Here is a 72089-nt window from a genome sequence, read left to right as displayed (position 1 = left end):
AGGAAATGGCATGACAATGTAGTAGCAGACACTTTATCACACCAATTTGAGGATGGAAGCACCATGCTATAAATCTCTCTTCCCATACTAGATTGGATTGAAGAATCCCACAAGGAATGATTTTTACACCCCTCTCTCTCCCAACTCATTAATAACTTGAGAGAAGATCCTAATTCCTCAATTGGCTACTCTTGGAAGGATAAGATCCTTTGCTACAAGGATCGAGTAGTGATATCACCAACATCCACCCTCAAAACTCGCATTTTGCTAGAGTTTTACTCATCTCCCACTGTCGGGCATGCAAGCTTTCATAATACTTATGCTTTCACTCATTGTTCTTTCTTTTGGATGGGCATGAAGAATGAAATTCTTACCTTTGTAGCTAAATGTGATGTGTGTCAATGCCACAAAGGAGAAACAATCAAGCCACTAGGAACCTTGCAACCATTGCCAATCCCTGCCTCCATATGGATAGATGTTTCTATTGATTTCATTACTAGTCTACCAAAGATGGGAAACAAATCAGTCATCATGGTGGTTGTGGATATGCTCATTTTTGCACTCTAGCCACCCATTTACCCCCACTTTGGTGCCTCAAGATTTCATGGAACAGATCTTCAAACTACATGGCATGCCAACTTCCATTGTGTCTGATCCTAACCCGACTTTCATTAGCAAATTTTGGCAACAAGTTTTCAAGTTAAAAGGCATCAAACTCCAACTAAGTACTTCCTATCATCCCCAAACTGATGGTCAAACTAAAGCAGTCAACAAATGTTTGGAGACATACGTAAGGTGCTTCACTTCTGAAAAACAACATCAATGGGTACAACGGCTACCTTTTGCTGAATAGTGTTATAATACTAACTATCATGAAGCCACCAAGATGACTCCATATGAAGCAGTGTATGGCCAACTCCCACCTTCACCTATTTCTTATATCCATGGATTCTCTAGGGTGCAAGAACTTGATCAACTCCTACAGAAACATGCCTCCATGATATCTTGTGTAAAAGATAATCTCCATCATGCTTAGAATCGAATGAAGCAATATACAAACCGGAATTGTTTAGAGCACACATTTCGAGGAGGGGATTAGGTATTCCTATGACTACAACCATATAAGAAAAGATCGCTGAAAGGAAAGGGCTGTTAGAAATTAGCTCCCAAATTATACGGACCTTATCAAATATTCAAGGCATTGGAGTAGTAGCCTACAAGTTGGCCTTGCCACCAACTTCAAAAATCCGTCCAGTCTTCCATGTATCATGCCTCAAGAAAGTGGTGGGGAACAATTGCATAATTTAAAACAGCCTAACCGAATTGGATGAGGAAGGTTGACTCTCACTCCAACCTGAGTAGGTTGTCAATACTCGTGAAATACATATGCGTAGCAGTGCGATCAATGAAGTCCTCATCAAGTGGAAAGGCACCTCTCCAGAAGATGCAACCTAGAAACCTGCCACTATCCTTCAGTAGTTTCTACAGCTCCAACCTTGAGGACAAGGCTACGTTTGATGGGGGACGGCACGTTAGGGTCCAACCGTAACCCCTTTATTTATGTAATAAACCCAATAGGGTCAACTCATAGTCATAGTTAGTTAAATATTCAATAAATCTCGTATTAATAATTGTAAGTGGTTGACCCGCATTTAAGAAAGGGACCACATTTAATTGCAAACTGGTTGTGGTATTTGTTATCAGGAAAACTAGTGTCGATTCAGAGCTGTTTGTCCCACTAAGATGGGTAGCTATCTTAGAAAAAAATGAACTAAAGTTACTTGTGTTTTCCTTTAGGAGAGATAGATGAGAGAGAAGCAAAGAGTACCAACCTCAGTCTTTCGCTTGGCTCCTTGCCTGTTTCCTCTCTCCTTTTATAGAGCTTTGCCACTCCTTATTTACTTGTCCCGCTTCAAAGAACACCTGTAGAGTCAAAGTAGAATAATGCCATCAAAGCATAGAGATCTATAACCATAAAAAATATAGGATCAGATGTATATTAACCATACAAATGCATATACCGGTAGAAGATTCAGAGATATACAAGAATATGGAGGAAACCTCAAATAGCTTTATTGATAGAAGTAGTAGAAAATAGGATTACAACCCATTGGTCTGACCCAGCGCCATCCTCCCAGCAAGAGAGCCCTCTTCACCTCATGAAAAGCTAGATCACCCAACACTATGATGTTTCATAGAGAAACCAACAACACTTCCTTACAAAATACAAAATTCCAGCCTCTGGATCTCTAGGATGAGGGATCCATATATAGATATTTGCAGGTGGGTGAGTGAGTTTCTGGGATTTTGATTAGTGTCATCTCTCTAATAGTTCTTGTTTCCACTTGGAGATTTCATGATATCTCACTCATCCTTGGGCGAATTCAGAGAGGCAAGTGTCAAATGGGCAGTTTCTAGAAGATTCTCTTGGTTTTCACCTAGCCAACTGCCTATACCATTTGTCTACTCTCACTCATCACACCCTACAGAAGGGATTTTCAGTATGAATCACACTTTTTGCATGTGGCAGGTGAGATGCATTGCACCCTTAGCACTGAGCAGTCTATATGGTCCAGTTTTGACTAGTTCTGAGTAGTTTTTCATGCATAACTTCTGGGAGATTATGTAATTAGCGGACCTTGTTCCTTTAGGGTATGAAATAACACTTTTAGGGGCTTAGAAGCGCTTGGTTTATGGAGATATGAGATTGGGGTTGTAGTGCCCAAATATGTCTATAAAAATTACCCCGTAAAGCATGAGGTCGTAAATCTTCTGATGTCGGGTGAAATGCTTTATCATGAGGATCTGAGGTTTTTCGAACTGGAAGGCGACCTATAATAAGATACAATACAATACATTATCTTCATAACATTTTCATGATTTAGCTGAGGTGGGCATTCCCATGCTCCACTTTATAAATTCATTTTCATGTACATAGGATAGATAATTGTCTGTATGGCAGACTGATGATTCTGGTAGAGCCATCATCCTTTAGCTTGGATTATTATCTGTGTAGCTATGATGTACATTTGATGTCTTTATTTTCCCAAATATATCACAGCTCGGATGGATGAAACTAGATTCAGGGTCTTCAAACTCATTCAATCTCTGCTTGAAGTACAAGTTGATCCATGTGAAAAGATGTTTTGGTGTCGAACATGGAAAGACATCCCCTGATTACCAGCCAATGATGTAAGTTGTTAATAGGTGCGAGAGGAATCACTGATAATGATAATGAACCTCAAGGTACTACAGTACAATTCACATGGTGTGAATACATGATTCAATGTCGAACACCACAAAAAATATTTCGGTCGAAGGCCATTCATGTAAACCTATCGCCAGAAGTGAGAAATTTTCCATTGAGGCATGCAATCTTCAAAGTACTGAAAGGGTTTTTCCTAAGTCGACTTCTTGGATAATGAGCTGATGTCGAAAAGAAGTGACCCATCGTAGGAGGGCCTTCATGAATCCCACATCTACAACACAGAATGGAGCAAATGCTTTTGTGGACGTGAAAATGATCTGATGATACAAGGTTCAGGGTGGTGGTCATGAAAGAATGAAGCGTGAAAGTATTGCAGTGGATGAGACATAAGCTGGGTTGGTGAATTCTCTGAGCGACTTCTCTTGAACATATCGGTGACACTGAAATGTATTAGTAGCGTTAGCCCCAAAAATGGATGGTACGAAGGACCAATGGTGATATGACCAATGAATGGAGTAACCCAACCCAACTTAGTCATGGTGATGGAGTGAAAGTGTCATGTTCAAGAGCGACTTGCTACCAATAAAGTTTCTTCAAGTTTTCTTCACAATTTTTCCCCAGTCATTGCTGACCAATACCTATTTATTTTTGTCAATATTAAGGAGGATAACATATGCTTTTTCTGTAATTTTCCCTTCAGTCAAATCCATCGCTATGTTTTAACAAGCCTACCGATAGTGAAACTCTCTCTTGTCTGCATGGACAAGTTTGTCGCTATTGTTTTAACGAGTTTAATGATAAAGATAACTCAGTCCTTTTCAATTTTAGAGAGTTTGAAAAGAGACGAAAAGTAAAATCCACTAATCCTTTTTCGTAATATAATCCCTTAAGTCCGAAAAAGTATAAAATAATTCGAAAGGGATACTTTTCGATAATTTTAACCAGCGGAATAAGACAAGTGCTCGATAGTTTTGTCTAATGATCCCTCAGGTCCAAAAATATTAAAATCTAGAGGATGGATGGAACTTCCAATCACTTTAACGAGCTAGAGAGGCCAATTGCTCAGAAATCTTTTCATATTTTACGAGTCACATGAAAAGAGCTTAAAGTAGACTCGTTTTCTGAGGAACGAGTGATTTTTTCGGATAGTAGCTAGTTCCAAGTAAGGTTTGAAACTTTTCAATCACAACAGTGTAAAGAAGGTGGCTGATAGGAACACTCGTTGTAGCGGTTCCTCAAAAGGGGTAAACAATCAAATGGAGGCGTATGACTGGCTAAAAAAGAGTGGAGGTGATGGTAAGAACATGACCAAGGTTCAAAAGCTGATAATTATGCGATCGCAATGGTTATTTAGCAAAGGTGGGTTTATTTTTTAATGAGCTTAAACTCTGGTGGAACATATGCTGACTGCTAGGTTTATTTTTTAACGAGCTTGAAATTCGCGTAAAACTGCTTGTGATAATGGTCAGAGATGTTCAATTCACCATTAACACTATGTTCTCTTGACGATCATACTACCTATTCAATTGCTCCATCAAACTGATTAGAAATGAGAATACATGCTTGAAAAATGAGTTACAAAACTAATACCTTACTTGAATTATGTGAAAAGTAACTTAAAAGTAGGTTTTACCCCTCATTTTACCATTTCATTCGAATTTGGGATTGTTGGAGCTCTGGAGGTGTTTTCCCCCTAGATTTTCATCAGTTGATTCTGGGAGATTCTATGGACAATTTTCAGCGCCGTCTAGACTAGGTAGGAGCTAACCCTGAGCTCTTCAATTTCATTCTTTCCTTTTTTGATTCTGCACATGATTTCCTGTTTTTCTGAGCCTCTAGGGTTTGAACATTTCGTTCTCTCCCCGTCACACCTAGTACACATCAAAATGTGTGATGCATACTAGGCTAGCCATTGGCTAGTCAGTATGCATCCCACCCAGTACACAACTAGGGTCCGAAGGGCGCAAGGAGGAAAGTTTGTGCACTGATTTTCATGGAAATTTTGCCTGTTTTTTGCCAAATCATGATACTAATTCTTCTTTTGTTTGTTTTTCAGAGATTCATCGAAGAAAGATGGTCATTACATGGTGTGAATGCAAGCATGAAGAAGATGATATGATTGCCTTACATGATCCGAGTACGGTAACTACATTGCGGAACTGTGGCTTGCTCAAGTCCTTCCGCATATCTAGCATGAGGCAACAAATCAACTTGTTGCAATATTTCCTCGATGCATGGGATCCTACCAACCAAGTGTTATAGATTAGAGGTAAATCCATCCCTTTGACTATTGAGGATGTCTACATTTTGACCGATTTGTCGAGGCATGGTGCCCCTCTCTCACTATCAGGTTCCGCTCGTGGGGGCGAATCCGTGAGGGATTACATTCGCCGATATTGTAGAGATGGATATCAACCGAGCAGGGATGGCAAGATCAGTATTAGTGATGTGACTGACCAGTCCTTGAGGACTATCTTATTTACCTTTGCTAGATTGGCTAGCAGCATGGCCCTTCACTTGGCCAACAGGTCCTATATGAAGTATGCCTTGGAATGCCTTGAACCAAAGGTATTCAACTGGTGTGATGTAGTACTTCTGGTGATAAAAGAACAACTTACCAAGGTGAAGAACGGAAGATCCAAGAACTTTGATTATAGTTCTATTCTGACTGCTTTCACCTTGGAGAAGATCCCACTGATGCAGCCACAGTACATTTCACTCGGAGTGCCAGCGCCGACAGAACCACAGATGCTGAGATAGGTCGATCTCATGGCCAGACATGCTAGTCAGTTGCAAATTTCATTCTCTGATGCCTTGTTTGAGTGGTTCAACCATCAGCAGATGGTTTATTCCGAGTATCCATATGCCGGGATGGATTTCTGGGGTGACCCAGATTTGGTGCTACCGACCGGCGAGCAGTGGGGTGTTATAGGTAAAAATTTCTGACCATGTCTCTGTTCATTGCTTTTATAATGTTCTTTTGCTCTTTTAAATGTTATCAAGACTAATCAAAACTCATGTGTTCATGCAGATATTGGACCAGTGCGACCACCAATGCGCCCGAGAGTAGCAATTGCGGTTCCAGCAGGAGAGACTGTAGGGAGGGCTATCCTTCAAGATCTGGATGTAGTTGAGACCCTTGCAGTATTGCAGGATCAGATCGAGGGTCTCACCCTTGGCATTCAGGATGTGAGGACCGACGAGCTACCTCTAAGATTACAGCGCCATACCACTAGCGTGCTGAGCCGATGGACTAGGCTCTTACGTATGATCGCACAAGCGGTGACTTGTTATCACCAGCACCATTAGTCTAGGGTGATTCCTTGCATTTTTGAGTTTTTGGGTCGTATGATTGACTTTATCCTGGACACAGAGCATTATGTAAAAAACTATAAATAGTTATATATAGTTTTGATTTTTGGAGCTTTATTTTGGTTGGGTTACATGATCTGGATGCAAATGTTGATGAAATGATTTTCTTTTATAAATGTTGCAAATGTCTATCTAACACATAATTTGCTAATGAATCAGTTAATGTGTTTAATCTTTTGGAAATGTCTTGATATTGAATAGAATCAAACTGTCTTTCCAAAATCCTGACCCTTAGGAACATACGATAGATAGCTACATTCTGAATGGAATAGATGCTAGTAAGCTATAGAATGATGAGTTGTGAGTCTAGCCTGATGACAAGTCAGCGTATGCCATGCGTGATGGCATTAGAGAGGAGCTCGATCAACACACTATATTCAACGATGTTTTTCATTGACCGACCAATACATACTCCTCTGAAACTCACTAACTCGCCGCTTGGATCAAAGATGGCCCAGGTTGCAGAAGATAGGTTCTGCGTACTACGACTAGCTCCATCTCGTATCCAACAAATGATTCCAATAGGTTCGACATTTGCAAAAAATGCAAAAGTGGATTACCTAACCAAAACGATCACTCTTGACGAAAACAAAAAATGTAACAAAATCATATGAAGAGATTACTACGCTTAGTCAAGCATAGTAATGCTTAAGGTACAACCCGTTTCGGGGTTGCGATAGTGGAATCCCATTGTTATCTACTAGCTTCTAGGCTCCTTTTGCTAATACATGCTTAACAATATAAGAACGCATCCACAAAGATTGGAACTTACTTGCTCCCAATTTATCAGATTCCTGATCGTAAAGTAAGACCAGGTCACCTTCTGAGAAGACACGGGGTTTGACATTCTTGTCAAACTGCGCCTTGACCTGTTTCTTATGCGCCTCGTTAGCCAAGGCGGAATCATGATGGGGTTCATCCAGTTGGATTAATTCCAACAAACGAGCCTCTTCCTCTGAAGTTCCGGGGAGAAGGTTGACTGCGAGCTTAAGAGAAAAAATTTCGCACTGAATTGGTAAGACTGCTTCCATGCCATACACCAGTTGAAAGGGTGTAAATCTGGTCGCATTTCTCACCAATGTCTGGTATGCCCACAAGACCAAGTACAGGATTAGGTGCCAACTCCGTTTATGGACTCCAATCATCCTTTGCAGCATGCGCTTCAGGACTTTGTTAATTGCCTCAACTTGCCCGTTAGCTTGCAGATAGTATAGAGTAGAGCTATTGTGGGACAGTCCTAATTTGGCAACCAATTCAACCATCATGTGATTGTGGAAATGCGGTCCATGATCTATGACTATAGCTTTTGGAACACCGAATCTGGAGACTACATGATTGAAAAAGAAAAGAGCACTCGTTTCGCCGTTGTTGTCTAATGTAGGCATCGCCTCAGCCCATTTCGTAAAATAGTCAACTACGACTATGATATACCCATGCCCCCCAGCCGAGGTGGGGTTAAATATCATGAAATCTATGCCCCATTTGGCCAATGGCCCAACAACAACTATTGGATACAGAGGTGTAGGTGGTATTCTAGTTTTGCGGTCGAAGATTTGACAAGCATGGCAACTTCTGACTGCGGTTATGCAATCTTTGAACATTGTTGGCCAGAAGTAACCTGCTCGTAAAATATTTTGTGCCGTAGAATAACCAAATTGATGCCCCCCACACACACCTGAATGAAAATCATTCAGGACTTTTTCGGCCTCCTCATGGGTGAGGCACCTTCGCAGAACTATATCGATACCAAGATGGTAAAGTGTATCATCAACGATCATGTAGTATTTTGCATGGTATCGAGTACATCGTTGTTCTGAGCGAGAGGTATTAGGCCTATATGTTTGGGTTTGGAGATAGATGATTAGATCTCCATACCATGGATCGCTCAATGATATCAGAAACAAAGATTCATCCATGATTGATGCTCTGGATGTTGAATTGTTGGACGGCGATGGGAAGTCACATAGTAACTCAGAAAAAACTAGATATTCTTTGATTTGTATTTTACGAATTCCAGATCAAACTCTTGCAAAATAGCTATCCATTTCAAATATTTTCCCCCAAGCAACTATCGTGACAAGATGTAAGTCATGGGGTTGCAATCTGACAAAATGGTAGTTTTGCGAAAGAGGATATAGTGTCAAAATCTCTCTACTGCTTGAACAGCTGTGAGAGCCAACTTTTCAACATAGGAGTACTTTCTTTCTGTATCATTTAAGTTTCGACTTAAATAATAGATAGGATGTTCGATTCAATCGTCTTCTTGAGCTAAAACCATTGCGATGGACGTATCTACCGCAACTAGATACATTAAAGTCTTTTTGATAGTTAGGAGTGTACATTAATTATGCTTTTATTAGGGATTCCTTTAGAGAATCGAAGAAAGCTTGCGCAACCTGATCCCAGTTGAAGGGCACTTCTGTTTTCAAAAGGCACGTATAACCTTTACCAAGTCTAGTGTAATTTGTGATGAACCTCCTCAGAAAGTTTGCTTTCTCTTGGAGTTTCTAAATCTGAAAAAAATTTGAAGGTGGAGGCATATCGATGATTGCCTGAACCTTACATGGGTCGAGATGAATCTCATCCTTTGAAACCACAAAGCCAGGTAAACGAACAGAATCGACACAAAACACACATTTGTGTGGATTGAGTCATATCTTGTAGTGTTAGCAATGTAGAAATATAGCTCTCAAATGCTGCGGATGATCAATCTTCTTTCGCGAATGAACCAGAAGATCTCAAGATATGTTTGAATGATGTTCTTGATGTCATGGAAGTCATAATTCATAGCCCTTTGAAAATTTTCCCTCGCATTCTTTAAACTGAAAGGTAACTTGTGGTACGCGAATGTGACCCATGGACAGATAAATGCAATCCTTGACTGGTCCTGTGGGCAGATATTTATTTGATTATACCTGGAAAATCCATCCATGAATGAAAAGATTTCACGTCTGGCACATTCATCAATTATTTGGTTGATAAAGGGTGTAGGGTAGTTGTCCTTGGGAAAAGCTTGGTTTACATCCCTATAATCGACGCACACTCTAATCGTTCCCTACTTTTTCATCACAGGAACAATGTTCGATACCCAATCAGTTAGAGGAACCGGGTAAATGAAACCAGCATGTAGAAGTTTTTCAGATTCCACCTTGATGGCAGCGGCTTTCTTCGGGTGCACCTGCCGAAGATGTTGTTAAACTGGTTTGAAATCTAGATACATATTAATTTCATGTTCAACTATGCTCGAGTCAATGCCTGGCATTTCTTCATATGACCATGCAAAGACATCTCTGAACTCATGAAAGAGAGTGCAATATATTTCTAGTTCTGAAGAAGAACAATATTTTCTGACATGAATACTCTCTACAATATCTGGTTTGGTCAAGATATTTATGGCGATTGTTTCTTCAATATTGGATAGATTTCGCTCAGAATCCACTGTATTTATAGTATTTGATAGAAAATCAAAAACTGAAGGATGATTAAGGTCGCTGGAACAATCTTCGTTATAATCTGAAAGATGGGAACGATGGTGGTAATTTTCCCATGGCGCGTCTTCTATCATCATTGACTGAACAATTCCTTCCTCTGTGGAATGTACATGCAACCAAGGATATAAAGAGGTTCTATATTCTTTAGACCTATCTATCTAAAGACTTGATGAGTGTTGATTTGGGTTTGTTGCCGAGGCCAAGAACATTGATTGCTACAATATTTATATTGGGCTTGGAGGCAATACCTGGCGATGATCCATGCTAACATCATGTTCAGAAATCTTCTGAATAAAAGATACCATATTGTAGGTTCCCATAGTGGCGACTTCTGCCAGATTGTTTGGAGGCAGTAGGGAAAAAGTACCCATCAATGTAGGGTCTTTTAGCAGGCCTACTCCAATATTTTGAAGTGATTGAGAGCTTCCATGGATCATCGAGATGCTTCCCGTAAGTTGTGAACTGTTGGGAAGAAAGGTTTGTTGGTCGACGATTGTAATTCCTCCTTGAAAAGGAAATGCAATCTTTCTAAAGTATGTTGACACAACAACGGCCATAGCATAAATCCTGGGCCTTCTTAGTAGGATGTTGTAATCGAGATTTCCATTGATAACTTCAACATCAATTTCTATTGTTTTTCCCCCCAGTTCAACTTGCAAGTTACTTAAAATCCTATATGGGATGTATGTTCATCCATCGAATGCTTTTAATGTCATTTACGATCTTGATAAGGGTGGTGATCCTAAAGTTTTCCAGCAACTCATTGACATAATGCATGTAGATGCCCCCATCAATAATTGTTCGATGAACGGTTTTGTTGAGGGCTTTCACTTGGATGAGGAAAGCTAGTTGAGCTGGTAACTCAGGTTCACATCCTTTATGATTAAAGGCCACAAGATTGGAATCTTCTAGGTCAATCCCACCTATTGTTGATGATAGAGCCTACTTTTGGGAGGGGCAATTTTCTAGTACTTCAAGTGGCGACATAGCAGATGGCAATTGGGCCAGGTCCTCTACCATATTATAATCCTATGCTACTATGGCATGAGGATTAAATGTCGATTTTTGTACTACTCCCTTTGGTGGCTTTATCGTTAGCTCAGGAATGATGGGTGGCACAACTTTCGTTGAAGTTGTTGTCGAACTACTAGGTTGATCAGTAGCCTTGTTGTTTGATCGTTGTGGATTCCCGTAATCTTTATTCCTTGTCGATATCAAAGCATCATTTTTCTGTTTCGAAATGGAAAACATAAGCACTTGGGATGGGGAAGCATTGTTGCCAGCAACCAGATTGGTTTTTGGGTTTGGAAACGGATCGGTCAATACTGCTGAGGTTTTTGAATTCTTAAAGAATTTTTTAATCTCAGCTTTATGCAGACAATTTATCATCTAATGGTCTTCATTTCATATGAGACATGATTGACTAGGTTTCTTTCTCCCGGAAGGGTTTTAAGAAAAAATTTCAGGAGACGAATCATCCTGTTTCTTCTTTTTTCCTTTCTTTTTCTTCTTGCCCCCTGGTTGCTTTGGTTCTTTGCCTTTATCGGTAGACACGAAATTAACCTCTGAGGCAAGAAGTTCTTCATTTGCATTTTGACTAGAAACCGTATGGGCTTTCTTAGATGTATCCTTTGCGGTTTTCATGCTGGTCGTTCCTATCACACCATCATCGGCATGAGAGTCTTTGTTTGATTTAGGAGGAGGAGGAATGGAAAACTTTGGTCTAGGAGCATCAAGGATTTTGTCATAGAGCATGCCAGACTGAGTGTAGATCATGTCTAGATATTGCGCACGAGCAATGACTTGCTCCTCAGTGACAACCCCCACCCCTTAGCCACATATTCTATAATAGAAGGTAACAATGACTTAATAAACCATTCAGCTAACAGCTGATCAGGAACATATGTTTTCACCATTCGACGATGACGCTGCCACTCATGAATATGATCAGATATGTGAGTGGTTGTCGTCTACTTAAAATTGGTAAGAAGCTCTATTCCTATTTCATACATTATGGGTAACTGAAAATGGGTTAAAAAGGTGGTGGCAAGGTCACTAAAGTTATCGAATGAAGCTCTAGGCAACTCGATGTACCATTTTGTTGCCGGACCAGTTAACGTTCACTGGAAAAGGCAAAGCCTAATTGAATCATCATTGAGAGCGTTGGATGAAAACCACAGATGAAAGGTCATCACATGATTCGACAGATCTTCCCCCGGATTTCCATTGAATTTAGAAATATCTGACAGAAGTTTATGAGGAATCATCGGCCACCAAGGGGCATAAGCAATTGGATCATTTGTTAGCTAATTTAGATCTAGTAATTCTAAAGTCACAATGAAAGGCAACTATTGATTCAGGTTTGGCGAAGCATACCCAGGATAAGATGGGATCGCCTGAGTAGTGGGTCTTTGCATACCAGCGTAATGTATTTGATGCTGATAACTTTGATAAGGTTGATGGGAATAACCATTATGATATGATTGATGGTGACCGTTTTGAATATATGGCTACCCATTACCTGCAAAGCTTTGTTGCTCAGGTCCTTGGTAAGTGGTGAGCTCCAGTATTGTAGCAATAATGCTACAACTCCTGGGGCTTCCTGTCTCTTAATTTTATCAACCCGGTAGTTCGTACAAACTTGGAAGCGGCGGTGCTATATGCACAAGTACTAGCTCTTGTCGCAGCTGTCACTTGGTCAGCTGGCACAAGTCCGCTAGGGCTCAAGCCAACTTCTATAGGTTCTCAGAAGAAGCTTGCTAATTGATGGACGAAAGCTAATCTCAAAGGAAAGCTACCTTACTTGACAAAAATGAACTGAAAGCAAATCAAAGCATCTAAACCTAGGAAACCCTAATTTGACTAGTCTAACCTCTACAATGCAAAGAATGTAAATGCAACTTCTACCAATGCTGTCATTACCTCTAATAAGTGAAAATGCATGGATCTAAACTACTTGCATCATGAAAGTTATGTTTTTGTATTTTTCCTTTAAGTGTGTGGAATGATTGTGATCTTGTGCTAACTAGGGTTTGGTTGTGTAGGTGGGATGGAGAAGGAAGGAAAGCGTGGGACAGGTTGGGGAGGCTAGGAGAGGTTCCTAGGGATCCTTAGCATCCATCCACAGAGGTCCCTCGCATTCAGATGCTCACCAACCGAGAGAGTGGCCTCCTACAGGATGCCTGCAGAGGATCCTACAGGATACTCTGTTTTCTACAGGATGTATACAAATGGCTACAGGATGACCTACCGTGAGTGTTTGGAGTGATGGAGGAGTAATGGAATGGTAGGGGGAGATGTGTAAGGTAGGAATGAGGCTGGTGATGGCTGTAGAAGTGGAAGAATAGGATGGGAAGAGTGTATGCAATGGTTTGATGATTGGAAGGATGGAACCAACGAAAGTTGAAGGAGATGGAGCTATGTGGGAAATGAGAGAGCTAGAGGGTAAATGAGTGAGACAGAGGTTAAATAGAACTTGAGGAGGTGATGAAGATGATAGAGATGCCCTGCATAATGCTCATTTAAACGAATCAATGAATTCTTGCAAACAAACCAAGTCCTAGCTAACTTAATCTAATTGTCAATGAAATAAATGAACAGCAGCTTTGTTTGGAAAGAGAACCATGTACTTCACGTGAGAAAGAGCATTCCAAAAGATCTAAATGCATAAAAAACTCCTACCAATCGATTCTAAGCATAAAAAGCTACGTTACCCATCAAAACCAACTACCATAACAAAGCAAGATCTCAAGAGCAGATTTTTATTTCAAGAATGCAGCAAACACATAAAGATACACAAGGGAGGTATTGGGCGCTTGAGATGGGCCCAACCCCAAGAGCTACAGCCTCCCATGAAAGATTTAGAGCTGGTGCAAAGCTGGATCCATCTTTATTAATCAAGAAATGAAAAGTACATCAAAACTGTCCATAAGGAGAGCTTGAGAATGAGCTGAAAGCAAAGCTAATCCATGGCCTAAAAATCGAACTACAAGCTAGCTAACTAATGGCTAAAACAAAATGACTAACTAGCTACAAAAATGACTACGAACTAGCTAACCAAAAATGACTACCAACTAGCTAACCAAAATGAGGCCCCAAGCCTTCTTATTTATACAATTTGAGGACCCAACAGTCCTCCTAAAAGTTAGGGACTTGGCTGCCCAAGACTTGTAGTTAATAGCAGTCCAACTTGACTTGCTTGGCTGCCCTTGTGCTCATTGATTTGGTGGCCTTTGAACTCCGAGCTGATGGTGGAGAATTCGAGGTAAAGGCCCATAAATGAGGGGGACACCTTCCTACAAATCCTCTAGCTTGTTCTCCCACGAATTTGGCTGCCAAGTGCTCATTAAGACCTTCAATTTTGTCTCCAAGTTGACCAACAAGGCTACACAAAGCACCCATTAGACTTGTTGGCATAATGACTGACCAAATTCACTCTATTAACATAAAAATAATCAAAAACATGCAATAAACAAATGAGAATGGTGGACTAAGCCAAATTAGGAGGTTGAATGAGCCCAAATAATTGTACATTTTTGGGGCTCATCAGTAAGCTTGTTGGAACTATGGTTGTTGATATTGCACTAGCCATGGTTGTGAAGCCATCTGTTGTTGTCCAATACTAGATGTTTGACCAAGATGAGGGGTGATCGTACCCATTTGAGCCTTAGTTGTTCCAGTTAAGGAGCCATTAATCAGCGATTGTAGTCATGTCGTGGAGACAAGAGGCTATTGTATTATGACCTGAGAGACATGAGGTTGACATAAAACATGCAATGGTTGTACTTGCGACACTATCACAATAGCTAGTGTAGTGGGGATATTTGACACAGGTAGATTTGGTTGCATTGAATATACAAATCTTGGTTGTTGAGGCAGTATTAGCACCCAACCACTGGATGTGATTCCATCTTGACCCGAATTCTGCTGCGAACTCTCATATGATTATTCTCCTAGAGGGAATAATGAAAGGGCATATTGCCCCCCATATGGCGGCAATCCAGTGTTCAAAGGAAAAATTGGCCTCTGGAGACCAGACTACCCAAATTGATACTGTTGTGAAGGATCAATTTGCTGAGACTCAACATAAGAAATTCCAGATATTATTCCAGACGAACAAACAGGAACAGACCATATTGTCAACGTAGTCCCTGGGTGGACATCATCTAGCAGTTGAGAGCTAGTTGGGACAGATGGTATACCAGCCAACATTGTTGGAGTGGCAACAGGAGGTTCTGTTGCTGCTGTGTCAGATGACATAGTCCTATATGTCGATGGTTGTTCAGACATATCGATTCTATCCAAAATATTTCCCAGTGATTCTACAGGAACTTGTGATGAAGAATGACTAACTTCTGTCGTAGAAGGATATAGGTGGATCCTAGTTCCCAAATGCAATGGGGTACTGGATGGAAGATCCTCTGTAATATCTTCTATAGCAATCAGTCTAGGTGGAAGAGGTAGACCGTTACGTCTGTAAAATATTTCTGGTGCTAAAGAAGGTGTAGACTCTGTAGCAACAGATGTTGGAGGGATGACACCTTCTGAATCAGCCCTAGATGGAGTTGGTTCAGGAATAGAAGTGTTTACCATTACACTAGGATCAGTTCTAATGTCCTCTTGTAATTGCAGAACTTCTTCTATGGAGGTAGGGATACCAGAAATAGCTGGAGTAACTCGAGTCTCTGAGGATGTCGAAACACAAGTTTCAAACAAACTAGGAGACTTTGACCCAGTTAAGTGAGTTCGTTTGGCCTGGAATGGTTTCCGTCCCAGAGTCAAAGACGGTTGACTCATTAGTTTCCATGAATGATGGGGTTTTGAATGACTTTCTTCCATGATTGTGCATTACTTGATCAACTCAAAATAAAAAGGGGAAAATTTTATTCCGAATTAAATGAATTTTGTGACGCTTTTACACAACTTGCTTTTTCAATTTTTAAGAGTCAAGAAAAAGATAAAGTTGACTCTAGTCGCCTTCGATTTTTAATGAGCCTGAAGTGACAAGTGATTAGATGGACCTTTTCTTTTAAGGAGTCTAAAAGGAAATGAAAGTGACTGCTCTGGAATCTAGACAAAGAGATTACCAAACCAATCACAAAACTATAGAATACTTTTTTACGGTATGACAGTCAATCTTCCTGATTGTTGTGTTTAGTGCATTGGATCGACAGGGTGGCAGCCATAGCTTCCTAGGGATAAAGGATATAGCCTATTGTGGTCTCCCAATATATACTTGATGGTACGTGGGAGCACAAATTTTTACTAGCACTTGTCGTCTCAAAGAGGAGGAATCACCCACCCTACGATGAAAACGATAGTTACTAGCCTTTACAATGCTGGAATACGTCTCTAGCCTAGACTTCTAGATGTTGTGCATTAGGTTCCAAAGCGTTTTTATGTTCATTGGAATTTATTTTACAATTGATCTTTCTTAAGAATTTTTTCTTCAAGGTTCACCACGTGATGTAGATATACAACTCCTAAATATGCAATCTAAGATTATAAACAATAATTTACTTTCTTTTTGCAATGAAAATCCTAGCTACTAAGGAAAGAGAAGTAAAATCCTTTCAACATAGAGCAAAGAGCATACACTAAGATGCATTGTCCTAAATCAATTTCCACAAGAAGTCTAAATGAAAATTCACATGCATGTATTTTTTTTCCACTTTCTTAATGTGGGAATGAAAAAATGAATGCTAAGTACAGATTTGAACTATTTTTCTTTCAAAGTGACAGTACTAACAATTTTCTTTTCAAAAAATGAAAGGAATACTAAGACAAAACTTTGCGATTTTGAATTTAAAATTGCTTTCGACACTTGAAATACTATTAATTCAAATCAAATACAATGGAAAGAGTGTAATTGACTATCAAAAAGAGGAAGACTCTTTTCTTTGACTGAAAATGACATTTGCGACACTTTCAAATAAAAAGACGACAGTTCGATTAAGCTACTGTTTGCCAAGGAGAACTGTAAATGACGAAAAATACATAAAAGAATTCACAATTATTTATCAACGGAGGTTGAATAATGCAAAGGAAGGGAGTTTCAACAGTGATATACTGATCACAGACAGCAAAACCACTGAATAAAGCTGAAGATAATGAAGAAAAAACCAAAATTTGGAGGCAGAAACAATATTACCTGATCAACACACCTGTAACACAAGGAAATAGGGATACATCTCACCTATAGCACATGGGAGGTGCGATGCATCCAGAATGCCAATGAGAGACAGTGCAATGGTCCAGGAATGTGACTGGTGGGCTCCAGTATTGTAGCAATAATCCTACAACTCCTGGAGCTTCCTTCTCTAATTTTATCAACCCGGTAGTTCGTAACAAACTTGGAAGCGACGGTGCTGTATGCACAAGTACTAGCTCTTGTCGCAGCTGTCACTTGGTCAGCTGGCACAAGTCTGCTAGGGGCTCAAGCCAACTTCTATGAGCTCTTAGAAGAATCTTTTAAACTGATGGGCGAAAGCTAATATCAAAAGAAGCTAATCTAATTGCAAAGAGGAACTGAAAGCCAACAAGAAACACAAACCCTAGCAAACCCTAATTCTACCAGCTAGTCATACTGATGCAAAGGTGGGAATGCAAACTACTGCAAGAGATGTCATTACCTTTAGAAAGGTGAGATGCATGTGTCTAGACTACTTTGGATCTGAAGAGAACATATTTTTGTATTTTTGTTCAAGTTGTTGGAATTATTATGCATGTGCTTCTAACTGGATCCTTACTGTGCAAGGGTAGATCAAGGGGGGAAATGCTTGGAAGAGGTCAGGAAGGCTCAGAGAGGGTCTAAGGAGTCCCTAACATCCTTTCAGAGAGTTTCACAAAGTTTGGATGCCAAGCAACCGTGTTTATGAGCTTCTACAGGAAGTCTGCAGGGGTTCTACAGGATGTTCAAAATTTCTACAGGAAGTTCAGTAATTCCTACAGGATGTTCTACAATCGGATATTTGGGTGATGGGTGAGTGGAAGAGGCTACATGGATGGATAGGGAGGTAGGAGGGGAGTTGGTAATGACTCAGCGACAGAGAGATGAGATGAAGAGTGGGTGTGCAAAGCTAGGTGGTCTTAAAGAGGGCAGAGGGAATGGAAGGCCGAAGAAGGTAAAATAACGAGGGTGGTAGAATAGTTGAGAGACAAGGGGTCTAATTGGGAGATGAGTAGTTGGCCTAGGCATGACTTAGAAGGACAAGATAGTGAGGGAGTAACAGTGCACAGTGTAAACGAAACAAATCATCCACGTCCTGCACCTAACCGAAATATTATTAACTTATTCTAACTGTTTAATAAAACCAATGAACAAGAACATTATTTCTAAGGAGAATCATGCATGGTACTGAAACAAAGAAACATTCCAAGAGATCTAAATGCACAGACACTTCTACAAACGAAAATATTACACCACAGATTGCATGAACGTGTAAACCAATGGTTTTGGTGGGCAGCACTGTCTGCAATTCCAGCCCCTAGAAAGAGGTGAAAATGAGTGTGCAAGCAACCCTTTTTTGGAACCTTTATCAACTCTAATCTCCTCAATTTATTCTAAACAGCTAAAGCAACTCTATCTTCTACCAATGACCTACTTAACCACACCAAGAAATCTGATTCAACAACTGTGTTTCAAATGCATGTAGATAAAAACCATAATGCTGAAAGAAAGATAACAATACAAAGGAAGGAGGCCTTAGGCTCTCAGGTTGGGCCGAAACCCGAGAGCTATGGCTCCTTTAAGAACTCAGAACTGAACTCAAATCTGCCTGCTTTCCAATAAAAGATAATAATCATAAGTCAAATAACATGCCAATAATGGCTACAAAAGAGAAAAACAGAGCTAGCAGCTCGTAGTCCAGAATGTGCAACAAGGTTTCAAAAGTCCTTTTCGAAGGCTAAAGCCCTATCATTTATACATCTTGAGGCCCCAAGATGGCCTCCTAAATCAGTGGGGCTTGGCTGACCAAACTAAGAGTGAACTGCTGCTTCCTCAAAATCCATTTGGCTGCCTTCTAGATCTGGTTGTGGTGGCTGTCAGAGCTCGGAGTTGGGGGTGAAAATCCCAAGGAAGGCCATTTAATGCTGTGGACAACCCTCCTGCGAATCCTCAACCCCATCTTCGCTATCTCCTAGCCCTCATCTGCGTGGTTTTGCTCCATTAAATGTCAAAAAAACCTGAAATAATCATGTGTTAGCCACCTAGGAATAGTGACTGCCCTCATTCGTACAAATGACATAAATATACTAAAAAATGATGCATAAGTTATGAAAAATGAAAGATTAAGCAGAGGTAGTTAGGCCAAATGAGCCCAAAATGTTACCAAATTTGGGGCTCATCATCACCCCCCAGCTAAAATGATTGCTCATCCTTGAGTAACTAATCCAGCTCCTCGTCCTTCATTTCTTTCACTGCCACCCTGACATCCCAGGCCTCTGAAGTGGTCTCCTCCTCACTGGCATGGAACCCAGCCTTCCTTTGCACCTCTTCCCGCTGCTTTTTCTCTTCTTTTTCTGTGCTGCCTTCCATCAATCCTAACAGTAGAGGTGGGCTTAGCTTTAGGCCAATCCAGCTGGCTTGAAGGTTCTGTATGGACTTTTTGTAGAGGGGAACCCGTGCTAGAGCTTCCCTCATTTGAGTTGGAGTATGATATTCTCTGATTTTAAGGCTTTGGGATAATGTGTTCCATCGGCGGGTGCAAGCATGAACACAGTTGTCCCCTAACAGTCGCTCCATATCCTGGAAATGTGCTATGGCCTGTGCCTGCTGATCCATGTATTTTAATAAAGTTTGAGGGTTGGTGGCTAGGTGTTGGTGGGCCGATATCAACGCAGTGGGATCCCCTAGCTCTGCTCTGATCAGCAGTGGCTCATGTAGTTCTCGGTCCATGACCTCCTTGACTTCTGATGCCCTCTTTTCTTCATGGTTCAACCATGAGGCAAGTGCCATCAATTGCATATCCCCTACAACTGTGTTGGGATCCCATGTAGTCACGTTAGCAAGGGCCAAATTATGGAGATAGAACTCCGAGAGTTTGGCCTTATCTTCTGATGAACTGCTATTACATAATGCTGTGAACTGTTGGGGGTCTTGGAGCTGGGAGATACCCCTCTCTGCTAATGAATTTATCTAAAATTGCAGCCACTGGTCTCGTAGGTACAGGCCATAGGATTTGTTCGGCTGTCTGCATTGGAGAGCATCCATGGCCCAACTGGCCATGCAAGCCAGTTGTGCCTCTTTTTGCTGCAACTGTTGTTTGAGAGCTTGTATCTCGATTGGTGCTTGCAGTTCCCCTTCCTGTAGATGCGAGGTTGGCTCCCCAAGACCAACTTGTAGTCTTTCTCTGCCTTGATGTTCTCCTGTAGTGTCCCCTGAGGATGTGCCCTTTTCCTTCTTCAGCTCCTGTAGCTGCAGTCTAAGCTTCTCATTTTCTTCCTGTAGGAACACCCGCTGTAAGTTTGCCACGTGTTTGGCCATAGCTAATTCTTTTCGTGCCTCCTTGAGTTGTTCCTCCTAGGGGCCTATGTCTGCCACACCTTTTGATTTAGCTATTTTCATCCACGTGTGGGTTCGTACCCTTTCTTCCTCCAACGCAAATAAAAGTGGCACAGTGAATTTCTGTGGTATAATTTTTCCAGCTTCTAAGAGGTTATAATATGAGCTCAAACTTGGCTGGGGACTAGGCTCCGGAATATGCTCTTTTTCTTCTTCCCTTGGTGGCTGTACTTCGTTTTCCCTAAGTGGTGATGAGGGTGCCTCTCCCTCCATCCTCTCTGTCTCCTTAAGCCGGGCCAAGGTTTCCTGTAGAGCGGCCTCAACATCCTGTAGCCGGGCTTTTGAAGCCAACCGGTCCATCCTCTCCTTCCAAGTAGTCGTCTTCGGGCTCCCCCCTCTCATAAGTGACTGATATATTTGAGGGTGACCTCTCCCTTGGCGAGGTAGGAGTATCGTCTATAGTAATTGGGCTGTTGGATGGAGGTTGGGGCTTGCCCGTTTTGATTCTCACACTTCTCCTGGCTTTGAAGTATAGAGGGATCTCCCTCTTTCGTTTTTCCTTCAGCTTAGGAGGTGTACTAAGGGTAGCCAACCTCTCTTGCAAGAATGTTGGCTCTCCTTTCCTTTGGTTTCCCTTTCTCAGGGCTTCCTGTAGAAGGCCCTTTATCAGCTGATTTCTGGCTTCCTGTAGAAGCTGTTTTTGGTTTTCCTGTAGAAACAGGTGGCACCGTTTTAGCTTGTTTGACTGCAGGGGCTTTGCTTTTTGACTTGGTTGGGGCTGCTGTCGAGGTGCCTTGACTGACGTGGACCTGCTCAGTCTTGTCCACCCTACTTTGTAACCTTTTCTCCCTGGGTGTCAATGTGGATTTGTCATCCTTCTCTTCGGAAACCTTTTTCTCTTGTTTCCCTTTTTGCTCTTTCTTTGGTGCTTTGGCCGTGGGTTCTTGGCCTTTCCCTTTCTTCTCTGTGTGTACTGACTCCTTTTCCTCGCTGCTAGAGGAGGTGAGCTCCTCGGTCAACATTTTGATATCGCCATCCTTAGTCAAATTCCGGAAGGCTTCCCACGAGAGAGGGACTTTGTATGTGTGGAGTGCATCTTCCACGAGGAGCTTAATGAGCCCGTGATGAGCTACCTAGTCTGGCGTGCCTTCTTTTAACTTGGTGGCACATTCAGTCATAGACTGCAAGAGAAAGTAGGGAATACTTAGTTTTATTTCTGCAGGTAGGTCCATCTGATGTCTCAATTCAGTGAGTAGCCGGAAATGGTACCCATACACAATGTTGAACCGTCCTTCGAATGTGATGTATTTCATAATTTGGAGGCGGACCTCACTCCAAAGTGGCTATAATCTAGCTCTGCAAACCCCGTTCTTATCCTCAGAGAATTGCTCCTCTGGTGGGAAGAACTCCCTTATAGCCTTTTGGCCTAATTTCCTCTCCTCCTTGTCCCACGATACCCCCATTGGGAGCTCAGTGACTCTGCTGATGAACTGTGGGGTGAGTCTGAGATTCAAACCCCTAAAATTAACAATGGCCAGCGTTTTTGATTTTGGTTTCAACGTGCGCAGGAACTCCTCTGCCACCTCATCATCATAGCCATGAAGTTTGTCGCAGAACGACATCCATCGCGCCTGAGTGAACAATTTTACCACCTCAGGGTTCTCCCTTAGTTTCTTTGAGTCTGTCGATTCCTTTCTGATGAATCCACCTGGCATGGTGAAAACCTGCTATGTTAACCGGAGGTGGCGGGTGCATATCAAAAGATGGCCTTTCAGATTTCTTTGGGACAGAGCGTAGAATTACGCCTCTGTCATGCACGTAATTCGTGAAGATTATCTACAGATGAGCCTTGACAGGGGCTCAATTATAAATCACATCATGTAGAAAACCCCACATATACTTCGACAACAATTCATGCAAAAGGAAGACGACGCTTGAAATTTTATGCTCAGACTTTTTGAAGACGTCGACTTCACCACCCTTTTAACCAATTGCATGGGAGGAATAGGTTCAGGCTTACCTTTTCCAATTCACCACCTTTGACGTGAAGGAACCAATTTTCCTCGTGGTAGTGAGCTTCATGTAGCGTAGCTTTCCTGTAGGAGTAGCGCACAGTTTCTGGAGAGCACGGCAGTGGTTCTGTGTCCTCTGTGCCGCTACCAGACATTCGAACAAGCCGAAGACTTGGAGTAACGAGCTTCAGAGAAATTCGGACACTCACTTGACTTCCGAACGACTGATGATAAATGAATGGAGTGGCGATCCAACCGGTAGATTTGAATCCCGACCAAACTCGTGATGCGGGGGTGAGCTGTCCCTGCCGGACCGTTGGACGACGTCACCTACTCATTTCACTGCAAATCTCCCCGACTGCCGCATCATTCCCCGCAGATCTGCCACCACCATTTCCGTTAAATCGCACTTCTCCCCGACTGGACGCTTCTCACGTGTCCACTACCGGTTTTGCTTGCCACGACCACCACTTTCCAAATCCGGCTAGACCATCTAACTGGTCGTCGTGGCCAGTTGAATGGCCATTCGACTGCTCAACCCATTCATTTCCATACTTGCAAACATTCTAAAGTATTATTCATGTAATTTGACGAAAGAAAGGGCGTGGCACTTACCTGTGCGGCCACGACATGATTTCCAGGTTTCAGGACGATGGTGATTAGATTTGCTCGCTGCTGCTATTTGCATAGGCCCGGGGGTCCTTCCTTGCTTACTGCCACTGATGACGAAGCTTGTGACTCGGCTACATGTGCCGACTCTATGTGTTGCAGGCGATTTGATGGTGTACACTCTGGCTGGCTGAACTACTACGAGATTCCTGTAGGATGTCCTGTAGCAGTTTTTCCTTCTCGGGTGCATGCTAAGACAGTGGAGACGGTGGCATCACGGTCATGATAGCAGGGCGCTCGGATGGCTTTGATAAGTATTGCATGGTATCTCTGCATCTTTTTCCATTTGAGAATCACTTCCTCTGATAATTCAATGTTTAGATTTGACTGTGCAGGTGTTTCCATTGCATGGCAACTGGGGTGGTAGAAGGAGGTGACAACAGTGCGTGATGGAGAAAATATTAGCTTGCATGCCTCCATTCCGGCCTGGGGCATTAGATCTCCCCACACAATTAATTCTGGGCCGTCCAAAACTTCTACAGGAAGTTTCCTGTAGAAATACAGAACTTCCTGTAGAAAGTCCTGTAGCTTCCTGTAGAAGACTAAACTGTGATCAAATTGTGCCCAAACCTTGGAGAAGATGAGTGTTTCCGGAGGGGGTGCTGGTGAGGTCACCTGGTAGCATAGTAAGGACCCTTGTCTTTGAGTTGAGGGACCTCTTTTCCTTCATAGAATACCTGCAACCTGCATGCATTGCCACATTGTGAACTTGCTTTCCCTGTTTTTTTTTTGAAAGACAGCAGGGGCGCCTCCATGAGGTTTTCACACTTACCATATGCCTTGAGCGCCTCAAAGAGGTTTTCACTCAAGGGTTTTTTTCAACCACTTTCAGGAAGATAGTAGGGACGCCTCAATGAGGTTTTCACCCCTACCATCTGCCTTGGGAGCCTCAGAAAGGTTTTCACCCAAGGATCTTTATTTTTTATTTTTTATTTTTTTTAAGATCTTAAAGGTATTCCCAAAACAGAGGCAGAACCCTTCTCGATGACCAGCACTAATTTTTCCACGGTCTTGATGAATTCTTGCCTTGACAGAGGCTTTCTGTAGATCTTCAACCGATGCCCATTGACAAGCATAGGGATGGCCTGGTCATCAATGGTCCGAATAAGAATAGATCCATTGTCATTACATTTTTCCACTGCATATGATCCCAGCCATCTAGTTCTCAGCTTCCCCTTGAAATATTTATGCCTGGAATCATACAACAGTGCCCAATCTCCCGGCTGAAATTGCTTGTCATTGAGGTGTTGGTCATGCCACACCTTCCTCTGAAGTTGAACCACATATGAGTGAAGAAGGGCCTGCATTCGGTGCTCGTCCAATCCATTCAGCTGCAATAACCTTTCTTGTTGGGCATGGCTGAGATCTAGGTCCAGCTGAGCTGCCATCCTCAAAGTGTTGTACTCGAATTCAATTGACAATAGAGCTCTCTTCCCATAGACCAGCTCATAAGGTGTGAAGCCGGTTGTGGTCTTCCAAGTGGTGTTGTAAGCCCACATGGCCTCAACCAGACGATCTGCCTAATCTTTTCTACTGCTGCTCACCACCTTAGTCAAGGTCCCTTCCAATGCTCTATTGGTGACTTCCACCTGCCCATTTGCCTGAGGATGATAGGGGGTGGAAGTCCTATTCTCGATTTTGTGATGAGCTAGCAGGTCTTCAATTAAGTTGGAGGTGAACTGGCTTCCTTGATCAGTGACTAGCTCTCTTAGGTAGCCAAATTTGTAGAAGACGTTTTCTCTTAAGAACTCGGCCACCTTTTCTTCTGTCGCTGCTTTGATTGCCTTGGTTTCCGCCCACTTTTTCAGGTAGTCTGTGCACACAATGATGTAAGACCTCTGCCTCAAAGGAGGATTGATTTGACCCACAAAATCCATACCCCACTTCTCAAATGGCTCAGGAGTCACTTGAGGTTGGAGAGGCATTTCATCCCTTGGAGTCGGTTTCCCCATCCTTTGGCATCGGTCACACTGGCTGATATACCTTCTGACATCTTGATGAAGCGTGGGCCAATAGTAGCCTGCCTGTAGGATTTTGAAGGCAGTCCTCTTTGCTGCAAAATGTCCTCCACAAGGCCCGTCATGACAGGTGAGGAGGATATCAAAGACTTCCTCGTCCCTTACACAATGACTTAAGATCTGATCAGGGCCAAGCTTGAACAGGTTGCCCCCGATCCAAGTGAATGAGGCACTCTTTCTGACGATTCTGCTCTTTTCTCTTGAGGATAAGTGCGGAGGGAACTGTGCTGAAACAAGGTAGTTTTCTGTATCAGCAAACCATGGAGAGAGTACTGAAATAGCAAATAGTTGTTCATCGGGCATCTGGTCATCCACTGTTGCATCCTCATCTGTAGGTAAATCCAATTCAGACAAAAAGTCAGCAACAACATTTTCTTTACCTGGCTTGTCAACAATAGTCAAATCAAACTGTTGCAACAAAAGTAACCATCTAATAATACGCGCATTCACATCCGATTTATTCATTAAATATCTAATTGCAGCATGATCAGTGTGTACAAATGTTTGATATCCAGTGATATAATGTCGGAACTTGTTCAGTGCATGGACCACGGCCAAGAATTCCTTCTCAGTCACAGTGTAATTCAGTTCTGCCTTAGATAAGTTTTTGCTGACAAAGTAAATGGCATATGGAAGTTTTTGTTCAACTTGTCCTCAGGCTGCCCCTATGGCTTTTTTCGAGGCATCAGTGTGGATGTGGAAAGGTAGGGCCCAGTTTGGACCTCTCAAGATCGGGGCAGACACCAACTTGTCCTTTAATTCATTCAGAGCCTTCTGACAATCGTCAGTCCATTTAAACTCAGCATCTTTTGCCAAGAGGCTAAACAATGGCGAGGCTAGCTTGTAGAAGTGTTTAATGAATCTATTATAATATCCTGCTAATCCTAAGAAACTTCGAACATCTCTTACCTTCTGAGGAGGTGGAACCTTCTTGATGAGAGTAATTTTGTTAGGATCCACCTGTAACCCTTTGGCAAGAAATGGAATGGCCTAGCACGGTCCCTTCAGTCATCAAGAATTCACACTTTTCAGGACTAAGGGACAGGTTCATCTCAATGCACTTGGTGAGGACTTTTCCCATATTGGACAATGCTTCCTGGAAGTTGGACCCATAAGGAGTGAAGTCATCCATATAGATTTCCACCGAATCATGGACGAGCTCCAAAAAGATGCTTAAGACGGCTCTCTGGAAGGTGGCAAGAGCATTGCATAGTCTAAAGGGAAGAACTCGGTAGGCAAAGGTACCCCAAGGACAAGTGAAGGTGGTCTTATCTTGGTCTTCCGGGTTGATTTGGATCTGGTTATACCCGCTAAACCCATCTAGGAAAGAGAAAAACTTCTTTCCTACCAGTCCATCCAACACTTGATCTATGAAAGGTAGAGGAAAATGGTCTTTCTTGGTAGCTTTGTTCAGTTCTCGGTAGTCCACACAGATTCTCCACCTCCCATTTTTCTTGGGAACCAACACCAAAGGGGACACCAATTCGCTATCTGAGATGGGGTAAATGAATCCGGCATCCAACAATTTTTGTAGTTCTTCCTTGATGATGTCCTTAAGGGCTGGATTCATTCTCCTTTGGGGTTTCCTAACCGGTTTACAGTCTTCTTTGATGTAGATGTGATGGGTACAGACCGAAGGATGAACTCCTTTCATCTCCTTATAGTTCCAAGTAAAAGCATCTAGATGACTGGCCAACAGACTACACAGCTCCTTTTCCTGGGAAGGAGATAGGGAGGAGCTGATCTTTAACGTTCTCTCAGGACTGAAATCCACATTTTTGACTCTGGGAGTGACAGGGTCGGTCACACAAAGGTCCACTAAGGTGCTGGCTTGGGCATCCTCCACCAATTCCTCTCAGGACAATGCACTGGGAGGTGGAGTCTGGATCAAGGTTTCAATCAAATCATCCTCTGTTGGGAGGCCTCCCCTAGTGGTGTCTAGGGTGCACAAAGGTGCTGAGTACATGTCTTCTTCTCCTTCCTCCAACCAAAGTGGTAAGTCATGCTCTAATAAGGGTTGGGCAGGAGGGTACAGGACTAGCTGCTTGGACATAGGACCATTTTTGATGGTCATGTTTCTTGCACGGCAGCTTATGTAAGCATCTGCAGTGGCTAACCAAGGCCTTCCCAAAATGAGAGGGTATCCAGTAAGCTTTTCCTTTGGTTGCAGAACTAAGAAGTCTGCAGGGTACTCCCAAGAGTCAATCGAGACCAAGACATCCTCTACGATCCCTTCGGGAGTCACGGTGGAGCGATCTGCTAGTTGTAGGACTGTCGAGGTCTTTCTCAAGGAACCCTGGAGGTTGAGTTTGAGCATGGTGTCCCTGGTAATCACATTAATGGCAGCCCCCAGATCAATCAATGTGTGAGGTATGATGGTGCCATTGATGTGGACATACACTATAGGACTCCCAGGATCCAGATACTTTGGGCAGATGGCCTGCCCCAACATAAGATCAGACAGTTGTCCCATGACATTGATGGTTGAAGCATCTCTTTTTCGCCTGCCTGGGTGTCTGAAACACTTTTCCTTAACCAGTTTGTTGTATATCGGTACATCTTTGATGGCTTGGAGAAGTGGTATCCTCACACACAACTGTTTGAGTTCTCCCATAAGCTCTTCCTCCTCTGGGTTGGGTTGCGTGGTGGTCGTTAGTCTCTCAGGAAAGGGTGGAATGGCCTTTGGTTCACTTTCATGTTTATCTTCCTCGTCCTCTGGGGGAGGAGGTTGACGATCCAGAAGAGTCTTTCCAGATCGCAGATTGATCTCCTGGATCTCCACAACATAGGTAGGGCATGATGTTTCCCCAGTATATACCTGCTGGGCCTGTCTGTTGTTGGGGTTCGGGTTCGGTTGAGCAGGAATTTGGGGCTGCCTTGGAGGAGCAGGAGGTAATGGTTGTGGTTGAGCTGGTGGTGGAGGCAAAATGGCGGGAGGAGTATTGTACTGGGGCCTCCACCCCGGTTGAGGTGCATTCCACTGAGGCTATGGCTGGGCATGTGAGTGAAACAAAGGAATAGTGGGCTGAGTATGGTACTGAGGTGGGTAAGACCATGGAGGAGGTATAGACCAGGAAGGATGAACAGGGGGTCCCCAGGAAGGCATAGGAGCAGATTGGTTGGGGCTGTAATAGGTTTGGGGTGTCCCTTGCATCCCCTGTTGGTAAGGTCTAGGTCCATGTGGCCTTCTTTGGTTGAGGAAATAGAGAGGTTCAGTAGGCGCTTCTGTCCCTTGATACATGGCTTTAAGCCCAGGTAAGGTTGGACATTGGTTTGTGGGGTGGTCCTCCTCACAGACAAAACATACCTCAACCAAATGTAATGGGAACTCATTCTTGGGGTGTTTCCTTGTACACCTAGGGTAGAAAATAGCTAAAGCCCTCTCAGCTTCCTCTTTCTTCTGTTGGATTCGGAATGTATCAAGTTGCATGGCGATGGTCTGTCTCACCTCACTCTTGAGATCCTCTAATTGATTTGCAAACTCATGTTTGGAGAAAGGAATACCAGCTGAGAGGAGGTTTCTTCTACCTCTTTTCCAGGCTGCCCTAGAGTGGTTTCTAAACACAGTCTTTATGTCCTCATAAGGCAGTTGGTAAATATCTCCTCCAGCTAGCATGTGAAGGGTATCTAAGAGGTCTTCAGGGACTCCTCAGAGCAAGACCAACTTGAGGGATTCAGGTCAATTGTGCACCTGGCCCGTTTATAGCTGAGTTAGAACCTTTCCTCGTAATCTTCTAAAGACTCATCATTCCCCATGGTCATCCGAAAGATTTCTCCCTTGGTTTCCTTGGATGTACAGTAGTCCCGGTATTTGGTATTGAAAGCTTGTTGCATCTGGGCCCAAGTGGTGATACTATTCCCAGGTAAGCCCATGAACCAGTGTAATGCTGCATCCTTAAGGGTAGAGGGGAAGAGTTTCGGTTTCTTCTCATCTTCAGTATAGTCATAGGTTCGACAAAGGACAACAAACTCAAATAGGAAGGTATCAGGGTCTTCAGTAGTTAGTCCATGGAAGTGAGGTAAAGCGGAGGGACTGATGTTCTTCATTTTCATGTCTCCATTGGTCTCCCGGATGGGGAAGGCACCTTCAATTCTCTCATCTTCTCCCCTATTGTCAGCCATAGCTTCAGATGGAGTGGTCTCTAACTCTTCTTCTGCTATAGGATCTTCATATATCTCAGGAGGTTCACCTATAGGTTCTTCTGGATCACTGTCACCAAAGAAGAGAGAAGGGTGACTTAGTGATGTGGTGGGGGTGTTGGGTAAGAATTTGCCTATTTTATCTCGGTTTCTACGAGGCATGAAATGAAAAGACTTCTGATTGATTTTGTTTTTTCTGGTACCTGCAAAACTAAAATAGATTGAACTGCAACTAACTATCTTGTTGAAATGGAAACGCGGAATTGAAATGAAAGCATGAAAGAACTAATCTATTTTTCTCAAATGAAATTGCAGAAATGAAATGCTAAGCTACGCTTGCAGAATTGAAATGCTAATCTACGCTTGCAGAAATGAAATTGCGGAATTGAAATGTTAATCTATGAAAGCAGGAAATGTCTATACTACTTTTGCAGAAAGGAAATTGCAGAATGGAAATGAAATACTACTTAGCAGAAGGCGAGAGTAGGAAAGTAGAAGAAAAGCAACAATTACTAATACTCTGATACTTCCCCAGCAAAGGCGCCAAAAAGATGGTGGGCTCTAGTATTGTAGCAATAATGCTACAACTCCTGGAGCTTCCTTCTCTAATTTTATCAACCCGGTAGTTCGTAACAAACTTGGAAGTGACGGTGTTGTATGCACAAGTACTAGCTCTTGTCGCAGCTGTCACTTGGTCAGCTTGCACAAGTCCGCTAGGGGCTCAAGCCAACTTCTATGAGCTCTTAGAAGAAGCTTTTAAACTAATGGGTGAAAGCTAATATCAAAAGAAGCTAATCTAATTGCAAATAGGAATTGAAAGCCAACAAGAAACACAAACCCTAGCAAACCCTGACTCTACCAGCTATTCCTACTGATGCAAAGGTGGGAATGCAAACTACTGCAAGAAATGCCATTACCTTTAGGAAGGTGAGATGCATGTGTCTAGACTACTTTGGATATGAAGAGAACATATTTTTGTATTTTTGTTCAAGTTGTTGGAATTATTATGCATGTGCTTCTAACTGGATCCTTACTGTGCAGGGGTAGATCAAGGGGGGAAATGCTTGGAAGAGGTCAGGAAGGCTCAGAGAGGGTCTAAGGAGTCCCTAACATCCTTTCAGAGAGTTTCACAAAGTTTGGATGCCAAGCAACCGTGTTTATGAGCTTCTACAGAAAGTCTGCAGGGGTTCTACAGGATGTTCAAAATTTCTACAGGAAGTTCAGTAATTCCTACAGGATGTTCTACAATCGGATTTTTGGGTGATGGGTGAGTGGAAGAGGCTACATGGATGGATAGGGAGGTAGGAGGGGAGTTGGTAATGACTCAGCGACAGAGAGATGAGATGAAGAGGGGGTGTGCAAAGCTAGGTGGTCTTAAAGAGGGCAGAGGGAATGGAAGGCCGAAGAAGGTAAAATAACGAGGGTGATAGAATAGTTGAGAGACAAGGGGTCTAATTGGGAGATGAGTAGTTGGCCTAGGCACGACTTAGAAGGACAAGATAGTGAGGGAGTAATGCTGCACAGTGTAAACGAAACAAATCATCCACGTCCTGCACCTAACCGAAATATTATTAACTTATTCTAACTATTTAATAAAACCAATGAACAACAACGTTATTTCTAAGGAGAATCATGCATGGTACTGAAACAAAGAAACATTCCAAGAGATCTGAATGGATGGACACTTCTACAAACGAAAATATTACACCACAGATTGCATGAACATGTAAACCAATGGTTTTGGTGGGCAGCACTGCCTGCAATTCCAGCCCCTATAAAGAGGTGAAAATGAGTGTGCAAGCAACCCTTTTCTGGAACCTTTATCAACTCTAATCTCCTTAATTTATTCTAAACAGCTAAAGCAACTCTATCTTCTACCAATGACCTACTTAACCACACCAAGAAATCTGATTCAACAACTGTGTTTCAAATGCACGTAGATAAAAACCATAATGCTGAAAGAAAGTTAACAATACAAAGGAGGGAGGCCTTAGGCTCTCAGGTTGGGCCCAACCCCGAGAGCTATGGCTCCTTTAAGAACTCAGAACTGAACTCAAATCTGCCTGCTTTCCATTAAAAGATAATAATCATAAGTCAAATAACATGCCAATAATGGCTACAAAGAGCAAAACAGAGCTAGCAACTCGTAGTCCAGAATGTTCAACAAGGTTTCAAAAGTCCTTTTCGAAGGCTAAAGCCCTATCATTTATACATCTTGAGGCCCCAAGCTAGCCTCCTAAATCAGTGGGGCTTGGCTGACCAAACTAAGAGTGAACTGCTGCTTCCTCAAAATCTGTTTGCTTGCCTTCTAGATCCGGTTGTGGTCGCTGTCAGAGCTCGGAGTTGGGGGTGAAAATCCCGAGGAATGCCATTTAATGCTGTGGACAACCCTCCTACGAATCCTCAACCCCATCTTGGCTGTCTCCTAGCCCTCATCTGCATGGTTTTGCTCCTTTAAATGTCAAAAAAACCTGAAATAAGCACGTGTTAGCCACCTAGGAATAGTGACTGCCCTCATTCGTACAAATGACATAAATATACTAAAAAATGATGCATAAGTTATGCAAAATGAAAGATTGAGCAGAGGTAGTTAGGCCAAATGAGCCCAAAATGTTACCAAATTTGGGGCTCATCAGTGACTGAGCTTGGTTTTTGCTCACAGTTTGCAGCTAGGTTCAGGGGTTTAGGCTGATCTAATGATAGGTAGTAAACACAAAGTATAGGGGATGATCTAATGAGGCTACTTGAGCTACCACCAGGGAACTTAGGATGTTTACAAGTCAGTTGTTCATTTCATAAACGAACTCGTAGATTGACTGAAGCAGTGTTGATCTACTTTGCACTTGCATAGCAAATGCAGTTCGAAGGCTAGCTGGCTTAACTTCAGGCTCTGTCTGTAGTTTATAAAGCAAACAAATATAAAGAAGCGAAAAAGCTATTCGTTCCCCAGTGGAGTCACCATTTTGTTATCGGGAAAACTAGTGTCCATTCAAAGCTGCTAGTCCCACTAAGACGGGTAGCTATCTTAGAAACAAACAAACTAAAGTTACTTTTGTTTTCCTTTATGAGAGATAGATGAGAGAGAAGCAGAGAGTACCAACCTCAATCTTTCGCTTGGCTCCTTGCTTGTTTCCTCCCTCCTTTGACAGAGCTTTGCCACTCCTTCTTTACTTGTCCCACTTCAAAGAACACCTGTAGAGTCAAAGTAGCATAATACCATCAAAGCATAGAGATCTATAACCATAAAAAATATAGGATCAAATGTATATTAACCATACAAATGCATATACCAATACAAGATTAAGAGATATACAAGAATATGGAGGAAAACTCAAATAACTTTATTGATAGAAGTATTAGAAGAGAGGATTACAACCCATTGGTCTAACAGAGCGCCATCCTCCCAGCATGAAATCCCTCTTCACCTCATGAAAAGCTAGATCACCCAACACTATGATTTTTCATTGAGAAACCAACAACACTTACTTACAAAATACAAAATTCCAGCCTCTGTATCTCTAGGACGAGGGATCCATATATAGATATTTGTAGGTGGGTGAGTAAGCTTCTGGAGTTTTGATTGGTGTCATCTCTCTGATAGTTCTTGGTTCCACTTGGAGATTTCAGGATCTCTTACTCATCCCTGGGTGAATTTAGAGAGGCAAGTGTCAAATGGGCAGTTTCTAGAAGATTCTCTAGGTTTCCACCTAGCCAACTACCTCTTCCATTTGTCTACTCTCGCTCATCACACCCTACAGAAGGTCTTTTCAGTATGCATCACACATTTTGCATGTGACAGGTGAGATGCATTGCACCCTTAGCACTGAGCAGTCTGTATGGTCCCGTTTTGACCAGCTCTGAGTAGTTTTTCATGGAGAACTTCTGGGAGATGATGTAATCACCTGACCTTGTTCCTTTAGGGTATGAAACAACACTTTTAGGGGCTTAGAAGCCCTTGGTTTATGGACATATTACATTGGGTTTGCAGTGCCCAAATATGTCTATAACAGTATTATATATATGTTATTGAGAGAACCATGGTAATGACACATGGTATTGTATGTATGAAGCCTATATAGGGGCTAGAGACTCCCCATAGAGAAATATCGAGTCTTCTTTTGCAATTGACCTCTGCTCTACTGGAGGTTCCCCCCTAGAAGAGGCAAGTGAAAAAAATTTCCTTTCTGAATAATAAAATACTTATTTTTTTTCTCATTTTATTTGATGTTCTAGGTTGTATTTCTTCACATATTTGCTATTTTGGAATTTCTCGCAGGTCAAGAGCATAACAAATTCAATCCAAAAAAAAATATGCAACTGAAAATTCAATGAAAATTGGGCACTTGGGTATTTAGATCATGGTTAAGAATGAATGATCATGACAAACATTAATTTGGCAGCACTATTCATGTGTATAGAAAGCATATATATCTCATCGGTAATCCAAGTTACCTCTGCCTAGACATGATCCAATAATTTCAAATAGAAGCATGATAGAGATGTTCCCTGGTCCCTTCTTCTAAATAATATTTTAAATCATGTCAGTGTCAAGCATTCCTCTGATTCCTTTAGTCATTTGCATTAAAGAAATGAAATTTGAAAACTTCATTAAATATCTTCATTCTCACCTTAAATTTGATCCACCTACAATGGCATGCTTAGTACTTTGATATTTTGCCTTGAATGACTGGTTATATCTACAGTAACGTGTTGCTTTCACCCAACCTATTTAAGTTGAAGAAGTGAAAAGGAATCAAAATTAAGATCTTATCATTTTCACATTAGTCGTGTTTTCAATCAGTCTCTCTATACAATAGCGTTATTGTCATACAACAACAAGCTACAGTGTTTCCTCACTATTACCCCTTAGCAGTTGCTTAGATCTACCACTATACATCTTGTGAAAAGTTCCTAGTGATAAATCCTCTTGTCAATCTATTCAATATATACGTGTAGTGAGGAACCTCAAAAGATTATTCACCACAACAGTAGCTAGCATGATATTATCATTGTCTTAAATGAATGGTTTGTTGCCTAGATTCTCCACTAAGAGTGTGCAGAAGGAGTGGAAAAGCATCAACTATGGTCATGGTGGTAGCATTTGTTGTAGTGAATTGTAGCAATAATTACAAGACAAGTAATGATGTATGGAAGCAACCATTTATATCTACATCTAGCAACTAAAGTAATGAAACTCTATGTGCACATTATGATGACACCCTTGGCTACCCTTGGATATTTGTGCATGGCACTTTGGAGTAGTTTCTTGTAACAACCCTTATAGGCATGAAATCAAAGGTGAATTGTAGAAAATGCATACCATATCCTATGCCTCGGCAAGCACAATGAGAAAAGGAAGTTGTCAAGATCCCAATTAGGTCATTGGGCTCTTTAATACGTTGAGCCAAAAGACTATCCGATGAATACGAATTCCTGAATATGGAAGATCCCTCCTCATCATGGAAGGGATAACTTAATGCATTGGTCACAATCATCTAGCAAAGGAAGATACTGAAACTTTTTTAGGGACAATATCATTGTGCCCTGTGAAAAGTGTTTCACATAAGAAGCTCATGAAACAAAGCTTCATAGGGACCCATAAAATCGCAGACAATATGACCCACTGATTTGATGTTTGTTGATATAAAAGATAGTCTTGGAAGGTGATTATGATTGATGATGGCTCGGTGATAATCCTAATTTTCTAAACATCTGCTAGTGGAAATAATGAATGTGGTCTGAAAGTGGCATACAAATAACTACTCTGCTCACTATTATTGGGTATCTTTATGTTGTTGCAATCATGTAAAGGTAAGTTGATGTGACATTATGGTCAATGCCCCATTTAATACTCAGATTTAAAAGTTGGCATTGTGTTCACTATTGGAATTCTTCATATGAATACATTGTGCCATGTCTAATGATATCTATGCTCTAAAATTAATTCATATCCTGACATAATACCTTATTCTTAAGATTTATTACCATTGTTAATGAAGGTATGATTGTCTGCAAAGGTTAGTGATTTTGTATATGCCTTGACTGAACAATTTTTAGGAAGCATTCCCGCACTAGATACAAATTAAATATTTCCTTTAATGAAACAATGCGATGACTCTTTGAATGCTATGATATCACAGTGGCATGTTACATTTGGTTATAAGTCTGTCCTAAGGGTGTAAATTTGGTAAAATTGTAGAATTAATGATCTATTTCTTGATCTAAATGCGTCACCTTTAATACATGACTATAAATATAGATGTTTTGGACATAACACAACCGTAACTAACCATTTTGTTGTATTCTTTAATGTGTAAAGTCTGAATTTGTGCCAACGCTGTGGATATTTGATTCACATGACAACTTTAGATCTATGCTTGGATAAAATTTTGTGGAAAATAGTTTAACATAAGCTTGGATCATCTGTGAACCTTAACTTGAATGACATCTGGCTGATATATATGTTAACTGTGGCATCTTCACGACATCTCTAGGAGTTGCAAATGCCTAAGTTCATGATCTAGATAATGCACTAGATGTTACATTTTCACCTTATTTCGTAACAATATGGTGTTGTTTTAGACATTGACAGTTTGAGCTTGATTTTGTGCACTTCACACTTGATACACAAATGGGATAAAACCATGGTAATTGGCACTCAGACATCTTAATAATAACCTCACTCCGAAGTTCGCTAAATGCAGCCATCCTCTTAATCGTGGTCATAACATTTCTCTGTTTAATAATCTGAGCAAAAGCCTCATAAAGCATGAAATTAAATTTGTTAGATTTCAGTTAATTAAAATCTCTAAAAATCTTCTGGGTTTACACCTCTTACTGTCTTCATCTCTTAGCTCTGATCTTTGGCAAAAATTAGACGCCCTCACTCATGGCAAAGCTGAGAAATTTCTCAATTTTACTCTAGCCAATAAAACCAGAAAACTAAATTCGCTGAAAAACTTAAACCCCATTTACAATTCAGTTCATTCCGCATATCACCAAATACCTAGCGCCCTTGCCAGTTCTCGCACCCATGAAGGAAATAAAGTGCTGCACCTAAAATCAAACCAGGAGATAAGCACATCCAGCAACCCGGAGTATTTTAACGCATCTAGCAATGAAGTGAGTCCCAGCATAAATAATACGCAGAAACTTCCTAATACACCCTCGCAGATGAATGATACGTACCCTAAGGAATATTACGCTGGTCAACCTTCTTCACAGTTTAAAAAGTCTGAAGAACTAGCGCAAATTAACTGTGTTGTTGTTCCCACGCAGTTGATTGATGAACAAGTCTCCAAGCAGAAGGATCTGACCTCCACGCAGCACAATATTGAACATATACCGAACAAAACACAGTTGGCCTCCTCGCAGCACAATAATGAACATCTGCGTAACAAAGAATCTTTAGAATCTGTTGAAACAGGCAGACCACTATAATTCCAGCGCACCTTCTATTAACTCTTCTCAGCTAAATAAGAAAGCCTTTCAAGCAGTGGACTGTAACCAAAGTAATAACTCCTCAAATTCTCCTCACCTCCTCAAACCTCTCTCACCTAGTGTTAGATAACAATCTAAAACTTCTTCTTGAAAAAGGCCTAAACTTTGCAATATCCCCAGCCAAAATTCCTATATATGACATCATAAGTAACATTGAAGTCAGTATAAAAAACACTGACCAAAACAAAGCAGAAGAAATAAGGCAAGATGTGTCCAGAATTCTTAGAAATGCTAGACCTCCCCCCAGCAATATATCCAAAGAAGAAGCCAAAGCCCTAAAAAACATCAAAAATAACAAAAACATTATAATCTTAAAAGCGGACAAGGGTAATGCCACTGTAATCATGAATAGGACTGACTATGAGCTCAAAATGGAAGAACACTTAATAAACAGTGGCTGTTATAAAGTTCTAAACAAAGACCCTACCAGCAAAATTCTTCGCCAAGTTAGTGATAAAATTAAAAACTCCTCCCTTGATACCTCCATTAAGAAAAAATTAATCCCTAATAGTGCCATCATCCCTAGAATTTATGGTGTGCCAAAAATCCATAAATCTGGTGTTCCATTAAGACCTATAGTGAACACTATAGGATCCCCCACTTATTGGCTAGCTAAATATCTAGCAAGCAAACTCAGACCTTTAGCTGGGAACACTCCCTCATATATCAAAGATTCCTCTTCCTTCATAGAATGGATCAAAAACCTAGAATTTAATGACAATGACCTAATGGTTAGCTTCGACGTAGTGTCTCTATACACCATGATTCCTGTAGATGAAGCCTTAGAAGTGCTAAAAAATATTACTGACTTAGAAACTGTGGAACTTATAAGAATTTGCCTTAAATCCTCATACTTCAGTTTTAAAGGTAAAATTTATGAGCAAACCCATGGTGTTGCAATGGGTTCCCCATTATCCCCATTGATTGCCAATCTTTACATGGAACACTTTGAGAAAATGGCTCTTAGGTCTTTCCCCTTCACACCTGAAGAGTGGAAACGGTTTGTAGATGATATCTTTGCTAAATGGAGCCATGGCTTAGATAGGCTCAAGGAATTCTTATCCCATATAAATAGCCTCTCCCAACACATAAAATTCACCATTGAAATTGAGCAAGACAACCAGCTCCCCTTCTTAGATGTCCTCCTCACCAAGAAAGAAGTCAAGTTAAGCCACCAGGTCTTCAGGAAGAAAACACACACTGACAAGTATCTTCATGCAAACTCCCACCACCATCCTAAGCAAAAAATGGGTGTCATCAAAACCCTAACCACGAGAGCCTCCACAATCTCCGACCCATCTAGAGGAAGAAATTATCCATCTCCACGAAGTTTTTGTAAACAATGGCTATCAACATCACACCATCAGCAAAATTATTAAAAATTCCTTAACCAATAAACAAAACAAAAAGAAATCATTTGATAACCCTAGAATATCCCTTCCATATATCAAAGGAATCACTGATAAAATTGCCAAAGTTCTCGCTAATCATAACATTATGGTGGCTTTCACCCCCCCTAACACCATAAAAAACATGCTTGAATCTGCAAAAGATGCAATTGACCCAAAATGTCACAAAGGCGTTCTTGTGCTAAAGTTTACATAGGGGAAACAGGAAGATCCTTTGGAGTAAGATTAAAAGAGCACATTAGTGATATTACTAGAAATAGGTCTGATAAATCACGTCTTGCAGAGCATGCTTGTTCCTCCTCACACTATATATGCATGGAACAAGCTAAATTAATCCACAAGGAAGACCACTATTTAAAAAGAAGAATTAAAGAGACAATAGAAATTGAAAAATCCTCTAATAATATGAATAGGGATGATGGTCTTAAACTAAGTAATACATGGAAACCATTGTTAAACAAAATAAAGTAACTTTAAGTTATACAAATTCTCCCTTAATACAGCATTTACAGCTCAGATAAATAAATAAATTACAACTAACATATATATATATATATATATATTTATATATATATATTTGCATAAATTAATAACCAAATTCTATTAATTAATTAATTAAAAAAAAAAAAAAAAAAAATTAACTAAATTTAAAATTAATTTAATTAATTAATTAATTAATTTAAATTGATTTTATTTTAAATTTAGTTCAATCTAAGTTTATTTTAATTTAGGCCAAATTAATTTAAGTGAATTAATTTTATTCAAAAAAAATCATTATTAATTAATTTAAAATTAAAAATTAATTAATTAATGAATTAATCAACATAGTTTTAAATTGATTAATTAAACCAAATTTAAAATTAATTTAATTAATTAATTAATTAATTAAAAATTAATCTTTAGTTAAATTTAGTTTATATTAATTTATTTTTATTTAGGTCAAAAATTACTTTTAAATTTATTAATTAGATTAAAATTTATAACAAAATTAAAATTTATTTAATCCATTGAGTTTATATTAATTTTATTTTTAAATTAGGCCAAATTAATTTAAGTGAATTTATTTTATTAAAAAAATTAAATTTATTAATTAAACTAAATTTAAAAAATTAATTAATTAATTAATATACTTTTAAATGTAAAACCAATTTATTTAATTAATTAATTAAATTAATTTATTAAATTGATTTTATTTAGTTTATATTAATCTTATTTTTAATATTAGATCAAATCAATCTACTATTAAAAAATTACTTTTAATATAGGTTAAAATTATTAATTAAATTAAAACTTAAAAATCAAAATTAAAAATTTATTTATCCATTTATTAATAAAGTGTTGAAATCTAGCTGACCTCTCCAAACCTAGGTTATCTATCCATCCTTCTATTAATAGGTTCTCATTTTCTTGACTCTCTCTTTGATGGACTCACCTAGCTAGTCCGAAACGTTGGTTTCAAAATTGATCACAGGTTTTTCCATTAATTAAAAACTTTTCCAATGCTATTATCTTTTGGCTTTCATTGATGCAAAGAAAATATCTCCAGAATGCTCTAAACACTATTTCCATCTTTGTTGTAATATACTCTTGAGTATTGTGTTTTCTAAGGACTGCTGGCACATTTGCAATTCCTCCATAGTATCCACCTCATGGTTATATTCACTGCTCATTGTTTCTTCTATTACACTTCTTCTCTACGATGGAATTTCTGCTCCTAGTAGCATTGTTGAACATACTTTGATGCTTGAACTAAATCATCATTATAAGGATTTTGGAATGGTCTAGCTTATCTCTAAATATTTCGATCATAAATTTCATTGAACGTTAAGTTCGCTTTTGGTGACGATGAACGGGTGACCTATGGTTTTTCATGCACTAATTTAACATATTATCTACCTTATTTTGTCACGAATTGATGTTTCTTCATGGTGTAATTGAATATTGATGATGTACTTTGCAGAGCAAGGTTTACTTCATTTCCAAGGATGTGAGAAACATCTCACCTACAAATGCTTAAGTGGTAGGAAACCATATGTAAATTTATAATTTTCAAGTATATAGATACAAGTATGGATAAAACTATGATATATGTTAGAAATATGGCGATTTTTTAGAACAACCTAGATATAATATGGCTAGGACACAACAAAGTTTATACAAACAAATGTATGTGAACATGCAAACAAAAGATAATTTTTTGACAATGTCATTCATGAATTTGTAAATAGAGACCAAAAGAATAGAATAGAACAATAATTGGCATATCCATAGACTCTAAAGTAATTTCTCAGTTACTCAGAATTCCAACTACATAAGATTAAAATACTACAACATAATACATGAATTGACTAAAACATATGTTGATGAGCAGTGCCCTGAAATTCAAAAAATTCTCTACCAAATTGAATCATTGGGATAAGAATGAAATGACCACTCAGGTGACCTAGAACTAGATGATTCCCTTTTTTTTACCCCTATAGATCCTAGCCAACCAATGAAATGAACAATTTCTCTGTTTGTAATTACAATTTACAGATGAGTGGAACATATGAGATCAGGTTGGGGAATTATTAAAAGAGCAAAATTTCCAAATTCATGGAGATATGATTGATGAACTGGTTCAAATTGTTCATACATATATACAATTCCTTATAAAAGGCCTCGATCTAGATGAGGCTAACTATATATGGAGATATTATCCATCCATAAATAATAAAGTAGAATAGCTCAATTTTTTCAAGGAAAATCATGGCAATGAAACATGCTAACAAGGGGTTGTAATACTAATTGGTCAAGATGGACAAAAAGATATAGTAATAGAATAGTGGAACAATGGAGTGATTTAGAATTGGACACCTTTTAGGCTATTTAACAAGAAGGTTGAGGACACAAAGCTTTCTTATTGATTCATATAGCACAAATGTAATATGGGAAATACAATAACTGTGTAGAGCATGGGAAATACCTTCTTGTTTATGAATATCTCAACAATAGAACTCTCCATGATATGTTACACTCTGAAAATGATAGTGGTATGAGATTGACCTAAAAATCTTGTGTGAGGGTTATACTAAGCATTGTTTAGGCTCTAATTTTCCTCGAGATATATCCTAAGAACATAACAACAAAAACAAGCTCACAAAATTTATTGTACAAAAAAGGGAGGTGCTAGGAGCTATATGATTCTACACCATATGTAACACCCAATTATAGAGGTATCAGTCTTAGAATTAATACTAAAATTACGGTATTGTTGGCCCGAATGTGAAGTTCCTTACAAGCATTTAAGAGACTATTAGAGGCTGCAGCATATAATCTTATTTTGGATCAATAATGGAAGTGTATAGGATGGGTCTATGCCTCCAAAGAAGTGATTTTCATCCACTACAACATTCATGTCAAGTCAGACAAATAGGCCGACTTTCATCTTGGAAAATTTTGAAGCTACGAGAGTTAGAATTAATCTAATTGCTACCTTTGATGTGTTCATGTTTGACCCTTGGTGTAATATGCCATGAAAGAAAAAGAAATGGATTGAATGCACAGAGCTAAGGGTCTACCACATCTTCATATGTTAATGCTTATTATTGTCATATACAATAACCATTTATATGTCTAGCATAAGACTCCTCTAGAGATTTCTATCCAACAACAACATCTATGTGGTAAAAGTTGTACTATCAAAGGTTTATCCATCAAAAAATAGGAACCAAAAGGGACCTTACTATGCACATAGATGAAGAATTAAGAAGATTGTTATCTATGAGTGCTGATTTGGAGGTATGGGACACAATTATGCAAGTAGTGAACCTTTTTGTTCAATCAATCAAGATCTAAAAAGGAAAATGTGTGATTATATATACATGTGTGATTGTATTTGGAGAAATGCCAACCTAAGCCACAAATTTGTTGACATTTTGCTGGAGCTGACCTATAATTGTTCTTGAAGTTAATAAACAGGTAAAATAGGACCGAATTTTCAATACAAAATATAAATTGATAGGAACATGGCCAAATTGTGAAAGTGTAAAAATTGGTATGTTTTAGAGGGATCGATCCCTCTGAAAAGTCTTAAATGTGGAAATGAAGGTTGAGCCCCATTCTAGAACCACTTTGGGCATCCATCTCAGGAATTGGTGTAGGATGCAACATTTCAGAATAAATTTTATAGCAATGATGTTAAAACTTGTATGGTGACATGGGGTTGGAGTTGGCCTATCAAATCTCATTGGTCTACTTTTCATCTTCTCTATGGTGATGCATTAGATGCTTTGGAGTACGAGGGAATGATTTGATATTTAGCTTGCATTGAAGAAGCTTTGGAGGTTGGATATTGTACAAAAACCCCTTGTTCTGAACAAGGAAGCACATGCCACTGAAGAAAGTAACAATAAGTACACATATTTGAAACTCAAAACACATCACTATTTATTACTCTTTGAAATAGGAAATAACTAAAAATTTCAAACACTGTTATTCACTTTTCCCTTAGACTAGAACGAACAATGAATTTGGAAACATGTACAATAGTGTCTCAACATTCTTAACTCCTAAACCTAATACACCTTCCTTGCATGGATAGAGAAGACAATTAAAGTCTACCTCTACTGAAGATGATATCAGATATGCAAACGTGCTTCCTTAGCTAACACTGAGAATTAATAACTAGGGAAGTGCTCCTTTTAACCGTGTATGCAAAAAAATAAATAAATAAAATATTTTCACTACTCCTAGTGCTATAAACGAATCCATTGCCTAAGGTAAGTTATTTTCCCAGAGAAAGAGATTAAGGACTTAGAAACTTTGTTGCTTTCTTCAAGAGAGGTGTATGCCAAACAAAACTATGTTATCTTGCACTATAATCTAAATTCATTCACCTTTAACAGAAATCTTGTGCCCAAAAAAAGACAAGAGACCAATATCCAACACAATTCATTAACCAACCAAAGACCCTTGTGCCCAAATAGAGAGATAATAAGGTAATGTCAACTAGGGTGGAATCTTTCACCACCAAATTTGACAAGGGATAGAAGGGGTCAAAAACCATCAGACTCAATGCTAAAGAAAAAATGAATTAATATACACTTTGTGATCCAAAACGAATTCAATCCTTATTTATTTATAGATTCTCTAGAAGGGTTTCATCTTCTTAAGTGATTTATTAATCCTTACTCCAAACCCCAACTTTGGCTTTTTTCAGCCTAGTTTCCCCAAAACTTGCCCAACAATGAGGATTTTGGGATTCTTTCCCCTTTATGGAGGACTATATCCTACGACAATGGATAGGATATTATGTCCCACTCATCGTCAATTTGTAGAGGATGTTACATGGCACCTAATAAAAGAAACAATGCTTTAGTTTAGGAGGTAATAACTAAATGATTATTTCTTTCCACACCGGACATACATCTTGAAAAATTGAGCATGGGGTACAAATACTACTGTTAGTGTGAGTCAATTCCTCCTTCCACCAATGATCAAACATTCTCTTTCAGAATGTCCATTAGGGTTTAAGGTCAAGTTTTTGTCATCTCACTAGGTCTTCCATGCAAAAACTGTGGTCACTGGTTAGTGTGTCTAGGATTATTTCCACACCTTCAATATTTCCATGTCTGGTCACTGCCATCACTTAGTTGGATGTGCTATCATTGAACATATCATCATCATCCCTTCATTCATGTCACCATGGTCTTCATTCAGCTCAGTACCTCCATTAGGTCATTAGGGTTTCACAATCACCAAACTCTCATTTCATGCATAAATTCAACAAAGGAGGAGTGGTAATAAGAAAGTTTCTTTAATAAATTTGATATCAAGTGTAATTTTATGTTTTCATATGTAATAACTACTTCAAGGTTCTAAGTTTCAAAGGTTGCATTCAGACTTACAAAAAGATTTAATGTCTCAAAAAGACAATAAAGTGACCAAGTTTCAAATATCAGAGATCATAAAGTGTCAAGGGTCCCAATTTGAGTTTAAAAGGATACCAGGAGTTAATTTCTAACTCATCTACACATTCAAATTTCCAAGCATATCTCAGTTATTAACATGCAGGAGAACATGGTGAAACTTGAGTGTTTTTGTTGTATTCCTAGTGAAATACGACCCTTTTGACAGAATTGTGACCCCTCAGAAGTGAATTGTGTCCCTTTTGTGGAGCAAGGTGACCTTTCTATGAAAAGTGATACCTTTCTGAGTGGAGTGTGACCCTTTTGTCTGGAAGTGCGACTCTTTGAAAGGAAGTGCAACCTTTCTGAGTGACAACAACCCATAGGGATTTCTTCTTGCTTTTAAGGAAAATTTTGACTTCTTGAAACCTCCAAAGATCATTTAAGGTCTCTTAAAGATTCTGCAAATAGTAAGTTGGCATCTACACCATCCATTCAGAGATTTTTCGCAATGTGAATTGATGGTTTCTAAGGGTTCTCTCTATCAAATTCTTGGTGAATAAACCTAGCTTTTACTAATTTACAAGTGTCATCTATCATCCATAAAACCCTAAATTTAAAATCTCCTATCGTTCCTCCACTAATTTGGCATCGATTTCATCAAACCCTAGCCTCCCACTACATTTTCACCATGAGAAAACTTCCACTTCAGTTTTATCAACATCATCTGGCTAGTGTTTTATCATTCAACAAATTTAATGAAGAGTGAACAAGAGAGTGAAAATAAAGTGAACAAGAGAGGACATCATTCAAGGTTTGAGCCATCCAACCTGAGAGAAATCAATGCTTCTCCATTTTCCCAGAAATGTTTCAGAAATGTTGGTTGTATGAAGTTTTCTGAGCAGGTTGCAGAGTTCGGTTCCCCTGTCCCAAGCATCTTTGCCCAAAATTTCAACATATATACAGTTGTCATAGTAGGTATTGAATTCAGTGTCTCAACAGGTATTGTTTATTCAGCCACATGGATTCCAAATCATGGTGACACCTGGTTGAAAGGCATGGAATTGTCCCTTCATGATTATAAGATTTTCTTAAAACCTAATGTCAGAGAGACCTCTGGACATACTTTTCCTTTTAAACATCGACTTAAGAAGTATACCCCTCTAATGAAGCTTATCATGAAGTGTTTTACATGTGAAGTAATATTCTCTATATTATAGAGGTATCATGTTAGGTTACTTAAGCATTCCACCTCTACAAGAACACTTAATTTGTGCAATTTTCTATCTAAGAGTGTGGTGAAGATGACTGAAAAATTCACACCAGGGGACAACCTCATATCACAAATTCGTTTCACCATATCCTGATCAAGATTGTGGTTATTCATCACCTCTCAGTCAAACAAATTGCTTGGAAAACCTTTTTGGATAAATTAAAGATTGCTCTTGTCATTAGTTTCATTGTTTCTCCTAGCAAAAGAACATCATCAAGGCCTAGGTTCAGAAGGTCTATGAAGCATGGTTCAACAAGAAAGAAAAAAAAAAGGTTTCAATGGAACTTAGACCTAAGGTAACCAAGAAATATCAAAGAGGGAACAAGATTTTGTTTAATCCATAGATTATGCAAGGGGCCAAGCCTTCTACATCAACACAAAAACGATTACATTTGTAGGATGAGGAGGTTATCTGTCATGACATACAGATAGTGGAATTGGAGTTCCAAGATGATCATAAAAACCTAAAACTAGTTATTGGAGAGAAGGATTCTTAGATCATGGAGCTTTTGGACAATGTGGAAAGAGCCAAATTTGTCATTTACTTCCTTGAGCAAGAAAATAAGCATCTGAAGGCAAAGTTGTTACTTCTAGAAAAAGGTTTGTTTAAAAATAGTATGCAAGAGTCCAAAGCTAAAGAAGTGTTGGGACATGATGAGAAAGATGAACAATAGAGGCAAGTTGGGAGGAAGAGGCCTAGGACAAAGGGTCTCAAAGGAAAATTATAGAAGGAAAAATACCAAAAACCTACTAAATGGGGGTTTGAGTCTTGAAGACATAATACCTATGGAGATCAATGAAGACAGGGAATATTGGCTCAGAAAATTAAATGACCATCTGAAGAAGCTTCTTGACACAGCCAATAGGGACAATTAGATGCTGAGGCACATGGCCCATCAATATTAAACAAGGAATCAGATTGCATAAATGAAAATCAAGAGACTGAAAGAAAAATTGAAAGAGGTTCATGACAAGCAAAGGGAATCAAGAAAAAGGGGAAAGTGAGTGAAATTGGTGGCTAAAACATCCAATGATGTTTAGGCTATCTTCCATAACATCCAAGAAACAAAATTTGAAAGTTTTGGAGAAATTTGGAATTTTTTGAAATTTTGCAGGAAAAGGCACATGGAAGCGTGTGCTGAGGTGTGACCCTTTTTCCCTGGACATCCAAATGAGGTTTTGTCTACATGGATGGATTCATTATGATGAGAAAATGGAAAATATAATCCTATTTTTTCATGAAGGATTCCAATTTTGATAAGAAACTAAAAAAGCCTCACCTTTTTCACCTCTCTCCCACTAAATCTGGATTGGTGCAACACTTCTAAGTCAGCTTGGAAGAATACATTTTGGGAGACCTTCCCATGGTTCATTATCCAAAATTCAAGATGATCTAGAAACTAGACAGAAAAATATAGTTTACTATTCTTTCAGATTTCCATTTTTACTTTGGGAAGATACCTAAAAAAGGCATCAAATAGGCGTGACACTTTTGCAAAATTTCTTGTTTTGGTGCATTTTGGTGTGACCTTTTTACTGACTGGCACGACCTTTGTGGCTCTAGTGTGACCCATCTAGTCTGGTAACCTCTTGAGTACTGAATGATGGAAATTTTGATATTTTATGATCCATTAATGTTACTTTAGGTTTCTTAGATGGTTTTTTCCTCAATTTATGAGGAAAATTATAATTAATGAGGATATATGCTCTCCTAAACTTTAGTCTAAATTGTGGAAACTGTCTCATCTATCCTAGTTTTCAGTGAGGACTCATCAAAGTCAGTTATGATGAGTCTTGAATATAATTTTCTACGTGATGAGATTTAATATGTTGTATTTTCCTATATAAGATGGAAGGGAATAATTCTCGAGAGGTTGGACATTTGAGGAGAGAACCATTGTAGCATATATTTGACATTTTGGAAATCAAAAGATAGAGTTTGTAGCTATTTTAGTCGAATTCCTATGGTATGTGTTTTAGCAATGTTTCTTCTTTTGTGATCACATGTTTGAATGTATTGTATCTTTCATTTCCATTTCCATGTTTCATGTGCTTGTTTCCTAAGATAATAAATAGAATTCGTTCATGTAATGCTCTATTTTGGAGATGCTTTCACATTATTGTTTAGTTTTCATCTAATATAAAAAAATTCATGAGACTCATGCTCATTTAGAAACCATCTCTATCTCCCATATACACTATTACAACCATAAAGTGCTAAAGTGTGTGCCTACCTTTCCCCATTACATCTCTTGAAATATAATTCTCAAAACCTAGACCTAGCACCCTCTAACCTAGGTACTTGATTTTTTTCCTTTATCCAGTGACAAAACCATAAATCTTTCAAAACCTACTTGAACTTAGCTATCTAGCCTAAAACCCTTTATTATCCAGTCATCTTTTGGTTGTGATTCCATAGAGAGAGCTCTCTCTGGTTTGGTAGGGCTAGCTACCAAACCAAAAGCTTGGTCTGTGGTTACCTCCATCAGTTTCCTCTTCAACGTGGGACATTATGGGGGATACCATTTTGGCATCATTACCAGGGAAACAAAAGATCATATCTTCCCTAGGAAAGAACGACAAAGATAAGATATGATTGATGATGGTGAATAGTGATCAAACACATATGAAGGCTAAACCATTCATTCGGTGACTCCCACTTGATCCAAAGACTCCACTGGTAGCAGGATCCAGAAATCAAAATGAGTTCTCAATCCAAAAGGTGTGCTCCTATGCATCGAGATCATGTTCGAGGATTTCCAAATCATATGCCTTGGGTATATTGGCAAACATACTTGCCAAAATTCAGATATGGAAAAGGTGATGATGCTACAATTCATTTAATAAGATTTCATATGCATGTGCGTAACCTGAGGATTAATTTTCATGAAGATTGTTTAATGACTATGTTCATGATCACATTAGAAGAAAGAGCATGGTTTTGGTATGAAAGCTTGCCTCTTGCTTGTATTTATTCTCTCAAATATTTTCACTTAGTTTTTTTTTAGAAGTATAGAGAAGCCTATCCTTCTTTGCTTTTGATTGAGGATTGTTGTGATAATTTTGAAAATTTTATTCAAGAGATGGAAAGTTCTTATGGCGATGAATAGTTTATGGATAATGAACTCTTGGATGCGTTGAATGGAAACCCTTTTCATCACCATGTTAAGATCATGGATTCTACCTTGGATGACAACGAAATTCAGTAGAATTCTACAATAGATGACAATGATCTTATATCATCTAAAATAGGTGATAATTTGTAGTAGTCATGCCTTTCTTTTAGTGCATAAGATACATATGATAATGGCCATTTTAGCTACCCTCCACTCCTTGATGAAAATTTTAATTCTGAGTTGGTTTGCATTAATATTCCTGAGAGTCATCATTCATCCATTCAATTTGAAATTAATGAGCAGTAGGTTTGTTTCCTAGAACTTAATGATCAACCTAATCAGCGTATTTTAAATGAGCAAGGAAAAGAAGAAATAGATAGTCAAATGGTTAATGTTTATTCTAAGGAAATAATGGATAAAAGGGAGATTTTAGACCCTTTTAATCAATATTATTCTCAAGAGCATGATAATGCATCCCAAGACAATGGAATTAAAAGGGTATGTGATATAGAATTACATCTTGTTGTTCCAGTTGTGGAATAATATTTTGAAAGTAATATTTTCCAAATAATTAATGAATCTATCACTCTAGAAACTTTCAATCCATATTTACATCAAGATACATTCATACACGTAGCTTCAAATTTTGAGGATGTTAGATTTCAAATTGACCATCATGAGTTATAGGAAAGTAGTGAAAAAGAATAGGTTGTTTTAGAGCCTCTTGCTGATGATGATTTTCCTCCAGGATTAGAAAATGAAGAGACTGTTGAAGAAGGTAGTTTGTCATGGATCCTATGGAGGTGTACATTTTTTCTATTGATACTATGGCTACCTCAAACATAGATTTTCAAGAAAAAATTTCCCTTTCTCTTGATGCGAATGAAAAACTTGATGAACGTATTTTCTTCTTTCATCCTGACAAAAAATTTGCATTGCAAATGAGGGTTCTTCTTGTATTTTTGCTAACTTTCAAGGCATGGTAATGTTCCAGATTATTGAAGAAACTATTGCAAATTTGTTGCATCCATCTAGAGAGATGAGTTTTATTATATTTATGGATCATGTACACATGTTTAGTGGACACTTGGGGTGGCCTTTTTTTTTTTGTTTTTCTACCTGCTAAAGGAAGGTGTGACCAGGATTCAAGTAAGTAGCCATTTTCTGGATTAGTTACATTGGAGGGATCATTACACATGATTGTTTATATATATCTTCAGCAAGTGGGAATTTTAGATCCCGATGGTTTTCTTCCATAAGTAAGTTCATTTAGTTTTTTTTTTTATTGTTTTTCGAAGTTAGTTAGTGAGTCAGTTTTCAATTTGAATTTAGTATTTGATTTTGACTCCATACCCAATGAATAAGGGTACTAGGTCTATGGTGTTCTCGACACCTCCTATGGAGCTTCAGTCCCCAAATGGAGTCAATGTTAGTGTCAGTCATTTTTTCATTCCACCAGTGATCAAATGTTCTCTTTAAAAACGTACATTAGGATTCAAGGTCAAGTTTTTATCATTTCAGTATGCCTTTGATGCAAAAAATTTGGTCATTGGTTAGTGTGTCTAGAATTATTTCCACTCCTTCAAGATTTCCATGTTCGGTCATTGCCATCACTTATTTGGATACGTTATCATTGAACATGTCATCATCATCACTTTAGTCATGTCACCATGGTCTTCATTTCGCTCAGTACCTCCATTAGGTCATTAGGGTTTTATAATCACCAAAATCTCATTTCATGCATAAAAATATGGCAAAGGAGGAGTGGTAATAAGCAAGTTTCTTTAATAAATTTGATATCACGTATAATTTTATGTTTTCATTTTTAATAATTACTTCAGGATTCTAAGTTTCAAAGGTTACATTCAAACTTCCAAAAAGGTTCAAGGTCTAAAACAGGCCATAAAGTGACCAAGTTTCAAATATCAGAGATCATAAAGTATCAAGGGTGGGAGTTTAAAAGGATAAGAGGAGTTACTTTCTAACTCATTTGCACTTTCAAATTTTCAAGCATATCTTAGCTATTATTGTGCTGGAGGAAAACTTGGTGAAAATTGAGGGTTTTTGCTGTATTCCTAGTGAAATACGATGCTTTTGAGAAAATTCTACCCCTTTGTGCAAAGATGCAACCCTTTTGATAGAATTGTGACCCTTTTAAAGTGAATTGCGACCCTTTTGTGGAGTAGCGTGACCTTTCTGTGCAGAGTGCGACCTTTCTTAGTGGAGTGTGACCCTTGTGTCTAGAAGTGTGACTCTTTTAAGGGAAGTGCAACCTTTCTAAGTGAGAGTGACCCACAGGGAATTCTTCTTGTTTTTATGGAAATTTTCGACTTCTCCAAACCTCCAAATATCATTCAAGGACTCTTAAATATTCTGCAAATAGTAAGTGGGCATCTACACCATCCTTTCAGAGATTATTCTCAATGTGAGTTGATTGTTTTTCAAGGTTCTCTCTAGCAAATTTATAGTGAATAAACCTAGCTTCTACTGATTTACCACTGTCATCTATCATCCAAAAAAAACCTAAATTTAAAATATCCTATCATTCCTCCACTCATTTTCCATTGATTTCATCAAACCCTAGCCTCCCACTACATTTTCACCATGAGGAAACTTTCACTTTAGTTTTATCAACATCATCTGGCTAGAGTTTTACCATTTAACAAAATTGATGGAGAGTGAACAAGAGAGTGAAAAGAGAATGCACAAGGGAGGAAATCATTCAAGGTTTGAGCCATCCAACCTTAGAGAAATCAATGCTTCTCCATTTTCCTAGAAATGTTTCAGAAATGTTGGTTGTATGAATTTTTGTGAGCAAGTTGCACAGGTTGGTTCCCGTGTCCCTTTCATAAGCATCTTTTCCCAAAATTTCAACATAGAAAAAGTTTTCAAGCAGGTATTTAGTTCAGTGTCTCTGCAGGTATTATTTCTTCAGCCATAGGGATTCTAAATCATGGTGACACCTAGTTCAAAGCCATGTAATTGTCCCTTGATGATTATAAGATGTTCCTAAAACCTAATGTCAGAGGTACCTCTAAACAGGTTTTTCCTTTTAGACATCTGTTTAACATGTATGCCCCTCTAATGAATCTTATCATGAAGTATTTTACATGTGAAGGAAGAATCTCTAGATTATACATGTATCATGTTAGGTTACTTAAGAATTTCACCTCTACAAGAACACTTAATTTGTGCAATTTTTTGTCTAAGAGTGAAATTTCACACCAGGGGACAACCTCGTATCACAAATTTGTTTCACCATAGCATGACCACGTTTTTGGTTATGCATCAACTCACATTCAAGAAAATCACTTGGGAAACCTTTTTGGATAAATTAAAGAATACTCCTGTCATTAGTCCCACTATTTCTCCTAGCAAAATAACATCATCAAGGCCTAGGTTCATAAGGTCTATGAAGCATGATTCAAAAAGAAAGAAGGATAAGGTTTTAGAGGCACTTAGACCTAAAGTAACCAAGACATATCAAAGAGGGAACAAGATTGCGTTTTCTCCACAGATTGTGGAAGGAGCCAAGCCTTCTACATCATCACAATAGGGATCACATTTGTAGGATGGGGAGGCTATCCATCATGACATACTAATAGTGGACTTGGAGTCAAAAGACGATCATCAAAAGCTGAAACTAGTTATCGGAGAGAAGGATTTTCATATCAGGGATATTTTCGACAATGTTGCAAGAGCCAAATTCATCATTTCCTTCCTTGATCAAGAAAATGAACAGTTGATGGCAAAGCAAGTGCTTCTAGAAAAATATTTGTTTAAAACTAGTGTACAAGAGTCCAAAGGTAAAGCAGTGTTGGGGAATGATGAGAAAGATGGACAAGAGAGGTAGGTTGGTAGGAAGAGGCCTAGGACAAAGGGTCTCAAAGGAAAATTGCAGAAGTAAAAGAGCAAAACCTATTTAATGGGGATTTGAGTCTTGAAGACATAATAGCTATGGAGATCAATGAAGACAGGAAATATTGACTGAAGAAATTAAATGACCATATGGAGAATCTTCTCAATAGAGCTAACATGAAAAATTAGATGATGAGGCACATGGCCCATCACTATCAAACAAGGAATCAGATTGCACAAATCAGAATCAAGAGACTTAAAGAAAAACTTGAAGAGGTCCAAGATAAGCAAAGGGAATCAAGAAAAAGGGGTAAGAGAGTGAAATTTGTGGCTAAAACATACAAGAATGCTTAGCCTGTCTTCCATAACAACCAAGGAACAAATTTTGAAAGTTTTGGGGAAATTTGGAATTTTTTGAAATTTTGCAGGAAAAGGAACACAAAAGCACTATGTTGAGGCACGACCCTTTTTCCCTGGGTATCCAAATGAGGTTTTTTATGCATGGATGGATGCATTATTATGATCACATGCCAAATATAATCCTAGTTTTGCATGAAGGATTAGCACTTTGATCAGAAACTCAAAAACCTCACCTTTTTCACCTCTCTGTCACTAAATCTGGACTAGTGTGGTGCTTCTATGTCAGTTTTTGATAATGTGTTTTTGGAGGCCTTCCCATGGGTGATGTTCCAAAATTCAAGATGATTTGAAAGCTAGACAGAAAAATATATTTTACTATTCTTTCAGATTTCAATTTTGACTTTGGGAAGAAACCTACAAATGGCTTCAAACAAGTGCGACCCTTCTGGAAAATTTCTTGTTTTGGTGCATGCCGGTGCGACACTTTTGCTGACTGGCACGACCCTTCTGGTTCTGGTGTGACCCATCTAGTCTGGTAACCTCTTGAGTACTGAATGATGGAAAATTTGAGATTTTATTGTCTATTAATGTTACTTTAGGTTTCTTAGTTGGTTTTTGCGTCACTTTATGAGGAAAACTGTAATTAATTAGGATATATGATCTCCTAAACTTTAGCCTAAATTGTGGAAATTGTCTCAAGTATCCTAGTTTTTTGTGAGGACTCATAAAAGCCAATTATGATGAGCCTTGAGTAGATTTTTGGACTTGATGAAATTTCATATTTTGTATTTTCCTATATAAGATGGAAGGGAATCATTTTCCAGAGGTTGGACATTTGAGGAGAGAACCACTTTAGCCTATATTTGTCATTTTGGAAATCAAAAGATAGAGTTTGCAGCTATTGTAGTGGGATTCCTGTGGTATGTGTTTTAGCAATGTTTTTTCTTCTGTGATCATATGTTTGAATGTATTGTATCTTTCATTTCCCTTTCCATGTTTCATGTGCTTGTTTCCTAAGATATTAAACATAATTCATTCATGTAATTCTCTGTTTTGGAGAAGCTTTCACGTTATTGTTTAGTTTTCTTCTGATATAAACAAATTCATTCGACTCATGTTCTTTCAGAAACCCTATCTATATTCCATATACACAATGAAAAACCTAAGGTGCTAAAGTGTGTATCTACCTTTTCCCATTACATCTTTGCAAATATAATTCTCAAAGCCTAGACCTAACACCCTCTGACCTAGCTACTTGGTTTTTCTCCGATGTCTAGGAACAAACCCTAAATATTTCAAAATCTACCTGAGCTTAGCTATCTAGCCTGAAACCATTTATTATCCAGTCATCTCTTGGTTGTGATTCCATAGAGAGAGCCATCTCTGGTTTGGTAGGGATAACTACAAAACCAAAAGCTTGGTTTGTGGTTACCTCCATCAATTTCCTCATCGTCCTAGGACATTGTGGGGGATAACAACTACAAAAGGCCTAAATATTACTAGAATTTTCATAGTCCAAGAATAAAAACCCTTTCATGTGAAACGAGGTCCATACCACATACTACAATCACAAATGACAAATTCAAAAACAATATACTTATTCAATGAAAGCATGATGAATCCTATTAGTGCACTTTAAATTGAATAGCTCTTTAGTTGCAATGTCACTCAAAATTTCTCAGGGCGGATCATAATTAAGTACTCAATGTTGTTTTGGTTCCAATTTGGGGAAAAGGAGGAGTTCTTGGTGACAATGGGATGATTAGGCTTTGTAGAAGGGAGCTCTGCTATACTTTTAAACGTACAAGTCATTGATTTTAGCGTAGGAGATATAGAGAACACTTTAATAAGGACCTTTCCAAGATATATTTGGAGGAAAATCCATTTTCAAATCTTAAACAGAGTTCTAGATTCAAACAAGAGTAGTCATTTTTCGGAACAACTATTAATTCTGAAGAAATTGGAGGCAAGCTAACATGTTGACCATTTATTCTTCTACTAGACAAGAAATCATTTATACAAAGTCCTTGGCCCTTTGATCCAGCGTTGGATGTAAATCTCTTGATTAGTAATGTAATAAGAGATGCAATTTATATTAAGAAAATGGAAAAGAAGAGGTCCAATTAATAATTATTTGTAAAAAAATTCTCAAAAGAATCCTAAGAGATTTTAAATGTCAAAGGTTAACTCGATGGTTATTTTCTGCTTTAGAAACTTTTCTAATTTTCATGATTGAAGCATGTATGCATACTTTGAGAGAAGCTCACAAATACTTTTGATATGGTTGAAGCAAAGACAATGTGCAAAGTTGCACTCACATAGAGGTGGAAAAAAGTATTGGAGCTTGTTGTCCCAGACTCCACACAAAGAATGGAAAAAAGGTGAAAAAAACCCAGTCAAAAGGTATGTGTAGCTTTTGTCATGCAGAGGTAGGTGTTAACTCCACACTCTATAGTGAAGGCTTTGTGGCGCAAGTGGCACAAAGGTTTGCATGCACAACTTTGGATTAAAAGGAGTGGAACTTGATGTTACATGTCCACTATTACCCCACTTTTTGTATGAGTTATAGGAGATAAAAACAATGAGATACAGGAGATACAGAGTAGATACTATTGTTATTCAAATTTAATAAAAATACTAATATGTCTTCCTCGACATAAAACAAACATCTTCCATAAAATATTTTCTCCATGAACCTGACTTAAAATGAATCTCTTCCCTTGATGCACCTATCTGCAAAAAGAACCGATGTTGATGGGCCAATTTTAGTCTAGAAAATTTACAATTACTTTCAATTGTAAGATCTCCTATTTCTAGTTTAGATTTCAGTTACAAGTAGTGGAACATGACTTGCTAATCAATCACAATTAATCATGAGTCAGAATATGCTTGCCCTCCAAATAATCTAATCCAAATCTTTACGAGTCAAACTTGCATTTACCAAGTTTGACTCGTGGTCAACACAATTTTGACTTGCAACTTGCCAATTAAAGTTGATTCCTACGATTGATTCTGATATATTCGATTTTTAGCCTTGGCTTGACGAGCACGATTTTTTCAAGTTTAGGTATGTTTCATTGCTAAAAACTAAATGTCAGTTGTTCCAAAATTTATTTCGCATTGCTCAGTCCCAAACTCATACACCGAGACCTTCAGTAATCAATCACTACTCACTATTACATAGTCCAAACTCCATATTGGGCAAACACCAGCATGAGCCTAAGTTTAGACTCCATATCGGGAAGTCACCAATGTGTACTCTTTCCAAACTCCATATCAACCCTCATGCAGTCGCACGTCACCTTCAACGTGTGTTACCTTTAGTCTTAGCCACTTCACTCTTCAACAATTGAGGTACATTGGCCCTTGGCTTAAATAAGAGGTATATTAGTATATTGAATTTTCAATGGAAAGTTTCAAGTTTCATTGTTCATCAATCAAATGTTTGATATATTCCTTTGGTTATGACTTTTAAACCCTATAAATGGGGCTTAAATAGATTTTTAAAATGCATGAGGAAATGGTTTCATACCAATAATTGACCAAATCATCAAGCATTCCTTCCTTGGTCAATGTCTTTCCAATTCCAAAGGATTTAACCATGCATTGACAACTTTGGGTATTTTTTTTTTCTTCCAGAATTTGTTATTCATGTATTGGTTCAGTCGTCTTATGCTAAATGGACATGCAAATTAAATATTACAATGCAATATATGCTGATAGTATTTCCTTTAAGTAGCATTTCCTCATATATACCTAATTGTGTTTCAAGGTAATAATGATATATTAGGTCAAAATGTGCTTGTGTTGCTAGACATACTCCTCTTTGATCCTTAACAAAACCTCATACCCTCTAAAACCAACCCTCTTTTTTTCAAATTTATATATGGAATTTTTAATTTTAATTTTTTACTATCTTTTACTGAAGCCTAATTAAATAGAAGTCATAAATCCAAATCTAAATAGAAGCCACAATTTAAACAAAAGTCCAAAACAAAAACAATGTTGAGGGAGAAGGACTTTGCTTGGGCTTATTGTGAGAAGATTCTTGGAGACCCCAAGCTCCTTTGTAAATTTTTCAAAGCAAAATGTAGTGGATGCATTTATAGATTCAAGTACCACCTTGCACAAATACTCGGCCATGATATAGATCTGTGCAAAAATGTTGACGAAATTTTCAAACACCAAGAAACCTTGGCCATTGATATGTTGAGTTAGCATAATGCGAACAAATAAAAGAAAAATAAATAAATATGAACTCCTGGAGTTGACAATTTTTCTTCTGCTACCCCCTTGTCATCTCTTTGTTTTGAATCCTCAATGCAGTTCCCAAGTTTCCCACACATGCCTCCAAGTCCAGGTCAAACTGAAGGCCAAATGTGATCCAGGATGATATTGGTGGCCACTAGCCAATTCCACTTGGACCTCCACCATTGGTTCTTTCAATTTTTCAGTTTCCTTATTTGTAGCACAATTTACTATTTTTTGTTAGTTTTTTGGGTCCTGAACTTCCGGAGCCGTTTTGAGGCCCTAAACGACGTTTTTTCATAAAAATGGGAGTAACATGGGTCCATGGACTAATGTTGTTCTTCCCAAAGTTGTATTCCTTGGATATATCTTTGTAATGAGGTATTGTGCACTTAAAACGAAGATCATATGCCAAAGTTACGACCTCGAGAAATTGATGTACCAATTTACCCAAAACAGGTCCCATAGTTTGGCGCTTCATCTCCTAGGGTTAGGGTTTTGGATGTTTAGGGTTTTCCATTGTTTCTCAACAATAAATAAGCCTTCAAGCCTCATTGTAAGACAATTTAGAGGCATGTAGCTGCCACATATCTCCTCAAAGATAAGCTACCATTGCCCAAGCTAGTTTATTTCCATTTCTGTTTTTAAACATATTTCAATATTTTGCATTAATAAAATGAAGTATTATTTCTATTGTGTCTTTGTATTTATGGTTATCTCTGTAATTTTTTGAATTCCTACTTAAACCTGGATTAGTGGTATCAAAGGGGTTTGCTCTTTCTCTGTGTTTCTTTGCATGTCCCCAATGAGGTCAGGATATAAGGAGTTAGGGCTTGAACTGGTAGAACCTTTGGAAGACCAGCTTCGCAAATTTTGATGGCCTCTCATGGCATATGAAAAGAAAGAAGAGGGGGTAGGATATCCTATCAAAATATTGCTCGAAGAGGCCCTCAAGTGACAAAGGAACGTGATGATGGACAACTTTTCCCAGATCCTTCAGCGACTACCCAGGCGTGACACATCTACTTCAAACAGCTACTCTGGAAGCGGCACACCGTTTAAGGTACAAGTTAACTTTGACATTCCCATATTTGAGGGTTAAATAGATGTAGACGCTATAGATAAATGGTTAAATATGCTAGAAGGGTATTTTTCTATTCATGATTTTTCCAGTAGAGAAAAGATTACTTTCGCTCTTCTCAAAACCGTCCCCTACATCAAAGACTGGTGGGAAACCTATTATGAGTGGAAGGATGAAAGTACGACCTCACTTTTTTTAGCTGCACCCACTTGGAATTCATTCTGGAATGCCATCAAGGAGCAGTACTACCATGTCAAAAGCTATGAGGATAAATACATAAAGTGGACCACGGTGCGGTAGGGAAGGGACCAAGATGTGTTGAATTTTACCAATATTATTCATACCCTTCACACAAAGTTGGGTACGAATGATTTTGAGCTGCATTTGGTACTAAAATAACACAGTTTCCTACACAAGTACATCTAGGATGAGATGGAGTTCCTGCACTTCTCCTCACTCAGCACAGTGTACCGATACGCTGTCAAGATCGAGAAGACTTTTAAACAGAAGAAGCGAGACTTTGGATCTATAAATCCGAAGCAAGGGAAAGGTGCCCCCAAACCACTAAACAAAGGATGAAGTCGAGGTGAGGTGGCCCACGACAACTTGAAAAAGCCACAAGCAAAGAACAACACTGTGAAGCCAAAGAAGGACACGGGAAAATGGTGTGAGTTCCATAAGAGATCCACTCACAACACAAGTGAGTGTTGGGCCAAGAAGTCACTAGTGGCCAAGCTAAAGTATTTGGAATCAGATGCATGTTCAGAATATGAGTCAGAACCCAATAAGGGGAATTACAAAGGGAAGCAGATTATTGATGCGGAGCCCAATGCCACCATTTCCACCATGAAGATCTTGAAGGAGGAAATCGAAGATCCAGAGGAGGAGGAGGACCTCTTCCAATCTTAGATGTGGGTGAAGGGCTCCTCACTACAGTTCATTGTCGACAACAGGAGCCAAAAGAACCTCATTTCGAAGAGGTCATGAAGTGGCTGGACTTACCGACCACATCACATCCACAAACGTACACCATCAGGTGGCCTCAACAAGGATGAGATCTTCGTGTGAGCCAGCAGTGTCACATTCTATACAACATCAAGCTCTTCACGGATGAGGTATTGTGTGATGTTGATCCCCTTGATGTTTGTGATGTATTATTAGGCCAACCATACTTGTGGAAGAAACATGTTGTATATGAGTCAAGGCCTTGTGCTGTTATTGTTACTTTGGGAAATAAGTTGTATAGGATACCCGAGGTAGCACCACCTACCACCATCTCTTTGGTTGCTACAAAGAAATGTAGTAAGCTCATTTCCAAAACCAGGAAATTTGTTTTCCTAATGATACACCCTCAAGGAAAAAATAAGACGGTGGCCACAACCTCCAGACCGAGCCCCTCCGCATGACAACTATAGATGGATAAGGTTATGGAGGAGTATGAGGACATCTTTACCTCAACTGTAGGGGTTCCTCTGGACTATCAGGTCAAGCACTCTATCGATTTGACCCTAGGTGCACCGCTTCCCAATGGACCAATCTATCTATGCTCCATTTTGGAGAGTGATGAAATCAAGTGGCATATTCAGGATCTACTGCAGAAATGTCACATCCGATCAAGTTCATTTCCCTGTGGGAGCCTGATCGTGTTGGTACAGAAGAAGGATGGGAATTGGAGAGTCTGTATTGAATATCGAGCGCTAAACAAGATCACTATCTAGAATAGGTACCTGATCCCACGGATTGATGACCTTCCAGACCAATTGAATGGGGCAAAATATTTCAGCAAGATCAATTTGAAATCAGGATATCACCAGGTACTAATCAAACCCTCTAATGTGTGGAAGTCTACCTTCGAAGCCAAGGAGGGCCTTTTCGAATGGTTGGTTATGCCTTTCGGGTTGATGAATGCTCCTGCAACCTTCATGAGGCTAATGGATGACATCTTGTGACCATTCACTAACTCATTTGTAGTGGTATAATTGGATGACATCCTGATATTTAGCCAGAGTTGCGAAGAGCACCTCCGCCACATCTGACAGGTTCTCCAAATACTACGACAACACAAGTTATGTGTCAATTTTGAGAAATGCACTTTTGGCATGACCCAAGATAAGTATCTAGGATACATTATTGATGAACAAAGGGTGCATGTGGATCCAGCCAAGATCTAAGTCATTCGGGATTGGCCATCTCCAACCACACTAACAGAACTCTGAAGCTTTCTGGGTCTTGCCAACTTCTACTATAGGTTTGTGTTGGGATTTTCTCAAATCACTTGACCTTTGATCCAATTTACCAACGGAGGAGAGAAAGAAAAATTATTTTGGTCTGAATCTCAACAGAAGACATTCACAAAGTTGAAACATCACCTCTGCTGGGCACGAGGGCTCGCATTACTAGACTTGCAACAACCATTTTGTTATAGGCATTTTTGTGCCTTACAGCATTGAGCATGAAATGTCCATAATCTAAGGGATCCAAAGTCCCTAAACATGTTGTTCCTACCCCTAGAGGAACAAGGCTAACAAACCACAACAATTCACAGAAGTTGTCCACCAGAAACTGCTCAAAAACAAGTCAAATCAGGATCATGTCAATGGCTCCACTGACCATCTGCGCTGAATGTCAACTGCAACACTGGCTACCTACGCTGAATGTCAAAGCCAACACTAGCTACCTGCGCTGAGCGAGAGTGGACATGTGGCAGGCTCATTTCTCAAGGTGTCAAAACCCAGGAAGCTTCCAAAATGACACTTGCCTTAGTGAATTCGACTGGTGATGAGTAAGAGGTTCCAAATCTCCAAGTGGAAGCAAGAACCTCCAAGTGGAATAAAGAACTGACAGAGAGAGGACATTAGTCAAATCTCAAGCTGACTCATCCTCTCTCCAAAACATCTATATATCGATCTCACCTCCATGAGATCTAGAGGCTGGAATTTTGTTATTGCAAAGAATTGTTGTTGGTTTGAGATTGGAATCATTGGGTGCTTAATGCTTTGAAGGGAGGTGAAGATAGGAATTCCATTCTGCTGGGAAGGAGATGCTGGATTGGAGCCCTCTGGGTTGTATCTCTTCCTGAACCTTGTTATTTATCAATAAAGCTATCTTGGTTTTCTCCTATATACTGATGTATCTTTGATGTATGATTACATTAGTGTATTTGATTTATTTCTAATCCTGAATCATTTATGAATGTGAATATCTGTCTTTGGGTTGTGTTCTTCTCTTGTCGCAAGTAGTTGTTCTCTTGTCGCAAGTAGCTGTTCTCTTGTGATCTCGCAGGAATCTGTTGAAGCTGGGCGAGCGAGGAGGCAAGTAGCTGTGAACACCCAAAGAGAAGAGGATCTGGATCGAGGGACAAACGGAAGACACTGGTAAGTCTATTGATCTCTCTTCTTTCGCATTTCATAAAGGAAGAAACCAGAATAGCTGTCTCTGTTTGTTGCTAAGGCACTGTCACACCTTAGGTGGATAGGATCGTCCTGCATAGGCATTTTTCCCCACAACAAATTGGCGACTCCGCTGGGGAAATTTTTTTTAGTCATTTTATTTGTGTCTCTATCATTGTTTGTTTCATAGACTCAACAGCAACAATCGAACTGCTTCTGCTATTCTCAGTTGCAAAGTAGACAGTTGCTACCTTGATCCAATCACTGGATTTGTCTATGATCTGAACAATGGACTCACAAATGATTTGATGATCCTTTGTGATAGATCTTAGTACCCCCTCAAAGCATCCCTTTGATTATACCTTGCTTGTGTTTTTGATTTGGCCTGAAACCATTGATTAATTAGCAATCTGTGACCCAGAAACCAGTGAGAAACGAGAGTTTCTCCTTCAGCACGACCACTATGAAGGCATTCTGCATTTCAATGCAGGTCCCGTGAAGGCTACCTCCGCTGAATGTTAAAACCACAGTGTTGAGGTTGCGCTGAACCAGTTTGGCCTTGTGCAGCTGGGGTTCTCTGCTCTCTGTTGCCCTGTTTTGATCTCTGTTTTTTGCAGCCTGTAACCAGCATAGGTACCAGTCTGATAACTCCTTTTCTCTGCTTAAATTCCATCTCCTTTTGTACAAAAAGACTGTGAGTGTTTTTATGTGTTTGTGGCGTCATTTACAGTTTTCCTTTGCATGAGTGAAATAATCATCCTGTAGCCCTTGATTCAGATCTGTTGATTGTGATCTTAGGAGAGAGTTCATTGGTTGTTTACAGTTGATTATACATTTGCTTTTGCTTATTGGTTTGAGTTTGTCTCTTTTAAGTGTCGAAACAAGTGTTCATTTCGAAAGTCATAAAGTGTTGTAATCTCTTCTACCCTTTCTGATCTCGAAAAAGTAAACTTGTTTGTACTTGTCATTTAAAAGCAAATTCAAAGTTGTACAAAAAGCTTTCTTTATAGGCATCAATACTAAGAAAGCGGAAAACAAACACCTACATTGTGCATTTGCATTTTGATAGTTTGCATGTTTGATTTAGGAAAAGTGCATTAGAGTGTGTTGATTGCTCTTTGAGAAATGATGGTGTCTTTCTTTTCCCTTAGTAGTTAGGATTTTCAAATTTGAAAAGATATAAAGCTTGCTTATCATCTTTAGACTGCATTTAGGAATTGTATCATACATCTCGTGGTGATCCAGAAAGGCAAACTTCTAAAAAGATCAAATTAAAATAAACTGAATGAACCTAACAACGCTTTGCAACATAACGCACAACATAGAGGTCTAGGCTAGAGACGTGTTCCGGCGTCGTTAAGCCTGGTGACTATCGATCTCGTGGAAGGTGGGTGATTCCTCCTGAGGGATGATAGCGCCAGTATGGATTGTGCTCCCATGTACCGTCGCGTATATATTGGGAGACCCCTATAGGAATATAACCTTTATCCTTAGGAATCCGTGTCGGCCGCCCTACTGATCGCAATGCACTGAACACAGCATTCAAGAAGATCGACCGCCCGTACCCTAAAAAGTATTCTGCGGTTTTGCGAAAAGTTTGGCACACCCTCTGCCTAGAACTCTAGAGCAGTTCCTTTTGGCCTTTTTTAGACTCTATAATAGAAAAAGTCCATCCGAGCATTTGTCACTTCGGGCTCGTTAAAACATCGAAGGAGACTAGAGTCATCTTTAGCTTTTTCTCGACTCTTTAAAAGTGAAAAAGAAAGTTGTGTCCAAACGTCGTTAAAATTTATTTTAAATAATCATCACCTTTCCCTCGTTGATCTTCGAAGTTAGTCTACCTTCATCACAAAGTTCTTGTAGAATCGCTAGGAAATATTTTGGATAGACTAATTATGTCTGAACAACCGTCGACATCCAGGACTGTGTCATCCGACACAGCAATGGCAGAGCCTCCTGCTGCTACTCCAACGATGTTCGCTGGTATACCATCTGTCCCGGAAAATTGTCAACAACAAGCTAGAGTCCAATCAGAGACTGTTTCGACGACATGGTTAGTTCCTATTTCTTCATCCGGATTATCATCTGGTATTTCTTATGTTGAAACTCAACAAATTGATCTAATGTGTCTTCAAAGGCCAATCTACCCTTTAAGTACTGGATTGCCACCATATGGAGGGCAGTATGCCTTTTCATTGTTCCCCCCCGGCGAACAACCATATGGGAGTTTACAACAAAGTTCAGGTCAAACTGGAATTACATCCAGCGGATGGGTACCGATACTGCCTCAGTAGCCAAGGGTTGCATATTCAATGCAACCAGTCCACCCTGTGCCGAATGTTGCCACTATACCTGGTATGGTGATTGCGTCGCAAGTAAAAGTGCTACTTGTTGTATGTCAACCCCAATTTTCTCAGGTTGCCATACAACAGCCTCTTGTCTTGATAACTCAATCACAACCTCCGGTTAGTGCCTCCTTATCTGGAGCGACTCAGGCTCAAACAAGTACTATGACTCCTCATCTTGGTCAATCATCCAGTATTGGACAACAGCAAATGGTTCAAAAACCAGAGCTGGTTCAAACTCAACAACCGCCATTCCAGCAATCATATCAAGGACCTGAGCAACAAGTCTTTGTAAGTAATGGGCAACCATACTATAATGGTTATGCCCATCAACCTTGTCAAAGTTGCCAGCATTATGCTGGTATGCAAAGACCCACTTCTCAGGCGATTCCATCTTATCCTGGATATGCTTCGCCTAACCTGAATCAACAGTTGCCCTTTATAGCAACTCTAGAATTACCAGATCTAAACCGGCTGACGAATGATCCAATTGCTTATGCCCCTAGGTGGCCAGCGATTCCACATAAACTTCCGTCAGACATTCCTAAATTTAATGGAAATCTGGGTGAAGATCCATCGAATCACGTGATGACATTTCTTCTATGGTGTTCATCAAACACCCTGAATGATGATTCGATAAGACTTCGCCTCTTTCAGAGGACGTTAACGGGTCCAGCGGCAAAATGGTACATTGAATTTCCTAGAGCTTCATTCGACAACTTCAGTACCTTAGCGACAACTTTTCTAACCCATTTTCAATTACCAATAAGGTATGAAACGGGAACAGAACTCCTTACCAACTTCAAACAGACGACAGCCACCCACATATCTGATCATATACATGAGTGGCGACGTCGTCATAGGATGGTTAAAACATACGTCCCCGATCAGCTATTAGCTGAATGGTTTATCAAGTTGTTACTTGCTGCCATAACGGAAGATGTGGCGAAAGGGGGAGTCGTAACGGAAGAGCAGGTTATCGCTCGTGCACAATATCTAGACTTGGTCTATACTCAGTCTGGCACGCTCTACGACAAAATACCTGACGCCCCTAGATCGGAATTCTCAATTCCTCCTCCTCCTAAATCAGATAATGAATCTCATGCCGACAATGGTGTGATTGGAACGACAAACGCGAAATCAACAAAGGCTACGTCCAAGAAAGCCCGTAAGATTTCAGATCAAAATGCAAATGAGGAACTTCTTGCCTCGGAAGTAAATGCCGTGTAAACCGACGAGGGCAAACAACTGAAGAAACCAGAGGGCAAGAAGAAAAAGAAAGGGAGAAAAAGGAAACCCCCTGCGGGGTGTCATATATGCGATGACGATCATTGGATGAGAGATTGTCCACATATAGCTGAAGTTAGGAAACTCTTTAAGAGTTCAAAAACCCCAGCAGTATTGACTGATCCGTTTCCAAGCCCAGGAACCAAAATTGGTTGCTAATCAAAATGCTTCCCTATCCCAAGTGCTTATGTTGTCTATCTCAAAGCAACAAAATGATGCTTTGGCAAGGAATAAAGATTACGGGAATCCACAGGTGTCGAACAACAAGGCTAATGAACAACCTAGTAGTTCGACAACAACTTTGACCAAAGTTGTGCCACCCATCATTCCTGAACAAATGATAAAGTCGCCAAAGGGAGTAGTGCACAAATCGACAGTTAATCCTCGTGCAAAAATAGCATAGAATTATAATATAATAGAGGACCTGGCCCAATCGCCATCCGCTATGTCGACACTTGAGGTACCGCAAAATTGCCTCTCCCAAGAGCAAGCTTTATTATCAGCAATAGGGGGGTTGACCCAATGGATTCCAATCTTGTATCCTTTGACCACAAAGGGTACGATCCTCAGTTACCGGCTCAATTAACTTTCCTTGTTCAAGTGAAAGCCCTCAACAAAATTGTTCACCGAACGATTATTGATGAGGGGGCATCTACATGTATTATGTCGATGAGTTGCTGGAAAACTTTAGGATCTCCAACCTTGTCGCGATCTTCGACGACATTAAAAGCATTCGACGGAAGGACATATACCCCATATGGTATCCTAAGTAACTTGAAAGTTTAACTAGGAGGGAAAACAGTAGAAATAGATGTTGAAGTCATCGATGGGAATCTTGATTACAACATCCTACTAGGAAGACCGTGGATCTATGCCATGGCCGCAGTTGTGTCGACCTACTTCAGGAAGATTGCATTTCCCTTCCAAGGAGGAATTACAATCGTCGACCAACAAACTTTTCTCCCCAACAGTTCACAAGTTACATGAAGCATTCCAATGATCCATGGAAGCAATCATTTGCTCCAAAATATCAGAGTAGGTCTCCTAAAAGACCCTGCTTTAATGGGTACTTTTTCCCTACCGCCTCCAAGTAATCTGGCGGAAGTGGCCACAGTGGAATATGAAACCTTCTACATCTAATGGATTTGGACTCTGAGGACGGTTCTTATCTCGTGTCAACCTCGTTAAAAAATGAAACAAGGAGTCATGAGGATAGTTCTTTTACTGTGTCAACCTCATTAAAAAAATGAAACAAATCCCCTTTTCAAGTCTTGAAGGTAAACCTTCATTCCAATCACCAAGTTGAATGCAATGAAGCTTGGGGGGCATGCACCTCGATTTGCGTTATTATGCTGGGGGCATGCAAACTTATTTCGAGCAGTTTTAGTCCAAAGTTCATGCTCGTTAAAAAATAAACAGATCCGAGCAGTTTTAGTCCATAGTTCATGACTCGTTAAAAAATAAACAAATCCGAGCAAATGTTTCCACCCGCGTTCAAGCTCGTTAAAAAATGAACCTATCCCGGTAAATAACCACTGTGAATGTAACCTTATCTGCCATTAAAGCCTTGGTCGTGTTTGCACCATCACCTCCACTTTTCATTTGGCCGATCGTTCACCTCCATATGATTTTTTACCCATTTTGAGGAACAGCTGCGAAGAGTGATTTCACCTAGCCATCCTTGTGACACTGCCGTGATTGGAAAATTCCAACCTGTACCTGGAATCAGCTGCTAACCCTGTTTATCACTCGTTCCTCAAAAGACGAATCTTCTTTAAGCTCTTTTCAACTGACTCGTAAAATATGAAAAGATTGCCGAGTTTTGGCCTTCCAGCTCGTTAAAGCGACCGGAAGTGCTATCCCTCCTCTAGATTTTAATCTTTTTGGACCTGAGGGATTATTGCACAAAAAGATCGAGCGCTTGTTTTGTTCGGCTCGTTAAAACTATTGAAAACTCATCCCTTCTATATTGTTTTATACTTTTTCGGACTAAAGGGATTAGATGACGAAAAAGGACTTTTAGAGTTAAATTTATGTACCTTTTTAGACTCTCTAAAAATGAAAAGGACCAAGTTATCCTTGTCGTTAGACTCGTTAAAATCACTAAATAGCGACAAATTTGTCTTTAGACGAGAACGAGTTTCACTATCGCTAGGCTCGTTAAAACATAGTGATGGGCTTGCCCGAAGGGTAGGTTATAGAACAAGCATATGTTATCCTCCTCAAGCTTGACAAAAATAAAGAGGTACTGGTCAGCAATGACTGGGGAAAAATTGGGAGAAACTCAAGAAAACATTGATGGTAGCAAGTCGCTCTCGAACATGACACTTTTCCTCCGTACCACAATCGGGTTGGGTTGTTTCATTCACCGGTCACATCACCATGGTATCGCCATACCATCCATAATTGGGGTAATGCTACCGATCCATCGCATCAGTGTCGCCATATGTTTAAGAGAAGTCGTTCAGAAAGAGTCAACCGGGTCCCATCCACTGCCATACATTATCCTTCATCCATTCATGACCGCCACCCTGAATCATATGTCACAGATCGTTTTCACCTCCATCAAAATCATTAGCTCCGTTCCGTGTCACTGATGTGGGATTCATTAAGGCCCTCCTTTGAAGGATCGCCTCTTGTCGACATCAGCTCATTATCCAAGAAGTTGATCTAGGAACAACCCCTTCAGTACTTTGAAGCTTGCATGCCTCAATGGCAAGTTTCTCACTTCCGGCGACAGGTATACATCAATGACCTTCGACCAGAAGATTTTGCGTGGTGTTCGACGCCAAGTCCTTTATTCACACCACGTGAATTGTACTGCAGTACCTTGAGGATCATTATCATTATCGGTGATTCCTCTCGCGCTTGTTAACGGTTTACCTCATTGACCGGTAATCAAGCGATGTCTTTCCATGTTCGACTTCAGAACAATTCTCACATGGATCGACTTGTACTTAGAGTGAAGATCGAACAAGTCTGAAGACCCCGGATCTAGTTTCATCCATCCGGGCTACGATATATATTCAGGAAAGATAAAGACATTTGACATGTACATCATTGCAGCAGATGATCATCTTACTCAAAGGATGATAATTTCACCAAAATTATCAGTCTATCATCAGACGATTGTCTGTTCTATGTACAAAAAATGAATTTATAAAGCTGAGCATGGGAATGCCCGCCTCAGCTAGATCATGAAAGCAGTATGAAAAATAATGTATTGTATTGTATCTTATTACAGGTCTCCTCCCAGCAAATGGATGAACTTCGGACCCTCCTGGATAAAGCATTTCACCCGATAAACGGCCTCATACTTTAGGGGGCAACTGTTATAGACATTTTTGTGCCTTACAGCATTGAGCATGAAATGTCCATAATCTAAGGGATCCAAAGTCCCTAAACATGTTGTTCCTACCCCTAAAGGAACAAGGCTAACAAACAACAACAATTCACAGAAGTTCTCCACCAGAAACTGCTCAAAAACAAGTCAAATCAGGATCATGTCAATGGCTCCACTGACCATCTGCACTGAATGTCAACTGCAACACTGACTACCTGTGCTGAATGTCAAAGCCAACACTGGATACCTACACTGAGTGAGAGTGGACATGTGGCAGGCTCATTTATCAAGGTGTCAAAACCCAGGAAGCTTCCAAAATGACACTTGCCTCAGTGAATTCGACTGGTGATGAGTAAGAGGTTCCAAATATCCAAGTGGAAGCAAGAACCTCCAAGTGGAATCAAGAACTGACAGAGAGAGAGGACACTAGTCAGATCTCAAGCTGGCTCATCCTCTCTCCAAAACATCTATATATGGATCTCTCGTCCATGAGATCTAGAGGCTGGAATTTTGTTATTGCAAAGAATTGTTGTTGGTTTGAGACTGGAACCATTGGGTGCTTAATGCTTTGAAGGGAGGTGAAGATAGGAATTCCATTCTGCTAGGAAGGAGATGCCGGATTGGAGCCCTCTGGGTTGTATCTCTTCCTGAACCTTGTTATTTATCAATAAAGCTATCTTGGTTTTCTCCTATATACTGATGTATCTTTGATGTATGATTACATTAGTGTATTTGATTTATTTCTAATCCTGAATCATTTATGAATGTGAATATCTGTCTTTGTGTTGTGTTCTTCTCTTGTCGCAAGTAGCTGTTCTCTTGTGATCTCGTAGGAATCTGTTGAAGCTGGGCGAGCGAGGAGGCAAGTAGCTGTGAACACCCAAAGAGAAGAGGATCTGGATCGAGGGACAAACGGAAGACACTGGTAAGTCTATTGATCTCTCTTCTTTCACATTTCATAAAGGAAGAAACCAGAATAGCTGTCTCTGTTTGTTGCTAAGGCACTGTCACACCTTAGGTGGATAGGATCGTCCTGCATAGGCATTTTTCACCACAACACATTTGTGATCAAGACAGATGCCTGTGACTATGCTATTGGGGCAGTCCTTACTCAACATGGACATCCAGTGGCATATCATAGTCAGACACTTTCAGACACAGTCCAGAAGTATCCCACTTATGAAAAAGAGATGTATTCCTTTGTGCAGGCTTGCCGAAAATGGAAGAATTACATTTTGGGGAAGGAAATGGTCATCCACACAGACCATTAGCCCCTGTATTTCATACAGACATAAGGGAATTTGCAGAATGATCGCCATCAGATGTGGTCCACATACCTACAATAGTTCCATTTGAATATCAAGTATAAGAAGGGAATCACCAATAATGTTGCGGATTTCCTTAGTCGACCACCAATCATGGTGTTAACCACTGTGCTCAACTCTTGTGGGCATGAGACTTCTGATTGGTCACTTCTCTACAAAAGTGACCCAGAATTTGGCCACAAAAACAAGAAACTCTCGGACAGTCACCATTTTCCATATTTTCACCTCCATGATGCCTTGTTATGCCACCTAGGTAACCTTTGTATTCCGTTAAGCGAGCGTGCTAAGATGATTTGGGAAGCACACTACAGTTGGGTTGCTGGACATTTCGAGATCAATAAAATAGTGGCAGTACTACAAAAGTATTTCTATTGGCCAAATTTGCGACAGGATGTCAAAAGTACATCTGATCCTCCACTGTCTGCGCCATTACCAAACAGACCATCAAGAAGCAAGGCCTCTATACTCTGCTTCCTACCCCTAGTCAACCTTGGGAATCCAGCTCCATGAATTACATGTCAAGCCTTCCTTCTACTAAGCATGGAAACGATTGTGTTTTTGTGGTCGTCAACAGGTTATCAAAGATGGCCATTATGTCAGCTTTCAAGAATAATGTCAGAGTAGAAGCCACTGCTAAACTCTTCTTTCAACGCGTGTGGGTACACTTTGGGATCCCACAGTCTATCATTTTAGATCAGGACAATAGGTTCCTTAGTACCTTTTGGTCCAATCTTTGGTCAATGCTAGACACCAAACTCACGAAGTCCACAGCCTTCCATCCCTAAACTGATGACTAGACAAAGGTTGTGAACAGGATCATCGTACACATTTTGTGCATGTACAACTCCCCTATGTTCAACATAGCTATAACCAATCTCTCCACAACTTGACTGGCCACAACCCTTTTTAGGTGGGCTTGGGGTTCCAGCCATTATATCCCATTGATGTGGCCATGCCATTTGCAACTACTCAAGCAGATTTAGATCATGTCCAGTCTGAAATAGATAAGGAAAACAACTTCATTGAGCACATCCAACATATCCACCAGCAGGTCCATGACATTCTGGAGAAATCAAATGCTGAGTACAAGTAGTGACATGATCAACATCGGGTTCCACACAAGTTTCAGGTGGGCGACAAAGTCTGGTTGCATATGCAAAGGAACATTGTTATGAAACTAGCTCAAGAAAACATAGAAAATATAGATCAATGCCTTAGAATTTAGCCTCTTCGAGGGTGCAACCTCCTTTACATTACATAAATGAACAATTCCTCGATGATACAAATGAAAAGACCTCCTTTCTATATATAGGAGTCTAAGGGGTCATAACATAATGAGAGCCGACATAACAATAATAATGTAAGGGCACAATAATAACAATAGTGGGCTTCTATGGGGCACAATAGTAACAATATGGGCACTACATGGGTACATCAATATAATAAGTGGGTTGTACTAATAACAATAAGGGGTTACACTAGTAGTATAGGGGCCTAACACGCCCCTCTCCTTCAAAAAGCATTGTCCTCAACGCTTGAGTAGTTCTTGATGCTTATGTATAAAATTCTTGTCCTCCCATGTGGATTCTTCAGCGGGAAAATTCTTCCACTTGATGAGATACTCTGAAATTGATCGATTTTGTAGATGTTGGGTTCTTGTTTTTGTGACTGCTGTAGGTTCCAATATGACTTTTCCTTCCTCTTCAACTTCTGGCAATATTGTTTGAATTGGGATCTTTTGCAACTTTTGAATCGGTGGCCATACTTCTTCGTCCTTCTTCCATTCATCCCTTGCTTCGTTTATCCAATATGGTTGGATAATAGAAATAGCACAAAAAAATGCTTCCACATCCTCATCCTTGAAGAGTCTTCCCATTCGGTAAGGTCGCCATTTTTTAAGTGCATGTAGTATTGCCAACATTTCCTTCTCATTATAGCTTGCTTGAGATGTAGCAGGAAAAATACCCAATCACCTACATCAAAACATTTTTCACTACAATGTTGATCTACCTGTTGTTTCATTTGATTTTGCACCAAAGTTGCGTTATCCTTTAAAAGTTGGAGAACTTGTTGTTGATGCTCGATCTGATCTTTCACTGCTTGAACCTTTTTCTTCTTGATATGTCCATTTATCTCTAGAGTTTGAGGAGTGGCAATTTCTTCCAATCCTTTACAAGATATGGTCAGATTCATTTCTTGATGCTTGATGTGATATTTCACTTCTTGAACATTTTTCTTCTTGATATGTCCTTC

This window comes from Pinus tabuliformis, chromosome 2_2 (genome assembly GCF_031772625.1).
Source record: "Pinus tabuliformis cultivar Carrire ecotype Pingquan chromosome 2_2, CPIR1, whole genome shotgun sequence".
Classification (NCBI taxonomy): domain Eukaryota; kingdom Viridiplantae; phylum Streptophyta; class Pinopsida; order Pinales; family Pinaceae; genus Pinus; species Pinus tabuliformis.
The sequence above is the reverse complement of the archived record's forward strand: the minus strand, read 5'-3'. Positions refer to the sequence as shown.